The sequence below is a fragment of the Aegilops tauschii genome, chromosome 3 (assembly GCF_002575655.3).
Source record: "Aegilops tauschii subsp. strangulata cultivar AL8/78 chromosome 3, Aet v6.0, whole genome shotgun sequence".
Lineage (NCBI taxonomy): Eukaryota > Viridiplantae > Streptophyta > Magnoliopsida > Poales > Poaceae > Aegilops > Aegilops tauschii.
In genome coordinates this window covers 28786519-28856141 of record NC_053037.3, presented here as the reverse complement: position 1 = coordinate 28856141, position 69623 = coordinate 28786519, and the positions used below count along the sequence as shown (strand labels likewise).

Below are 69623 nucleotides of genomic sequence, written 5' to 3'. Positions count from 1 at the left end.
GGAGGCACCACGTCATGGCCGAGAATACTGCTTGAACTGGTTCAGACAGACGTTGGCGAACAACTGCATGAGGTGGATTATGTGCACCATAGATCTTGACAGCCACAACATGTGTGACTTGTAACTGAAGAAGGCCCCGCCTCATCAATCTTCGTCACCCACTCCGGCGCTACTCCCGACAGTGAGACCCACCACCACGTGGTCTCCAATCACCGGGATACAATGGCCATCAGCTAAATAACCACATTATGGAAAATATCACATAAACTGCATATTCATAAGGTAGCTCAAAGCTTCGTAAGTATAGGTTAGATTTTAATCGATCTGATGAACATTCCAACTATATGGCACAATTGTCTCCATGTATTCAGTGACCACAATAACTGAATTATAACTGTAAGAAAAAGGCAAGTTACTTTCAAGTCGCAAAGCCGAATGGTAAATATGAGTACGCAATGGATGGATCACCATATGCATCAAGCAACCTAAATTCATGAAATATTTTTTACCTTGATTACTTCTAGCTATTCCATTGGTGAGTGCAGTTCCTTGTCATAACTGCGCCATACTTCAAGACCTACAATGTCCAGCAGATGAAAACATCATTAGACATGTTACACCAATGCAGTAGTACCCCAAGCGTTCAACAACAGAAATAGGCTCAGCAAATTTGTGATTTAAACATAATGGAAATCACATAACAGAGGATTCAGCGTTGTGATGATTATTTGCATCCCGACAGGCATGCTTGATAACGACCAAGATTGTAATACAAAACAATAATTTGTCACTCCAAACTACAAAAGGAAAAATACCACTGCACAAGATGCAATAGATTATTTCTGAATCCTACAGGCTTGCTTGATAACGACCCAGATTGGCATCTCTAGGAAGCTTCACAGCAGCTCAACACCTCCCAACAAACGGGGTGCAGAGCATCAGGGGAGTTGGGCACGGGTAGATTTGGCATGAATCCAGCGGTAAACCTACGTATGCCAGCTGCAGGAAATCACATGAGCCGATGCTTTGATTGCATACCACACACCCGTGAGACAAGGGGAGTGGATCGGAGAAGGGGATGAGCCTACGGGCTGGGTGCGCCGCCCGCTACGCTGTTGCTCGACCACGGCGGAGATCGGGAGCCCCCTTTCTCGGTGGAGAGGCGGCGGCTTGGCTTGCGGACAAGCGACGGATCGCCTAAGGGAAGCGAGGAGTCCGAAGGCGAGCGACGAGGAAAGCGAGGCACGGAGCAGCAGGACGCTGGGCTGGTCGACGAGCTCCCGGCGGCGGCGCAGGAACCCTAGCGCGTGCGAGGGTACCGAGGAGAGGATGCTCGCGCGAGGAGGGGGAGGGGAGTGGTTCGTGCGTGGGGGTGGTTTTTTTGGCTGCGTGAGTGGGCGGGGGCAGCAGAGATGAAAAAACCGACGAAAAAAAATCGTGGAACAGGGGGGGAATCGATGGGATGCGGGAGTTGGGTCGAGGACGAAAAAAAACCGTCTTTGGTGGGACGAAAATTGACCGACGGAGACTACCAACTGCTCCATTAGGAGTAGAGATTAAGTCTCTTCTTTCTTCTTTTCTAGCCCTCCGGGTTGAGCAAAACTTCGGTAATGAGACGAGGCCCAAAGAAAAAGTTGCGCCAGGATGAAAGGTTCACGATCACAGCAATCGCGCGTGATGGCCAATCGATCGAACCCATCCGGACCAAGGAAGCATTTTCTGCTCAGTGTGGGGTTCTTGTTAGGGACATGATCCCGATCAGCATCCATCAATGGTATAAGCCTAAGAACGAAGACCCTTAGGTGTCTTATGTCAACGATAGGCATAAAGATGATCTTTGGACCGCGCTGAAGGCAAATTTCACCCTACCGCCAGAGGAGGATCTGGAGAAGCCAGCTATTATAGAGCCATTGGTCAAGGCTCATGCTCTTAAGAAGATAGCAGATCTATTCCGGAGGTGGAAGAATGAGCTGAAAACAACGTTTGTCGACAAAGAAAAGACTCCAAAATTCACGGCCGGTTTGAGAAGATCAGAGATCACTGGGACGCATTTGTGTCCCACAAGACATTGGACAAGAGTAAGAAGTTGTCAGCGACGAACAAGAAAAATGCTGCGAAGAAGGAGCATCACCATCGCAGGGGTCAGGTGGCTACCTCAAAGCCCGACCGTTGTGGGAGAAGGCTGAGAATGAGCTGCTTGATAAAGGGGTCGAACCAGAGACATTGAAATGGCCAGACCGTTCCAAGACTTGGTTCTTCGGGGTTGGGGGAACCTTGGACCCTGAAACAGGGAAGTGCGTTTGGATGAACGAGCAACTGCGAATACCCGTCACGAAGCATCAGGAGTATATCGCCGCAGCGCAGCAAAGGACGTTCGTTCCCGACAGAGAGAACGACGAGCTCACAATGGCCCTCGGGAATCCTGAGCGCCCTGGACGGACACAAGGCATGCCAGGCTTCGTTTCGTGGAAGGCTGGGTTTCCCGACGCAGGCAGTTACAAAGGCCGGGAGAGGAAGAGGAAAGTGGAGCAGACCCATCTGCAAGCGCTGCACACAAGGGTACAAGCGCTAGAGGAACGAGAAGCAGTTCACAGCAAGCGACCTGTTGAAGCTACCCCGCCATCTCAGCGGAGAAGCAGCGTGGCTTACACCGAGCTACTTCAGGAGCCTGTCTTCACGGCTCCTGCTAGCTACCCCGTGGATACTATCACGGCGTCTCATGATTGCCACCTTATGACGCAATGGCAGAACTTCAAAGTCAAGGCGGCTGTCGGCTCTGTTGCACCTCCTGAACCCGGCGTAACTTTTCACTGTCCTCCGATTCCAGAAGGATATGCTGCTGTGATGGTGGATGAAATAACCGAGGGATTTGAGGAGCTCGAGCTTGACCACCCTACCGGTGAAGGGGAGACTCGACTGGGTTCTGCTCTGAAGACTCCATGTCTATGGCGGAAGGAGCTCATCAACCTTCCGAACTGGATGCCTCCACCTCCTCCTCCTCCTCCGGCGGGTCAGGGCACTCTGCCTCCTCCTCCGCCGCCTCCTCCGGCGAGTGATCAGGGCACTCCGCCTCCTTCTCCGCCTGCGCCGGCGCGTCCGAGCAGCCAGCCTCCTCCTTCTCCGCCTCGTCGGCAAGGGCGGAATAGAGCCACCGCCGCTCCGGCTGCTCCGGCGCGTCGTAGCAGTCCGCCTCCTTCTCCGCCTCGTAAGCAACAAAGGAAGACAGCCGCCGCCGCTCCGGCCGCTCCGGCATCTATTCCATTGATCTGTTGTCTGTTCCATTTGAGGAGTTCTTCCAGTTTTTCAATCAAAAGGCCCTCGATAAAATAATCATCACTTGCTACTGTCTGTAAGTACTACTTCTGTAATTAAGTCTCTATATATAGCTCAGCTCTTTCATTGCATGTATATATAATTATCCTCACTATATTATGCAGATTGAAGATCGCCGAATGCAAGAAAAGACAAATCTATGATACTGGGTTCATTAACACAAATCTCATAGATGACTGGATGGTTAAACATGATACCAAAGAAGCCGAGGCCAACTTGCTAAAATCGTTGCTTCAAAATCAAACAAATATAAAATACTCTTTCCTTACAACTTCGAGTGAGTGTTACTGTTTTATATATATTCGGTTTCCCTTATTACTCGAGGTTAATGTAATTGATGAGTTATGCATGCGTGCGCAGCTTCCACTTTATTCTGTTAGAGATTGAGCTTGAGCTGGGACTAGTAACCGTCTTAGACTCAAGACGAAAAGATCCAAAGAGTATAAGAACCGGGACTAAAGGTACTGGGCTTTAGTACCAACCCTTTAGTCCCGGTTCCCGAACCGGGACAAATGGGCCTTTTTTCTACTAGTGACCCCCTCCGCGTGGTTGTTCAAAAATAAAAATATACATGCATAGATGCATACGTAGAATTGTAGTCCAAGTCACCCTTATTTACCAAAGCTATGGATCTCAACGATCTCTGTGTCCAGCGTCGTTGAAACTCGCCATAGAGCCTTTCATATACCTACACCTGGATAGATCTGTGATCTCCTTTGCTTGCTTTCATATCCATCATGTCGTCGTCGATGAAGCCAATGTCGGCGCTGCTGTCCACCCTGCGCCGGGCCGGCCGGCAGCACCTCACGGCGTCCACCGTCGGCGCGAGGCCGCGCGTCATCGGCTCCCACGTCCTCCGAATCCACGGCTACACGCACGTGAAGCAGACGGTCCCCAACGGCGAGGCGGTGGAGTCAGCCACGTTCCACGTCGGCGGCCGCGCCTGCCGGATCAAGTGCTATCCGAACGGCAGCGGCAAGAAACACTACGGCTACACGTCCCTCTTCCTCACCAGCCTCCACGACGCCGGCACGGTGGGCCTCCAGCTCAGCCTGCTCGACCGGGACGGGAGGCCGTCGCTCACCCGAGCCACGGAACAACGACGCTTCTGGATCGGCGACAGCGCGGGCTGGGGTTGGAAAGATTTCGTCAAGAACGACGATCTGGTCGAGGGAGAGCACCTCGTGGACGACTGCCTCACGGTCCTCTGCGACGTCACCATCCACGACCCTTCCTTGCACGCCGAGGAGGTTGCCGCGCCGGCAGCGGCCGAGCCGTTCGACCTACGTGGGGAGCTCGGGGAGACCATGTGGAACGAGACGGACGTGACGATCCACGTCGGCGACGAGACGTTCCCGGCGCACCGGTCGGTGCTGGAGGCTGCGTCCCCCGTCTTCAAGGCGGACCTCGAGAACAACGCCACCGGCAAGGTACGCGTCGACGACATGGACGCCCAGGTGTTCAAGACCCTGCTCCAGTTCATGTACACGGGCTCGCTGCCTGACAAGAACCAGCTCGAGGCGGACGCCGCGACGGCGGAGCGGCTGCTCGTGGCGGCGGACAGGTACGCGCTGGAGAAGATAAAAGCTGTCTGCGAGGAGGCGCTGTGCCCGCGCGTCGACATGGGCTCCGTGGGCGCCATGCTGGCGTTGGCGGAGCGGCATGGATGCGCCGTCCTGAAGAAGGCGTGCATGGAGTTCCTCTCAATTCCCGGTAACCTATTGTCATTCATGACGACCAAGGGTTTTGAGGAGCTCAAGAGAACCCATCTACGGTGCTGGAGCTTCTCGTGAAGCAGCCATAGCCTGATGGATATATACGTGCAGCTTGCTGCCTAGTTAAATTAGCTACAGTCGCTAAATCAGAAAAGTTAATTAGATTTTTTGGGTGCATTTTATTGACTTGTAATGAAGCATCAAAAGAATAAAAACACAATGAACCTCTGCATATCTAAGATACACACAGCCAATATCAACACACACACAAAAATGCGTCAGCAAAAGCAAAGTCATACAAGACCGAAGCTTTGCCTAGGTGAGAGAAAAAATTGAAGCCATCGAAACAATAGTTGACAGAATGCAATTAATTAGATACTCTGCAGTTTTTTGAAAAGATACTCTACATATTCTGTAACATAATTTTGCAACAGTATAGGTCTGGCTGAGCATTTTTTTTTAAACCCCTTCCCATATACTCCGTCCGTCCAAAAGAAGTTGAGACACTTATTTTGGGACGGAGAGAGTAGTATTAATTAATTAAAAAGCTCTTACAATAATTCGTTACGGCATTAGCCACGCAAGGCGGAACACTATTACAAAGCCCACCATCCAGATTATTATCAAAACTAAACTTAGCAATCTCATGCCCCACCACATTAGCTTGTCGATTAATCTTGAAATTTTTTATAAGCAATGTGATGCTAAGCGCTTCCATCTCCAGATAACAGGAGGGGAATTGTCAAGGGATTCATTTGCAACGAAAAATACGCAAAAGAAAAACCATGACCGAAACAGTGGGCTTTGTGAAGGGTAATACCGATATATAACTCGACGAGCACACTAAAAGCGCCGCTTCATACACGACCCAATAAAGTCCCACGATGATATGATGACTTCACCAAAATGATTTGTAGCCATAACCCCACGTGTGCTCTGCTAATGCTCTCCATAAAATTGGTGCCAACATCGATCTTAATATACTGGGTGGCTGAGGCACAAGGCCCCTAATCGGAGCATTAACAGACTTAAGGCACCCGCAACCCCCCTTACCTTTATTGCTAAAATCCAACTCCGCGCTGGTGTGGAAAGACAAGAATGCCTTTCAAAGATAACAAAAATTCTGAACATTTTTGGATCTTGGCCTTCGAAATAACCAAAGCCTCCTTTTCCCTTTCACGGTGCCACTAGCTTGTTCCGTATCTTCCTTGCAATCCTTGAGATTCGACGCTAGTATTTACACACTTCTAACATAGAATATGCCATTCTTCTTATAGTCCCACGCGATGAAATCACCTCTCTCGAAGACTGAATACGCATCTTTACAATGAATAAAACATGCAAAGTATGTGACATAATGATGTATAAAAGGAGACATTTTGGATTCGACATAATCTGACACCATTTTTTCACAAAAATGTGAAGCACAAACTATGTATTTTTGCTCCAAGGGTCCAACACGTATAGCGTTCCTAACGACATAAAAGTTAACGCAAAAATTTAAAGTGTGACTAACATGCATGACTTTATTTCCCAGAAAAAAACATGCAAGACTTAATGAAGTGGCAGGGTTTGCATGGATAGATTAATGCAAGAAGTGTAACCTATGAGAACATGCATGACCACTAAGGTCACAATATTTTGATCGGATAGCTATAAATAATTTAGGTGATGTGGAAGCACTCATGTTGAGAGAAATCTAGCAGTGCAGGCTAACTACTTAGATATAGTATATTTCTTAGAGTTAAAAAAAATTGGCTAATCTTGCACCGATATCTATGTATGGTGGGCGACTAGGAGTACCTAGCAACACGTTTCTTTTTTAGAGTCCAGAAACACAACTTCTGCTAATTAATTGTAGCCCAAGTCATCGTAATTTACCAGAGATAAAGAAGTGTTCCCATGTCAACACGATCTCTGTAGTCTCCAGCGGCGTTGCAACATGAAATAGCCATTCCCACAAAAAAAAATGAAATAGGCATGCATATATATACAGTACATAACATGCACCTGGAATCCTGGATGGATAGATAGATAGATCTGCGATCTCGTTTTCTCCCTCCCATCTCATGTCGTCGTCGACCAAGCCAATGTCGGCGCTGGTGTCCGCCCTGCGCAGCGCCGGGCGGCAGCACCTCACCGCGTCCACCGTCGCCGCAAGGGAGCCCATCACCGGCTCCCACGTGTTCCGGATCCACGGCTACAAGCAGATCAGGAAAACGGTCCCGAACGGCACGGTGGTCGAGTCACCCGCGTTCGACGTCGGCGGCCACCGCTGGAAAGTACAGTGCTACCCGAACGGCGACCGCAAAGAGGCCGACGGCTCCACGTCCATCTTCCTTACCAGCCTCGGCGACGCGACGGCAGAGTTCAAGCTTAGCGTGCTCGACCACGACGGGGAGCCCTCGGTCAATGGAGCCGTGCAGCAGCAACGCTACTCGGCTAATCGCTACTGGGGCTGGATAAAGTTCCTCGACAAGGAAAATCCCAACCATAATAAGCATCTCGAGGATGATTGCCTCACGATCCTTTGCGACGTCACCGTTGACCCCGGGCTGCGGGCGCAAGCCGAGGTGGCGGCGGCGCCGCCGTTCGACCTGCGCGGGCAGCTTGCGGAAGCCCTCTGGAACAAGCACCCAGCCGACGTGGAGGCGAGACCTTCGCCGCGCACCGGTGGGTGCTGGAGGCCCGGTCCCCCGTCTTCAGGGCCGACCTCGAGGGCAACGCCACCGGCGAGCTACGTGTCGACGACATGGACGCGGAGCTGCGTTTTGATTTTCGGTTTGCAAAATTTCGGACGAAATTACAAATCAAATTTTGAATTTTCAGATAAAATTTGGCCGTAAATTGGCCGAAATTTGACCAAAAATTCACAGAAATTTGAAATCAAGCAAAGCAAAAGCATAGCAGCCCAACAACCATCAGGAGTAATCATATAATGTTTAGCAAATTAGCTCTATGGATTAAAATAAGAGCGACAGTCCAATATAACCCTCACACACATTAGTTCTAAACGAGTCAATTGCAAAAAACTACCACATTTGCGGCTAGGTTTGCAGAAAACTACCAAGTCGCTAATCTGTTGCAAAAAACACCGCAAATTCTCTAATCTTATTGCAAAAAGCATTGATCGGGTGATTTGGTCCGTTTGATCGCTTTCTGGCAAGTGGGGCCAAATTTTAAGGAGCTGACTTGGCAAATAATTTACACACACACCCCTAAAACAAATAAGAAAACGCAATCAACCCCCCTCTACCGATCCCCTGCTCCCGAGCAACCCCACTGCTCCCGATAATCTAGTTGCCAGCGCGTCCCGACTCCCGAGGCTCGTCGACGGGCGCCACCAATCCATGCGGCGGCAGCAGTGCCCTCACAGTGGCGTCGGCCTTGGGCTACTTAATGGACCACAGCTGCAGAGGGAGCATGAGGTCGAGGGAGGTCGGAGATCCGAGGACGTGACAGCGGTTGCCAGAGCAGCGCGATGTAGGGAGGCATCGGGAGGTTGCAGCGGCGGCTGCAGGACGGCAGGCTGCGGGAGGTTCAGCTCCGGTCGCGCCCCTCCACAACGCCATCCCCGGCTCGGAGCGTGGCCGGCGGTAGCGACAGGGGAAGGCCAGACCGCATGCTGCGGGAGGAGCTCCGGTCATCACCCCCCCCATAGCTGTCCCGGCTCGAAGCGTGGCGGGCGGCGGCGGCGGCAGGGGAAGGCCGGAGAGCATGCTGCGGGAGGTGAGTAGGTTGAGCTCCGGTCGTCGCCCCTCGACAGCGCTGTCCGGCTCGGAGCATGGCGGGCGGCGGCAGCAGGGGAAGGCTACGGCCATGGCGGGGCGGAAGGCGCTGCCCTCTCCGACACCTCGTCCGATCCTCCGCCCGCCACCCTCCCCCATCCATGCGAGCTTGCCGTTGACCTCCCGTCATCCGGAGCAAGGGCGGAGGCGCAATCGGCCATTGAGGGGGAGGGGTTGATTGCGTTTTGTTTTAGATTTCAGGGGTGTGTGTGTAAATTATTTGCCAAGTCAGCTCCTTAAAATTTGGCCCCACTTGTCAGAAAGCGATCAAACGGACCAAATCACCCGATCAGTGCTTTTTGCAATAAGATTAGAGAATTTGCTGTGTTTTTTGCAACAAATTAGCAACTTGGTGGTTTTCTGCAAACCTAGCCGCAAATGTGGTAGCTTTTTGCAATTGACTCGTTCTAAACTTACAGTCCACAACCATCACATCAGTCCAAAGTTTAGATACTTCAGTACAACCAACAATAGGATTTAAAGGATTTCACATAGAAACAGCTCCAGAAGACAGCCATCAAAGCATCACACCGAACAGCAAAAGACAACCATCAAAGCATCACAACGAACAGCTCCAAAAGAAATCCATGAAAGCATGGACGGGGAGGTCTTGTTCCATCGAAAAAGCTCCAGCTTCAATGCTCCAAGCTCCAGCTAGGTAACATTTCAAAGACAAATATAGGTGATAAGTAGCATTTAGAACAGCACTACTACATGATAAGTAGCAACTAGAATAGCACTACTAAGAGACAAGTAGCAATTAGAACAGCACTAGTAGGTGACTGGTAGCAATTAGAACAGCACTAGTAGGTGATAAGTAGCAATTACAACAGCCATACAAGAAGATAAGTAGAAATTACAACAGTACTAGGCGATAATTGACAAGTAGCAATTAGAACAACAGTACTGATCATTACACAGTGAGCATAAACATTAGAGCACCAGAATAAGAAAGCAATGTACATCAAGCTATTTAAAGATCAACCACTTCAAACATATGCATCAAGCGAGATTTTTCAAAGTAATCATCATGAAGAAGAAACACCGAAAAGAAGAGACTTACCAAATCTATGAGTAGAGGCTGTTGACTTCCTTGACCTTCTTCCTAACTAGTCGTCCAGATCTACAAGTCTCCAAATTGCCAACGCTTGCTTGTGTCTCCTTTTCGACTTGTGTCTCCAGATCTACGACATGTAAATTGCCAACGCAACATACCAAGCAAATACTCTAGAAATGTGCACCAATAAGATCAAGATATATGCCTTACTATATAGAAATATGAAAGAGAGATCCAAATACTCTAAAATTGTGATCATCCTCATCTCACTACATGGACAGCGCAGTGTACTGTTATGTCCACTCACACAAAAAAACTCCAAACAATTTAGGAAAAATACCAAATAGTTTCATGGAAGTACTGAATTAAGTGAGAGCTCTATGCCATCTTTTTTTATTTGAACTAAATTAGAGCTCTATAAGAACCCCATGCAATCTCACAGCTCATATCATGTTAGTATGTTACCTTTCCCGGAGCTTTGGGAACCACCTGCACTTGCATCATGGTTGCCGCTGCCACTCCTATTTGCAGTTCCATCACCTGAAAATCAAGTGACAAAAGGACACCGGTCAGTTATGAAGAGTAGGTAACTAAGGAAGCAACCCTTGCTTTCTAGGGTGTCCTCATATTAATAATAAACAAAAAACAGTACAGCCCAATGCTCTAGTTCAGATACTAAGGAATAAGTAATTTATATACAACTCGATGCTCTAGTTTGACAAACAGACAAGTCACAAACTGTAACCTGTTCTTGAGAAAGATACAATGATGCTTAGTTCAAGAACCACCACTTAATGGTACCACTGACCATTGAAATTAATCATCAGTCAACATCTACTTTTCTATTGAAATTAATCTGTTCTTGAGAAAAAACTTCAATGTTGCACAAAAGCATCATCTCAACAGCTCAAAAAAAGCACACAACACAGATATATGGAACAATTATATGTTTTAGGATGTTCATAACAAAGTTTGTAACCCACTTTTCTGTTGGACCAAAATAAATATTACCAGATCTAGAGCATCCTTGGTGCCTACAAGATGCATGTATAATTCAGATTAAGAATGTCACTACTGTGTTCAACTCATCAAGACTCAGTTTTTCTTACCCCCCGTATGATATATGCATAAATCTAAAGCAGCACAAGCAGCCAAGCCATTTACCAGGGACCTCTCCTAAATCTAAAGCAGCACAAGTAGACACAGATTATAACCAAGAAACAAAGCAACATCGATCTGAAATTGCTGAAGAACTGAAACTGCATACACGTACTTGGACGAGACAAATTGCTGAAGACTGAAACTGCATACACGTACTGAAACTGCATCAAGAACATTTGTACCTTCCCAGTCAAGCGGACGCCCTCCATGCTGCTGCCGCTGCCCCGTGCTACTGCCTCCGTTGAACTGGTCGGCTCGCGCTCCATCAGCTACGTTGCCGCAGCCGCCGAGCACCATGCTGCAGTCTTGGAGAACAGGAAGTGGATGGGGTGGAGGATGAGGAGGACGGCCGGAGAAGTGAGTGCCTTGGCCGGAGATGTGGAGGAGGGCGAGGAGATGTGGAGGACGGCCGGAGATGTGGAGGAGGGCGAGGAGATGTGGCCTGTGCGCAGCGGCGGCGCCGCACACAGGAGGAGGGACAGGGAATGAGCGATTCTAGGGTTAGGCCGTTTGGGTTTCCTGGTTTTGTCTCAGCGGAAGCTAACTGGAAGTCTCTCGAAGCTGGGCCGGGCAAAAAAAATTCAAACTGGGCCAAATTATTCGGCCGATAGGCCCATATCTCGGGCCCTAGCGAGACGGCCGAAATTGATTTTTTTCGGCCGAAAATCAAAACGCAGACGCGGAGGTGTTCAAGACCCTGCTCCAGTTCATGTACACGGACAGCGCGCCGAAGCTCGATACAATGCCGGACAACCAACTTCCTGACATGATGAACCAGCAACTCGATCAGGCCGAGGCAACGTCGACGGCGGAGCGGCTGCTCGTGGCGGCGGACAGGCACGGGCTGGAGGACCTGAAGCGCGCCTGCGAGAAGGCGCTGCGGCCGCGCGTGGACATGGGCTCTGTGGCCGCCATGCTGGCGCTGGCTGAGCGGCATGGCTGCGCCGTGCTCAAGGAGGCGTGCATGGAGTTCCTCCATTGTCCCGGTAATCTGAAATCATTCATGGCGACCGATGGATTTGAGCAGCTCAGGACAAGCTGCCCTGCTGCGGCGCTGGAGCTCGTCATCAAACAGTTGCCGTGATTCTGCCTAGTTTAGTTGCTCTTTACATACAATATTTGTTTACTTTACATATTCCCTTTATTAGCTCCTCGTATTTTACTCAAACTTTTACTATAGATGTGGCTAGCAAAAATATAAGTGATAGGTGTTACAAAAGTTATTGTCCTATTCAAATCTGAAAGAAGTTTTTAATGACACTTCCTCTATCCCAAAATATTGTGCTTTTTAGATTTTTTTTACAAGTAAAATCTTATAATTTTTATCAAATTTATAGGAAAAATTCTATACATCTAAATTACCACTGGCCATTAGAAGGATTTTGCTTTGAGATTCGCACGTCACTTTTTTTATACAATATTACATTCACGGGCTGGTTGCACATGTGATTTTGTTAGAGCAACTCTAGCAGACCCCGCATCCGGCCGGTCCGCAAAACGTGTTTGCATTTCGCGAAAAAACGTCTTTGCGGGCCGGCGTGGATGGCCGCAATTGCAGAGCCGCATAACGGACCCGTAAAAAAGGATATTCGCGGAATATGCTCTTTTACGGGTCGGCTTTGCGGGGTCTAATCTGGCGCAGCTCCTCCCGGCCCGGAAAACCTAAATTTGCACCTTAATTTGATCCAACCTAATGCATTTCTTTGCTTTTTCAACAACATTGCATACATAAGACATCACCAAATCTTTGCTAGAATAGCAAGACCAAAGAAAACAAGAACGACAAGTATGCATTTTAAAAGATTCCCAACTTCCATAACCGCTCCCACTAGTTGGACTAACATCTTCTCCATGCATTCATTGTTTATCTACGGATTCTTGATTTTGCATTCTTCTTTCTTCATCTTTGGTTCGAAAGAAGTAGCCGTCGCTTCCCCTCTAGTTGCACATGCAGCTAAATCATTGCCTTCGATTCTTCTAAGGAGTGCGTCAACGTCTATTAAGTTTCTTCCTATCAATAATCAATGTATTCGCCTTCCCAAAACCAAAATGAGCATCCATCTTTCTACACACATGATGATGTTCGACATGAGCTACCGCAATTGAACCAAGGAATGTGCTATCAAAATGAGCCGAAAGAAAATAGCACGTACCCCATCGTTTTCGCATTTGAAGAACACCCATCCGGAGTGCTTCGGCGTGCCCGAAGTTAGTCGTAGCACTGTCCGCGTGCAGTCATCGCACTGTATGAGCGGCATCGGCGAGCCACAGAGCCGCTGGGCAAGCGCCGAACCCGGTGGACGGCCGGACGAATCCATGCCCGCAAACCGTCGGCGGCGGTGGGAGGACGAACCCGTACCTGCATGCGGCGATGCGACCTTGCCGGGGCTGCGGGAGATGCTCCCCGACCATTCGGCCGGGAAAGCCAAATCCGGCGGCCCGCGATGATGGGCCGCAGATCCGCAACTTTCCGGCCCGCCGACGCAGGAGGGGGGAGGGGAGGCCTCGCGAGTGTGGCGGCCTTTCGGCGTGCTCCCGCCGGCTGCTTTCGCCGGAAACTTGGGCGGCAGCCCGGCGACGGGGCGAGGGGGAGAGGGGAGGTGGTTGGTGGGGAAATCACGGGCTGAATTGTCCCCCCCCCCCCCACCAACCGCTTCCGCTTATATGCAGCGCACCGCAAGGGCGAGGGGGAAACCCGCGTATTCGCGGGTTGGGGCCGAGATTTTGCCGCGCCCCTCAAAATTTTTTGTGAGCCGGGGCGGGATGCAGAGTCTGATCGGGCAGGTTTTCCCGCCCCGACCCGCATTTTGGCGGTTATTTTGCGGGTCGGGGCGGGATGCGGGGTCTGCTAGAGATGCTCTTAATGTTCTTGCTAAAGAGCGACCCGTTTTTGCTGCATGGGGGGGGGGGGGGGGGGGGTGGACGGGACAGTTGAGGTGGAATGGGCCTTTTCTAATTGTTTTTGACCTTTTTTATCTGTTTGTATTACCCTAAAAATATATGTTTTTATGTTTGCTCTTTTGTCTTTCCAATTCAATTTTCAACGCAGAAGGCTTTGAATGACTGGCCTCATCTTATTCATTTTCTAATGTGTTCTTTCCTTTTTGCTCCTCAAGGGCACCTGCCTGGCTTATCTTCTTCCTTCTACTATGTTTGCGCGCGCGCGCGTGTTTTTTGGATTTTGCTAATTCTTAAAAAAATTGTCGTTTTAAAATCAAACTATCTGTTACATGTATGTTCATCCACATACAACTTCACAAATCGTACAACTATGTTTTCTTTTAGTTTTATCATTTTAGCCTCGAATGAAAAATCGACCATACATTGCCGGGATGAAACTTAATTGTTTTTAGGTGGCACACAGGGCGCATGCAGTTGCATGTCTGTTGTCACGACCGGTTTTCCAATAAAAATATTTATTGAGAAACTGATCCCTTTTACGGACCAGTAGAGAAGAATCCTTCTCACTGGTAGACAATTTCTTGATCACAGAAGAGAAACCAGGGGTACTAAATATAATACAAGGTTGAGCGGAGACTGCTCAACAATTTTATTACATGCACGCCGATATTACACATAACGGCGGATATGGTGGCATAACTACTGAGACACAAATAAACGCGGTGGTGGATATGTCACAGTGAAGTGGGTGACATGACTCCTAATCTTACAGCCCATCGAGCGTCGGAGTGAGGCTCGAGGATTCTTATTGCGGGTGGCGGAAGCGTATATAACACAAGTGACCAATATCCAGGATCGCACGGGACTGACTGGGACTCCTCTAGGCGTCGGACTCACTATCAAACTCTTCATCCATGAGATCGCCTTCGTCAACATCTGGCCAAATTAACAAGCCAGGTGAGTACTATGAAAGTACTCGCAAGACAGTTTGGACATAAGATATAACAAATGCAAATATGATGCATATGAACAGATTAATAATGCGCACTCAGACAATGAGATAGCAATGCATGGGAAATAAAAGGAAGTCGGGCGGTAGTCCTCCCGAAATCCCAATGTAATGCTGAAGGCCAATCGAGTGTCTGAAAGACTCCTCAAAAGACATCGTTATCAAAAGTAAATAACGAGCGTGCCACAGTCGGACGTCTGAGCGACATCACATAAAGGGCTTATATCAAAAGTAAATGACAAGAGTGCCACAGTCGGACGTCTGAGCGACATCACATAAAGGGCTTATATCAAAAGTAAATGACAAGAGTGCCACAGTCGGACGTCTGAGCGACATCACATAAAGGGCTTATATCAAAAGTAAATGACAAGAGTGCCACAGTCGGACGTCTGAGCGACATCACATAAAGGACTTATATCAAAAGTAAATGACAAGAGTGCCACAGTCGGACGTCTGAGCGACATCACATAAAGGGCTTATATTTCATAACTTGATATTTCAGTAGCTCATGAATGTAAATCATTTCAAGGAAATACTCAGGTACGAAATAATAAACCGGTTAGTCCATCCATAGGAATAACATTCAACAGAGTTTACCACTCAAGCTTGTTTACCGGGGATTTCCACGGAAACTGACACGGGGACTGACATGAATGTGGATATGTTGGCCACGGTCCTTGACCATGGACACGATGACTCGGAAGGATTTGACTCTGCAGAGTTTGTACTATTTAACCACAGCCAACGGATTTCAGTAGTCACAAGGGACTAGTTCCGTTTACGGTGTTTTAGGAGAAACACATCTAACCAGTACACACCCATTCAACATTCCGATGCCAGGAATCACCCTCGGCAACGTTCAAGAAAAACCTTGAGACGGGGAGGCTACAACCTCGCGTAGCATGGGATCAAATTTATACCGCGCGCTCTAAGGGGTGCCCCCCTCTCGGTCCCAACCGGAAACACCCATGCCCCCTGACCGGATGACTGGCTTTAATCCAGGGCCATGGAACCCTCATCCCGGCCCCTCTATTTGGTGTGTACAAGGAAAGAGGTTAGCAACTTACTAAACCGTATTCTTTGCAGAAAACATGTGGCAGCACGAAAGGGGAAGAACGGTAACGTGGCTCAGTCCACGTTAACGTCGGAGTTTATCGGATGACGTAAGACTGGCATGCTACAACAATACCATCTTACTACCTTTAATGTCACCACATGATCAGGTCATCTCTCATCGAAGATCACAGTAACTTCGAAGCACACGGTTAGTTGCCTTGCATGCAACTTAATACTCACCGATGCTCATATGCCATGCACAAACCAATCAAGCAAACATGCAAAACACTCATCATATCAAAGGTTCAAACATGCTTGCCTGGTTCGGAGAAGTCGGAGTCTAGCTCGGCGAAGTTCGCGGCTCCGTCACCTCCTCCGGAACCTACGGTATAACGAAACCGTATACTAACGTGAAAACCGTTGCGTGTATAAAAATTGTTCCAAAATTTTTCCAAATAAATACTACAAAAAACTAGACAAAAATATAAGACTGACAGAAAAAGAATCAATCAAAAAGCATCTTCTGTTTAAAAGATATAAGGGTATTAGTCCAAGGACTGATCTGTGATGAAACAGAAAAGATCCAGGGGCTTGTTTGAGAAAACAGAAGGAGTCTAGCTCGCCGGCGCCCGAAGGCTGCGGTGGTCGCCGGCGTTGAACCACGGCGAGGCAGAGTGATCGGAGGGTACCTACGGGTTCAGGGTGTTCTTCCGCGTCGGCGGGTGGTGGACTTGACCGTCGGTGAGCACCACGTCGACGGCGACACTATCTCCGGCGGACGGTGGTTCGGGCGATGGTGGAGCTCTCCGGTGGGTGCTGCAAGCTTCAAATTGATGCGCGTGTCAGAAGGGTGGATGCACTAGGAGACTACTGGCAAGAGTTGAGGGGTAGGGGTGCACGCACGGGGGTGAATCGAGCTGGGTCCCGAAGCGGGTCGAGGCGGCCGGAGTTGGGGAAGTAGACTCCCTCGGGGCTCTTCCAGTGGCTTGGCGTGGTACTGGTGGTGTGTAGAGGTGGTGTGGGTTCGAGTTCGGGCTCGGGGCCTCCTTTTATAGGCGATCCGAGGGGGTGCCGTGAACGGGATAACGCCGTCGAGAAATTACGGCGAGGCAGAGGTTGGGCAGGGGTTTTAGGTGGCTAGGCATCACCGTGGAGGATCACTGGTGCCATTCCTCCGCTAAACCTCGGTCGGGCTTGGTGTAATACGTCGGTCCTCGACGGAACGGCCGTACGGGCACGGCGGCGGCAGGGAGCGCGCTCCGCGCCTACCAGTTCACGACGACGGACTGCAGCGTGCACGGGTGAGTGGATGGCCACGCGGTGGCCTCTGGTGGCTTGGGCGGCGCTGGACGGCGCCGTCCAACGCTGCGCCTCTCTGGCAGCCGCAAAGGGCGCTGCTGCCGTCGCTCATGGGTTGGCACACTTCCACCAGCTCGTCGCCGACGCCCGCAAGCTTCCAGGCGATCGTGCGGCGCAGGGATAAGAAGGAGGGGACAGGGAGCAAGGCGCCACCGTGGCTACTGGCGAGATCGAGGAAAGGTTCTGAAGAAAACGACAGCAGCTTCTGAAACTGTTTACTGAACTTTCTGAATTTTGACAGTAACAGTGTCCTTCAGGTGTTCGACGAAATGATTTGGCATCAAGAAAAAAAATTCTGGAGCTGGGGCTTGGTGAGGTGACCTCTCAAAGCATCCAGAGGCTGCCTGAATTTTCTCAGATTTTTAGGAGGAGAAAACAAATGAATTTCATCAAATTTGACAAATATGGTCCAAACTTGCAGCAAGCACAATTTGAAATATTTGAACTGGAGACCAGTGGATCTTCATGGATCTTGGTTGAGGGCTCTAAGGACTAGCCAGGGAAATTGGTTTGGAGGCAAAACTCAAAGGAGAAAAGGTAGTTCCTTTGTAAATCTTCAAGAGCCAAAGTAGAAGGCAGAAAATATTTTTGATAAGAAATAAATGGAAGAAAAATCATGGGGGAGTTCAACTTGCTGGATTTGAAGTTTATTTTGACACAAAGATGGGGAATGGCTTTTGGGAGGGGATTTCCACTTAGGTCATGGCAAGAGGAGATTTTGAAAGGGGAAAAGATCACTCCAAATGCCATAGGGCTATTTAAAAAGATTTTCAAAAAATTTCCCAAATGAAAAACATTTGTGATGAGTCAACATAAGATGGAAAAACCTCCAAGGCCAAAGATCAAGTCTTGGGTAAATCCAAACAAAATACTTGTCATAAAAGAAAATTTTTGAGAGGGAGAGTTCTTTAGAAGAAAATTTTAAGTAACCTCCCTCAAATCAAATAAAAGTTTAAAAAACCAAATAAAATTTTTGGGTGTCACAACACCTACCCCCTTAGGAAAAATCTCGTCCCCGAGATTTCAGCTGATCCTCAAATAGATGTGGGTACTCTGCCTGAAGAAAATCCTCTCTTTCCCATGTAGTTCATCCTCGGTGTGATTGCTCCACTGAACCTTGAAAAATTTAATTGTTTTCTGACGGGTCCTCCTTTCAGACTCTTCCAATATTTTTACTGGTCGCTATCTGTAGGTGAGGTCTGGTTGCACATCGATGCTCTCATGAGATACATGCTTCTCCGGGTTGCTCACACATTTCCTCAACTGCGAGACGTGGAACACGTCGTGGACGTCTGACAGCTCCTTGGGTAGGTCCAGCTGGTAGGCTACTGTGCCTCTTCGTGCAATTACACAGAAGGGTCCAATAAATCTTGGGGCTAGCTTCCCCTTAATTTTGAACCGTTGCAGGCCCCTCATAGGGGACACTCGTAGGTATACGTAATCACCGGGTTCAAAGCTGACCTCACGATGTTTTCGATCGTAATAGCTCTTTTGTCGGCTTTGAGCTATCTTGAGTCTGTCCCTGATCTGTTTAACTTTCTCCTTGGCTTCCTTGAGCATGTCTGGGCCAAAGATAGGCTGTCACCTGTTTCTGACCAATTTAGTGGGGTACGACATCTCCGTCCGTACAATGCTTCAAAAGGTGCCATTTGTAGGCTGGCTTGGTAACTGTTGTTGTATGCGAACTCGGCATACGGCAAACTTTCTTCCCAACTGGATCCATAGGTGAGCACACAGGCTCTCAGCATGTCCTCTAGGATTTGGTTCACGCGTTCAGTTTGTCCATCAGTCTGGGGGTGGTACGCTATACTGAATGCTAGTTGAGTGCCCAGAGCTTGTTGTAAGTGATCCCAAAATTTTGAGACAAATTGAGTGCCTCGGTCGGATATTATAGTCTTTGGGACTCCATGCAGACAAACTATGCGGGAGAGATAAAGCTTAGCAAGCCTCTGAGTGAAGTAGGTCGTCTTCACGGGAATGAAATGTGCTACCTTGGTTAGCCTATCTGTGATGACCCATATGGCATCATTTCCACGTTGTGATCGAGGTAGTCCGACGATAAAATCCATTTCAATTTCATCCCATTTCCACTCAGGTATCATGTTTGGCTGTAGCAGCCCTGCTGGTTTTTGGTGCTCAGCTTTAATGCGCTTACACGAACCACAACATGCGATGAATGCGGCTATATCCCTTTTCATACCATGCCACCAAAATCTTTCCTGAATGTCTTTGTACATTTTGGTTCCTCCAGGGTGGATTGAATATGGAGCGGTGTGGCTTTCGGTTAGGATTTGCTGTTTGAGGTCCTCAACGTTTGGTACGCAAAGTCTGTCTCCGTACCATAATATTCCCTCATTGTCTGTGACGAACTCTGAAGCCTTGCCAAGGCTCATTTTCCTCTTTATACCTTCGATGCTGGGATGTCCATGCTGAGCCTTCTTAATTTGTTCCATTAGGGTGGGTTGTCTCTTCAGATTTGATACGGTGCCCTCAGAGACTATCACCATGTTGAGTTTAGCGAACTCCTGCTGAAACTCAGGCCTCAAGTTCGGTGGACTGTCGTGGCCCGGGCTGGGGTTCCGACTAAGAGCATCTGCCACTACATTTGCTTTCCCTGGATGGTAGTGAATGCCGACATCATAGTCCTTGACCAATTCCAACCAGCGTCGTTGTCGTAAATTTAGCTCTGGTTGTGTGAAAATATATTTAAGGCTCTTATGATCCGTATATATTTCACAACGATTTCCCAACAGAAAGTGCCTCCACTTTGAGTGCATGGATGACTGCTGCTAGCTCCAAGTCATGAGTAGGATAATTTTCCTCATGCTTCCGTAGTTGCATGGAAGCATACGCGACAACTTTGCCGTCCTGCATCAATACGCACCCGAGGCCCTTCCGGGATGCGTCACAATACACTTCAAAACTCTTGTGTATGTCTGGCACAACCAAAACCGGTGCTGTTGTTAGTTTCTTCTTGAGTTCTTGGAAGCTTTTCTCGCACGCTTCAGTCCATACAAATTTCTTGTCTTTCTTGAGTAATTGTGTCATTGGTTTCGCCACAGTGGAGAATCCTTCAATAAACCTTCGGTAATATCCAGTCATTCCTAGGAAACTCCGTACATCTGTTACGTTGGTTGGTGGTTTCCAGTCAAGTATGGCTTTGACTTTTTCTGGGTCTACGGCCACGCCTTCTTGGGTCAATATATGGCCTAGAAAACCGACTTGTCTTAGCCAAAATTCACATTTGCTAAATTTGGCGTACAACTGGTGTCTCCTTAATTCTCCCAATACAATTTTGAGATGTTCAGCATGTTCTTCTGGTGTCCTTGAGTATACCAGAATATCGTCAATGAACACCACAACATATTTGTCCATAAATTTCATAAACACTATGTTCATGAGGTGGACGAAATATGCGGGGGCGTTCGTCAGTCCAAACGGCATTACTGTGAACTCATATAATCCGTATCTGGAGGTGAATGTTGTCTTAGGGATATCTTCTGTCCGTACTTTTAATTGATGATATCCCGATCTTAAATCAATTTTTGAGAACACCTTGGCTTGTGCGAGCTGGTCAAACAAATCATTTATCCGTGGCATCGGATATTTGTTTTTTATGGTGACCATATTGAGAGCTCGATAGTCTATACACAATCTCAGTGTCCCATCCTTTTTCTTGGCGAATAATACTGGCGAACCCCAAGGTGAGGAGCTGGCTCGAATAAATCCTTTGTCCAGTAATTCCTTTATTTACTTCTTCAATTCTACCAACTCTGAGGGTGCCATTCTATAAGGTTTCTTATAGATGGGGGTGGTGCCAGGTGCTAGTTCAATGCTGAACTCTATCTCTCGGTCTGGTGGCATACCTGGTAGTTCTTCAGGAAATATGTCGGGAAACTCGCACACCACTGGAACTTTTCTCAGTTCTGAAATTTCCACTTTGTTCAACTTGATTGTCGTGACCGTGGTCTCTCTTGAGCTGTAACTTTTATTGTCTTGCCGTGATGGTGAGTGAGAATCACAGTCCGATTGAAACAGTCAATAAATCCCTTGTTGGTGGTTAACCAGTCCATTCCTAGGATAACATCCAGTCCTTTATTTTCCAACACGATGAGATTAGCCTGAAACTTTAGTCCTTCAAATTCAATAATCGCTCCTTGGCAGTAACTCTGAGTGATCTGCTTATTCCCGGGGGACTTGATGATCATAGATTTTTCCAAAGGAAGTATCGGAAAACCATGTTGTAAAACAAAACTCTTCGAAATGAATGAGTGAGAAGCTCCAGATCAAACAAAACCGTGGCAGGTATTGTGTTGACAGGGAACGTACCGAGTACGATGTCTGGGGCATTCTGTGCTTCTTCCTTGGTCACATGGTTCAGGTGACCCTTCCTGTGATTGTTGTTGGGATTGAAATTGTTACGCTTGGGGGCTGGATTGTTCCCACCATTGTTCGGCTTGGGGGCCGAGTTCCTTGGTTTTGGGCACTATTTGGCATAGTGCCCTTCCTCTCCACAAGCATAGCAAGTGACCCCTGGACGGTATGTAAAGTCCTTGTCCCTTGAATGAAACTGTCTGGTTGGCCTTAGAGCAGTAGTCGTGGATTTTCTCGCTTCATTCCTCTGAACATCAGTCTTGCTTCGGTTGTTGCGAGCAAGAGTCGTCTTGTCCCTTTTTCGCTTACGAATATCCTCCAGACTGCGGCGCTCATTCTCCAACGTAATGGCCTTGTCGACCAGAGTTTTGAAATCTGGGAAAGTGTGTATGACCAGTTGGCATTTTAGTGTTGGCGCCAGGCCGTCCAAAAATTTTTCCATCCTTTTGTTCTCAGTCATATGCTCATCGTAGGCATAACGAGATAGCTGGGTAAACTGACTGTTGTATTCCGTCACTGTCATGCCTCTCTGGTTGAGATCATCGAACTCCCTTTTCTTGATTTTTATTATGCTCCTGGGGATGTGTGCCCCACGAAAACCTTCCTTAAACTCCTCCCAGGTGATGTTATGTTCACTGGGATGCATGTGTAGGAAGTTTTCCCACCATGCGGCAGCTGCTCCAGTGAGGTAGTGAGGTGCATAAAGCACCTTCTCATGATCAGAACATTGAGCAATAATCAACTTTCTTTCGATGTCTCAAAGCCAATCATCGGCTTCAAGCGGCCTATCAGTGTGGGCAAACGTTGGAGGGCGTGTCTTCTGTAGTTCAGACAACTTGGAGTGCGGTTGGTATGGCTCATGGTGATTTCCCATATTGATGACGTGATTCATCATTTCTTGGTGTTGCTGCTGGCTTTGCTCGAAAAGGCGGCATACTTGAGATAAGGCTGCCTCGCTGTCCTGTTGACTAGACTGCCCCTGAGTGAAGTTGTTGGTTGTCTGTGTTCCATAAACTTCTTCTGGTGGATTTGGCATGGAACGAGTCCACGGACGAGACATTTTCCACTCTGGGGTATTATTTTGCAAAACTCGTGAGAAGAACTGTGTGGCACAAGGAAAATTTTGCAAAGGCAAAAATTTAAAAGACCTCAAGATTTTTCAAGAAAATATTTGATTGCGCACGGAGAAGGACTGCTTAGCACATATCTTACACGCGATACGCAAACATACGATACATCACTCAGGATGTGCGTACACACTCCTGACATATTATTTAGGCTAGCACACTCCTCCGGGATCCTACATGATGCGCACATAACTACTACAAACTTATGTACATATAAAACATATCATACAAGCAGACACATCGCGCGGCTACTAGGCGCACTCAGTCGGAGATGGTGAAGATGTCCTTCTGCCTGCCGAGGGTAAGACCCAGCGGCGCAGGAGACTCAACCTCCACCTCCTCCCTAATAGGCTCCAGGCGCGTAGCACTGCGCTGAGGGAGATGGCGCGGGCGCGACAGGCGGTGGTGTGGGTGCGGCAGGCGGTGCAGCTCTGACTGGAGCGGGAACAATGACCTGGTCGAACTCCTCAATGGTAGGCAGACGGCGAGCGGTGGCCAAAATGGCGGGTGAATAGGATGCTGAGGACGAGACGAAAGTCAGTGGCGGTGCCATGTGGAGAAGCTCCCTCCTGTTGGCAGAACAGCCCCGAACTAAGTCCATGCGGGCAGCCACAAGATCGTCCACGAGGTTGTCGAAAGCTGCCTCCAGAGCTTTGAGATACTCAACAAGCATCTCGATAGCTTCATCTCGCTCTCCCCTATGGCAGGGTATATGGCACATGGCATGGGAGGTAGCGGTAGCGACGAGTCTTCATCGAAGGAAGAATATCCCGAAGGAGAGCTATCGCCTCACGGGCGGCCATCTGCATTGCATGACTCTCCGTAGGCATGGCCCTTCCCACAAAACGGAAGTGGCGAGACACAGAACGTCCTCCCTTGAATTGCACCACGGCCTGGTGCATAGACACGTCGTCGCTGAGCTTGTGCTGGTAAAGCGTGAACTCCGGACGAGTCGCTGGCCCGATCGTGAGCTTGGTGATGGAGACGAGGAGTTTGACAAACCCCTCGGGCACATTAGTGAACACCCGAGTCTCGCAGTCGCTGCCAGCCATCTACAAAAGTAGGCAAAAATTCTGAGTAGTCAAATCATAAATTTATGATGACCAACAGAAAATAGCTACATTTGCAAAATGCTGAAAAAGCACTAAAGACGCTAATAACCGATTAGCGATCGCACCTAGTGGCTTCCTACAGTCAGCCTGGCTCTGATACCAAGCTTGTCACGACCGGTTTTCTAATAAAAATATTTATTGAGAAACCGATCCCTTTTACGGACCAGTAGAGAAGAATCCTTCTCACTGGTAGACAATTTCTTGATCACAGAAGAGAAACTAGGGGTACTAAATATAATACAAGGTTGAGCGGAGACTGCTCAACAATTTTATTACATGCACGCCGATATTACACATAACGGCGGATATGGTGCCATAACTACTGACACACAAATAAACGCGGTGGTGGATATGTCACAGTGAAGTGGGTGACATGACTCCTAAATCTTACAGCCCATCGAGCGTCGGAGTGAGGCTCGAGGATTCTTATTGCGGGTGGCGGAAGCGTATTTAACACAAGTGACCAATATCCAGGATCGCACGGGACTGACTGGGACTCCTCTAGGCGTCGGACTCACTATCAAACTCTTCATCCATGAGATCGCCTTTGTCAACATCTGGCCAAATCAACAAGCCAGGTGAGTACTATGAAAGTACTCGCAAGACAGTTTGGACATAAAATATAACAAATGCAAACATGATGCATATGAACAGATTAATAATGCGCACTCAGACAATGAGATAGCAATGCATGGGAAATAAAAGGAAGTCGGGCGGTAGTCCTCCCGAAATCCCAACGTAATGCTGAAGGCCAATCGAGTGTCTGAAAGACTCCTCGAAAGGATACAAATAAAATAACAATGCCGCAGTCGGGCGTCAAGGCGACACCACATAAAGGGCTTATAATGAAATATAAATGACAGTGCGTGCCACAGTCGGACGTCTGAGCGACATCACGTAAAGGGCTTATATCAAAAGTAAATAATGAGCGTGCCATAGTCGGACGTCTGAGCGACATCACATAAAGGGCTTATATCAAAAGTAAATGACAAGAGTGCCACAGTCGGACGTCTGAGCGACATCACATAAAGGGCTTATATCAAAAGTAAATGACAAGAGTGCCACAGTCGGACGTCTGAGCGACATCACATAAAGGGCTTATATCAAAAGTAAATGACAAGAGTGCCACAGTCGGACGTCTGAGCGACATCACATAAAGGACTTATATCAAAAGTAAATGACAAGAGTGCCACAGTCGGACGTCTGAGCGACATCACATAAAGGGCTTATATTTCATAACTTGATATTTCAGTAGCTCATGAATTTAAATCATTTCAAGGAAATACTCAGGTACGAAATAATAAACCGGTTAGTCCATCCATAGGAATAACATTCAACAGAGTTTACCACTCAAGCTTGTTTACCGGGGATTTCCACGGAAACTGACACGGGGACTGACATGAATGTGGATATGTTGGCCACGGTCCTTGACCATGGACACGATGACTCGGAAGGATTTGACTCTGCAGAGTTTGTACTATTTAACCACAGCCAACGGATTTCAGTAGTCACAAGGGACTAGTTCCGTTTACGGTGTTTTAGGAGAAACACATCTAACCAGTACACACCCATTCAACATTCCGATGCCAGGAATCACCCTCGGCAACGTTCAAGAAAAACCTTGAGACGAGGAGGCTACAACCTCGCGTAGCATGGGATCAAATTTATACCGCGCGCTCTAAGGGGTGCCCCCCTCTCGGTCCCAACCGGAAACACCCATGCCCCCTGACCGGATGACTGGCTTTAATCCAGGGCCATGGAACCCTCATCCCGGCCCCTCTATTTGGTGTGTACAAGGAAAGAGGTTAGCAACTTACTAAACCGTATTCTTTGCAGAAAACATGTGGCAGCACGAAAGGGGAAGAACGGTAACGTGGCTCAGTCCACGTTAACGTCGGAGTTTATCGGATGACGTAAGACTGGCATGCTACAACAATACCATCTTACTACCTTTAATGTCACCACATGATCAGGTCATCTCTCATCGAAGATCACAGTAACTTCGAAGCACACGGTTAGTTGCCTTGCATGCAACTTAATACTCACCGATGCTCATATGCCATGCACAAACCAATCAAGCAAACATGCAAAACACTCATCATATCAAAGGTTCAAACATGCTTGCCTGGTTCGGAGAAGTCGGAGTCTAGCTCGGCGAAGTTCGCGGCTCCGTCACCTCCTCCGGAACCTACGGTATAACGAAACCGTATACTAACGTGAAAACCGTTGCGTGTATAAAAATTGTTCCAAAATTTTTCCAAATAAATACTACAAAAAACTAGACAAAAATATAAGACTGACAGAAAAAGAATCAATCAAAAAGCATCTTCTGTTTAAAAGATATAAGGGTATTAGTCCAAGGACTGATCTGTGATGAAACAGAAAAGATCCAGGGGCTTGTTTGAGAAAACAGAAGGAGTCTAGCTCGCCGGCGCCCGAAGGCTGCGGTGGTCGCCGGCGTTGAACCACGGCGAGGCAGAGTGATCGGAGGGTACCTACGGGTTCAGGGTGTTCTTCCGCGTCGGCGGGTGGTGGACTTGACCGTCGGTGAGCACCACGTCGACGGCGACACTATCTCCGGCGGACGGTGGTTCGGGCGATGGTGGAGCTCTCCGGTGGGTGCTGCAAGCTTCAAATTGATGCGCGTGTCAGAAGGGTGGATGCACTAGGAGACTACTGGCAAGAGTTGAGGGGTAGGGGTGCACGCACGGGGGTGAATCGAGCTGGGTCCCGAAGCGGGTCGAGGCGGCCGGAGTTGGGGAAGTAGACTCCCTCGGGGCTCTTCCAGTGGCTTGGCGTGGTACTGGTGGTGTGTAGAGGTGGTGTGGGTTCGAGTTCGGGCTCGGGGCCTCCTTTTATAGGCGATCCGAGGGGTTGCCGTGAACGGGATAACGCCGTCGAGAAATTACGGCGAGGCAGAGGTTGGGCAGGGGTTTTAGGTGGCTAGGCATCACCGTGGAGGATCACTGGTGCCATTCCTCCGCTAAACCTCGGTCGGGCTTGGTGTAATACGTCGGTCCTCGACGGAACGGCCGTACGGGCACGGCGGCGGCAGGGAGCGCGCTCCGCGCCTACCAGTTCACGACGACGGACTGCAGCGTGCACGGGTGAGTGGATGGCCACGCGGTGGCCTCTGGTGGCTTGGGCGGCGCTGGACGGCGCCGTCCAACGCTGCGCCTCTCTGGCAGCCGCAAAGGGCGCTGCTGCCGTCGCTCATGGGGTGGCGCACCTCCACCAGCTCGTCGCCGACGCCCGCAAGCTTCTAGGCGATCGTGCGGCGCAGGGATAAGAAGGAGGGGACAGGGAGCAAGGCGCCACTGTGGCTACTGGCGAGATCGAGGAAAGGTTCTGAAGAAAACGACAGCAGCTTCTGAAACTGTTTACTGAACTTTCTGAATTTTGACAGTAACAGTGTCCTTCAGGTGTTCGACGAAATGATTTGGCATCAAGAAAAAAAATTCTGGAGCTGGGGCTTGGTGAGGTGACCTCTCAAAGCATCCAGAGGCTGCCTGAATTTTTTCAGATTTTTAGGAGGAGAAAACAAATGAATTTCATCAAATTTGACAAATATGGTCCAAACTTGCAGCAAGCACAATTTGAAATATTTGAACTGGAGACCAGTGGATCTTCATGGATCTTGGTTGAGGGCTCTAAGGACTAGCCAGGGAAATTGATTTGGAGGCAAAACTCAAAGGAGAAAAGGTAGTTCCTTTGTAAATCTTCAAGAGCCAAAGTAGAAGGCAGAAAATATTTTTGATAAGAAATAAATGGAAGAAAAATCATGGGGGAGTTCAACTTGTTGGATTTGAAGTTTATTTTGACACAAAGATGGGGAATGGCTTTTGGGAGGGGATTTCCACTTAGGTCATGGCAAGAGGAGATTTTGAAAGGGGAAAAGATCACTCCAAATGCCATAGGGCTATTTAAAAAGATTTTCAAAAAATTTCCCAAATGAAAAACATTTGTGATGAGTCAACATAAGATGGAAAAACCTCCAAGGCCAAAGATCAAGTCTTGGGTAAATCCAAACAAAATACTTGTCATAAATGAAATTTTTTGAGAGGGAGAGTTCTTTAGAAGAAAATTTTAAGTAACCTCCCTTAAATCAAATAAAAGTTAAAAAAAACAAATAAATTTTTTGGGTGTCACATCTGTTATTCGCGTGCAATATTTTCTTGTCAAAAACATTGCTACCCAATTGCACACAAGTCGGCCGCAGGCAATTGCATGTCCTCGATCATGCACAATTACATGTCGCCCGCGTGCAACTTACTTTTTTCCTTTTAAAATAACACTGCTACTTAGTTGTACATTAGCCGCCGCAGACGGTTGCATATCCATCGGCTACACGCATTGAATCTTCGCTTGTTACATTGAAGATTGTTTTTTGTTTCTAAAAGTACAAAATGATGTTTCAAAAAACAGTAGAAAGCAAAATGGCATGAAGAAAAGGAACGGACCATCAACAAGCTAGCGACATAATCGGGGCTTCATTGTGATGTGAAGCAATGCATGCAGTAGTTAAGTAACATTTGACGTTTCAGATCTTCTAAATGTGCGAGTATGTGGTGCATTTCCTTTTTTTGGGGGAAGAATGTAGTGCATTTCCTCTTTTTTTAGTCGATTGTAGTGTATTTCCTATTCGAGACGCATTGCGTCAAGTAGTGCTACCAGCGAATGTTAGACGGGTCGGCCCATTTAGAGCTCTTTAAGTGCTGAGGAATCCCGGTTTGAGGAACCTTCTGGAAGGTTCTTGACCAGTTTTGGGAACCATCTGGAAGGTTCTTGGATAATTTTTATTTTTCTCTATTTATTTACTAGTTTTTTCTTTCTTCTTTTTATTTTTTAAATTTATTTTATTCTCTATTTTGTTTTTCAAATATATTTAAAAAATCAAAATTCATTAATTTATCACAAATTTTAGAAAAGTTCACATTTTAAAAACTGTTCACAAATTTGAAGAAAGTGTTTGTGTATTCGAAAATTTGAAAAAATGTGCACAAAATTAAAAATTCGTGTTTTTAGTAAGTTCTCAAACAAAAATTGAGTTTTTTGAAATTGTTCAGAATCTGAATTTTTTTTCACAATTTCATATTATGTTCATATTATCCTGAAAATGTTAGAAAAATTCAAAAAAGTGTTAGAAGTTTCAAAAAAAGTTTGGAACTAAAATATTTGTCTTTGTTTTTAAAACAAAAATCGTATCTTAAAAGAACATTTGGAATTAATGTTCAATTTTTAAAAAATTGCTATCATATTTGTTTTTCCTAAAAATTATCGCTACGGTAAATCAGCACTGTACGCTGCACTGCCTGGGTTCGGTTGACTACAATGCCTCGGTCCAGTTCACTACAATGCCCAGTTCTCCAGCTCGTTGCGCTAACCAATGGGCCGGCCCAGTTGGGTGGCTGCCTGTGCATATCCTTGCCAATCTGCCGCAAAGAGTGGCAGATAGGAGCTCTCGTATTGTATGTACTAACAATCATAAAAAACAAAAACAAAAAACACAGGCACAAGGAGAACCGGACTCCATGAGAGGAAAACGAAAAGCAAACGGAGTTAACGTGTGATCAAGTTATGTATGATGCCAGTCTACCGAGCCTTAGTCACACCCATTTTCATATGGTGTAAAAATTTAGTACACCTAAATGTACGACGTTTTTTGCAGTTTAATTTGAACTGCCAAAACATCTTATATTTAAAAACAAAGGTAGTGTTATGATACACATCGTTTCCGCTATAAATTCAATCAAATTTTATAACTCATGCAAAATCAATACACGCTATATTATGAAACAGATGGAGTACCATTTTCTCTATTTTATTTGTCAATTATTATTAAAATTTGGCCCAAAATCAGATGAGGATTAATAAACCGAACAAATAAATTACTACTTACCCCCTCCGTTCCTAAATGTAAGGTGCATTATTTTTTCAAAATGTCAAACTTCTCAATCTTTTACCAACTTTATAGACAAAAATATCAATATCTAGAATATCATATTATTATCACTAGATTCATCATGAAATATATTTTTATATTTTATTTATTTATTATTGTAGATCTTTAAATATTTTTCTTTAATCGTGGTCAAACATACACATCGTTTGACTTTTGGTAAAAATAATACACCTTATATTTACGCTCCATGTGCTGAATTACTAACTTCATACTAACTGAAAAACGAAAAGTGAACTCTATTTATTTATTTGGAACATTAAAACGAAGCACTCTGAAATAACTTCTCACTCATCTACCCCCATGTATCATCTGTTCTCGTGCTTTAGTGTCCCTAGCTGTGAAATGTAAGTCGTGCGAAGGGGAAATCGGCGACTTACATGGTTGATTGAGCCTTTCTCAATGATTTGCAAATGAAGTCATGTAATAAACTCGACGTTTGTTGAACAAGTCCTTACCAAGTTGTTCATTTCAAAAATATTTAATGGAATTTGTACGATATTACATTTTTATTCGCAAGGTTCAAGGGGAGTGTACTCTTGAACGATAACATGTTCGAGATATTTGAATCCTGGATATTGCACTGTTTTCCTTTATTAGTTTTTTTCTATATGATTTCTCATAGAAGGTATTTAATGAGGCAACAGTAATATAAGCATTGTGACATGTCATTTATCCTTTTTTTCTCATTGGGTTTTTAGAATGAGTTTTTTTGTCATTCATATCAATGTATACGTCTGTGTGTCATTCTTGCCATGGCGCGCCTCCTTCTACATTAGTGCGCAAAGCACCATCGAGAAGGACTCATCTCTCTACAAGGAAACGATTCAGTTCTAGAGCTAATGACCATAGTTCTCAAACAAGCACTCGAAAAGATTATGGAGGGTCCTCATGATTAGGTACTCTTTCCCTTCAGATCATAGCATCAAATATTTCTTAACAAGCTATAAGCTGATCAGATTTATAAGCAAATATCTCTTACAAAATATAATGTCAAACCACTCACCGTAAAATATGATGCACATTTAGACCTCATTAGGAGCTGAGGGAATCCCGGTTTTGGGAACCTTCTGTAAGGTTCTTGACCAGTTTTGGAAAGCTTGTAGAATGTTCCTGATTTTTTTCTTTGTTGTTTTTTACTAGTTATTTTTTCGTGTCTTTCTTTTCTTTTTTATGTTTATTATTTTATTCTCCATTTTTCAAAAATATAAAAAATTTCAAAATTTCTAAAAGTGTGCACACATTTGAAAAAGCGTTCACATTATAATAAATATTCACAAATTTGTTAAGAAAAGCTACAAATTTGTAGTTGCCTATTCACCCCCCCCCTCCCTAGTCAACCATATCGGGGAGGGGGGCTGCTAGGCGGCGGCTGGGTTCGCCCCGCCGCTGCCATCCTGGGGTCCCCGGCTTCGTCGGCCGGCCCTCCGGCAGCGGCGATGCGGGAGAGGGCGGTGGGGAGGGGGGCTGCTGGGCGGCGGCTGGGTTCCCCCCGTGTCGCCCGGGGAGGAGGGCGACAGAACCGTAGCATTAAATATTTGTTGACAAGTTATAAGATGATCAGATTTATAAGTAAATAACTCTTATTCAAATATGATGCCAGGCCACTCACTGTAAAATATGATGTCAAATCCCTCTGGATCATAATACCACTCCTAATCCACGTTATTATTCAATACTCCCTCCATTTCATAATGTAAGATTTTTTTTGACATTATACATATAAAAAAGGGTAATAATTATTTGAAATTTTTAATTGAAAAAACGCTTTTGAGTTCTGATCAGTGATGAGTAGACTCATCCATCGAAATTTAGAAAGAGAAAAAAAGGGCATCGTGGCAACAATCTTTTGATTGGCCAAGCAAACATGGTGGCAACCAGATAAAGATAAGACGGATAAACTCGTCGGCGCAGCCCAAAAAAGAGAGACCGCGACAACAGCCAGCCACGAAGCTAGCTCGTCATGGCCATGTCCATCCTCGGCGCTCTCAAGCTCGCCCCGTCCCCGCCGGCGACGACGGCGCAGCCGGCGTGTCGCGCCCCCTCCTCGCTGCACTTCCACCTCGCCAACGCCGGCGCCGCCGCGCTGGTCGCCGCCTCGCTGCTCGTCGCCGACCCGGCCCTCGCCTTCAGGGTTAGTTGTATTGCGTTTGTAGTTGTACCGGACCGAGTGTGGTGGCGAGGCGATTGAGGCGGCCTTAATGGCGTGTGGGTGCGTGGGTGGATGCAGGGAGGCGGGCCGTACGGGCAGCAGGTGACGCGGGGGCAGGACCTCACCGGCAAGGACTTCAGCGGCCAGACGCTCATCAAGCAGGACTTCAAGACCGTACCTAACTACTCTCACCTCCCCTTTCCATCGATTCCTACAAATTGTTTCACTCGTGATGATGTGATCATGCCTCAGATTTCTTCTTGCGGTTATATCAATAGCAAGTTCTGACTGAACTTTCTTAGCATGTAGAGATAGAACAGAACGTCTGAATGTTCAGAGTATTTCTGAACTCTGACGATTTATCCGAATTTGCGTTTCTTTCTGCAGTCTATCCTGCGGCAGACCAACTTCAAAGGCGCGAACCTGCTCGGCGCCAGCTTCTTTGATGCGGACCTGACAGGTAGCAGCCTACGGGTTTGCATTTGTTCTTGATCTTCTCGGGTGTTCCAACTTGCAACCAGTAGGCAGACACTCGTTGTTGTGATGCTTGCCTGCTGTCAAGTGTCAAGTTCTGAAGCCATAGTGATATCACAATGTTTTGACTGTTTCATGGTGAATTCAGGCGCTGATCTCTCCGATGCCGACCTTAGAAACGCCGATTTCTCGCTGGCAAATGTAACAAAGGTACATTCCTTCAAAGTAACCGTTGAGTTCAGGATAAGCGGTAACATAGCTGGCCTGAATTTTGCTGGAAACTGTCTATACGGTTGAGTGACCATCACATATAACTTATTATGTTGTTCCTGTCTCCTCATCACAGCATCAGACTAGTAGTACTGCTTTTGTTTCTTAATTGATTATTGCGCTCTGCCGTAATTTTGGGAAATGGTTTTACAGCTCTTGTGATTTGGCTTGTCTTGTTCCACTCTGCAGGTAAATTTAACAAATGCCAACTTGGAAGGGGCACTTGTGACAGGGAACACTTCTTTCAAAGGTTCCAACATATACGGGGCAGGCAAGTGCTAACTGCTTATCTCCAATTTCTGCCTGAAACCTTAACATATTTGGATTATTACCATGTGATTAATGTCACAGTGCCATCATCTTAAAACCTCTAGTCCTAATGTAAAACATGTTCTAGCCACACCATTCTGGACTAAAATGAGCAAAAAGGAAACTGTAACTACTTCAATTCAATCGCAATCTATGAATAGGATTGCAGTCGATCGAAGGTTCTTGTATTAATGTATTGTATGGCATCACCAGGTCATGTTGTTCTCATTTTTTTCCTTTGCAGATTTTACTGATGTTCCACTACGAGACGACCAACGGGACTACCTCTGCAAAATTGCTGATGGGTAAGAGGAAAGCCGGCCAGTGTCGATATTCAAGAATTATTCATCCATTTAATCTCTCATTTTCCATTTCCCATTTTGTGTGTGATGAAAACATGCGTGGTTCTTATTAATTTTTGCAATCGATGTGCACCAGGGTAAATACAACTACCGGGAACGCTACGAAGGAGACTCTCTTCTGCAAATAATGAACATAAATGAAGGAGAATGGGGATACTAGAGAATTCAGAGGTTGATTTAGTTCTCGAATAGTACTGCCATGTTTTTCTCTCTTTTTTTCTTATATCTTCCAGGATGGAGAGAGTTCCATGAACACACAAAGAATATATGTATCGGGTGAATGGTTGCTGGGAAATCAAGTGCTTAGTCGGATGGTGTTAGCCTGGCAGGCATATTTAGTCCAGGGGTAGTTTTGCCGAAGTGTGCATAACAAAGTTGAAGCTGTTAGGTGTGGCAAAAAAAAAATCAGTCAAATATATTCCTTTGATAATAATATTGATACATGGAAATTCCATTCATCTATTTTTTCCAGAGTGCACTAGTTGGGTCGATGCTGTAACACATCAGAGGCAATACTTATTCAATACTAGTTGAGCTGGTCCTTGCTTGCATGGTTTGTGATAAACACAACAAATTACAACAAGTTACTTATTCAGGTACTGCCACTGAAGCAACGGCACTGCTTCTGAGATATGCATCCTTGATTCCATGTAGCTGAGCAGCCACCTCCTGCATGTTGATGCGTTCGCCTGGGGGTGTCTTAGTGCAGCAAAGGCCAACATTTAGCACAGATAGCAGACAATGTACATGTTTTTCCTTGAAGGCTATTGGAGTTTCATCCAACTCTTTTAGCAGCTGGGGGTCGAAAATCTCCGATACCCTATCAGGGAAGCTGGCCTCTGTAAACTTCACAATGCTGAGTCCATCCTTAAACATGTCGTCAGTTGGCCTCCTTCGAATGAATATCTCGAGGAGAACGACACCGAAGCTGTAAACATCTGCGGCAGTTGAAACTTGGCCACCCTCTGCGTATTCTACATAATGGAAAAGGGGAGGAGTTAGTTTCATCTTCACTGCTTAACATAGATGCCACAAAATGTAGAAGCACAAGATAAAGAAAAGACCATTACCTGGAGCAGTGTATCCAATTGTTCCCATCACTGCAATTGAAGAAGAGTTACCGTGAGATGACGTTGTGGAACCAACTTTGAATCTTGCCAAGCCAAAGTCTCCAACATGAGCTGTCATATTGTCATTCAAAAGAATGTTGCTAGGCTTCAGATCACAATGAACCAGTGCTTCTTGGTTGTTATGGTGTAGGTACTCCAGTGCATCCGCTACATCCACCACGATGCTTATCCTCTGACCAATCGTAATAAGGTTCAAATCCGAAGAGCCTTCATAGTCTGGAGTTGAGTATAGTAGTTTATGCAAATCCCCTCGCGGCATGAGCTCATACACTAGGGCCTTGAAATCATTACCACTAGAATCAATGCTTGAGCACACAGTTATTATAGGGACCAAATTACGGTGCCGCACATTTCTCAACGCGTTACATTCTGAGATGAAGCTCTTTTGTGCTCCTCTTGTCTCTAGGTTGAAGACTTTCACGGCAACCTCATTTTCATCTTCAACTAGTTTTCCTTGGTAAACAGAACTATATCTCCCTCTGCCTATTAAGTTGGATACTGAGAATCCCTGTGTTGCTCTGGCTAGATCATTGAAAGAAACCATGGGAAATTTTGTAGAAAATGATGGCAGAGATATAGATTTTCTCTTGTGTTTCCCTCCCCGGAGAAAGAAGCAAAATATGACAATACCAATTGACACCATACTCGCTATTGGGATAACCACTTTTAGCACCAAAGATTTCTTGTTCCTAATTGAATCTGGAGGCATAACAAAACATGCTAGTATGTGTAACTCCGGTACCCCACCACAAAGCCCCTGATTTCCATCAATTTGCATGGCAGTTGCATTCTTGAATATCCCTTTTGTTGGAACCTCACCATTGAGGTGGTTGAATGACAAATCTAGTTTCTCAAGAACTTGTAGGTTGCCAAGAGATGTTGGTATTGAACCAGTTAAGTTATTGGCAGAAATATTCAAAACTTTTAGGCCTCTTATGCTGCCTAATGAAGTGGGAATGCTTCCGCTGAAAATATTCGAGTCTAACTCAATGTATTCTAAACTTCCACAGTCACCCAGAGTGTTTGGAATATCTCCAGATAGCTTATTGGATGAAAGTACCAAATGTACGAGTTGTTTAGCATTGCCAATGTTGGTAGGAAGTTGTCCATCCAGGTTGTTGAAAGATAAATCAATTAGAGATACTGTTGGGATTCGGAAGATCTCCATTGGAACCCTTCCATGAAGATTGTTGTTGGCAATGTGCAACTCTTGAAGCATCGGAAAGTTTCCAAAGCTTTGTGGTATGTCACCAATGAACTTGTTTGAGTATAGATAGAGCACTCCTAGTTGAGACAAGTTTGACAAGGATGGTGGAATGACCCCCGTAAAAAAGTTCATGTGTAAGCCTATTTGCTGCAGAATTTTAAGAGTTCCAATCCACTCCGGAATCACACCTGTAAAGTGATTCTGCCCCAATGATACAATAATCAGGTTGCGGAGGTTTTCAATGCCTGAAGGAAAATCTCCTGATAGTTGATTCTTCCCCAAGTATAGACGCTCGAGTTGGTTGGAAAGGTTACCTACTGAACTTGGTACATACCCCGATAGACGATTGGAACTAATGGATAATACCAGAAGCTCACTGCAGTTGCCTAAGCTGTCCAAAAACTCCCAATCTTGCTTGCTATGTGCTTGGAGTTGATTATCTTCGAGATTCAACGCTGAGAGTTTTGTAAGTTTGCCAATCGTGGTGGGCACCAATCCAGTGAAGTTGTTTCTTGACAAATCGATAATTTGAAGATTAGAAGCATTAGTGAATGAACTAGGAATGTGCCCTATAAAGAAGTTTCCACCTAATTCAAGTTTCTGGAGATTGGGGAGAGCAGTACATGTATTTGGTGGTACATCTCCACCTAGATCATTGAGACCAAGGTTAAGGCCCACGAGAGAAGAGATATTCAAGATGGCTTGTGGAAACCTACCTGCCAGCTGATTTACACCCGCATAGAGGTACTGCAAGCTGGACAAATTTGCAAACTCACTTGGGATATTTCCCTTGATGTGATTGTATGCACAACTAATCATGGTTAGTGTTTTGATGTTGGCGAGAGAAACAGGGATGATGCCAGTAAGGTTGTTAGCCGAAACCTTCAACATTTGAAGGTTAGGAGGCAATTCAACGGGAAACTAACCAACTAGATTGTTAGATCTAACATCGAGCACCTTGAGGTTTGAGCAGTTTGAGAAACTCGGCATCTTTCCTTGCAGCGTGTTACTATTCAAGAGGAGGTTTTGGAGGCGATGAAGGTGACCGAGGGATGGTGGGATCTCTCCGGTGAGCTTGTTCCCCGTCAGGGATAGAGAATGCATGAATGTTAGCTAGGTTCCCAAGAGAAGGAGAGATGTGTCCAACCAAACCTCGACTTGTAAGGTTTAGAGAAGTGACGCGATGTGGAGCCTTCACCCTGCACATGACACCCTCCCAATCACAAAAGTGGGTGCTATCGTTCCAGGACATCAAGGCTTGATGTGGGTCGAGACTGATTGCATCCTTGAATCCAAGCAGTGATAACCTATCTGTCTCGTTTCCATACAAGGAAGAGGTGCTGCACACGACGACGACATGTGCACTGCAAGCCACCAACGCCAGGAGAATTAACCGTCTGATTTTAACAGCTTCCATGACCGGGTAGCTATAGTATGTATGTTGGTCAACTTGGATCTTCAGTATTCTCTACATATATATAGTACATATTAGCATACATAATAAGAACAAAAATAATTTGAGATAGCTAATAATAGTACTCCCTCTGTAAAGAAATATAAGAGATGTTTAGATCACTAAAGTAGTGATCTAAATGCTCTTATATTAGTTTACAGAGGGAGTACATATTAGCAGGTAGGCATTCACTCGTGCATGGATTGTGTTAAATACACACCTGGGGATTTCTTCTTCTTCCATGCTCCAGGAGCCTTTTCCTTTTCCCGGCCGAAACAAGAGCTACAGCCGCGAGCGATGCATATGTCAATGTGTGTGGTAATTTGCAGTGTTGAGTACCTGGTTCACCTTCGCCAGCCACTGCGGTTTCAATTTATAGGCGCGACGTCGATCGGCAGTACTAGCTAGGTGTCTGGTCTCCGGTCTCCAATCCACACTGTGTACGTTGCACAAAGATTTTTTTTTTGCACCAAGATGATCACTGGAAATTGTAGTTTTAGACGCACTAATCTTTCTTTATTTAGAATAAGGTGCACTATCTTTTGTTTTACCGGCCTAAGAAGGCCAGGTTTAACGTATTTCTTAGGTTAGGCCGGAACGCACCCAGACCAATGTGAGAGAGCAGAGTGAAGAAAGTAAAAATGCGGGAAAAGGTCCCACAAGTCAGCGTGAGGAAGGCCACGGCCGGTCAGGTGGGATTCAATGGCGTGAGTGTGTGGGTGGGAGGATGACGCGGGCGCAGGACCTCGCCAGCAGAGACTTCAGTGGCCGCCTCACCCACTTAATCTCATCATAATCAATTAATTAACCTCTTCCACTGATACGAGCGACCAAGTCTAATCCCTTCAGCAACACACATTTAGGATTGGAAACGATGAAGGCCCAAGTTCCTTTGCATTTCAGTGATCAAGTTTTTGTTTGGAAAGTTCTTAAAGTCATTAACTAGCAGGTCATGACTGAACTTTCAGGCATGTAGAAACATAACAGAACCTCTGAAAATGTTGACAGTATTCTGTTTTCACAGAACCTGTGTTCTCTCTGACACTTATCTACTTAGAGACGCCGATTTCCGGATGGCAAATGTGATAAAGGTACATAAGTAGCTGCACAGTAGGCAGCAAATCTTTTGGATTCAGATTAATAAGCAGCCCATGCTTCTGCTGCTCTGAATTTTGCTTCCCCTTGTTCGATTCAGTGACCATGACAAAAAACTTGTTTTTCTGTTTCTTCCTGGTGATCAAACTAGTAACTTCAAAAGGGAGCAATTTTGGACTATCACTAAAACAGAACTAATATTGCATAATTTGATTGTTAGCGCCCTGCGTAACTACGGGATATGTTTTTACAGCGATCTTGTGATCTGGCTTGCCATTGTTTCGTTGCGTAGGTAAATATAACAAACGCCAACCTCGAAGGGCCGCTTGTGACAGGGAACACTTCTTTCAGAGGTTCCAACATATATGGGGCAGGCAAGTGCTACTACATGCTTATCTTCAGTTGCCGTCTCAACTCTCAACATATTTGGATGTGATCAATGTTAACGTATTGATACAACACAAGTACTGAATGTTCAGAATGTTTTTCTGAATCTGTGTTCCTGCTGCATCCTACTGATTTGCATTTGTTTCTTCATCTCCTCTCCCCAGAGATTCCAGCCAGCAGTAGACAAAAAGCCAGACAATTTGTAGTAAAGCTTGACCACTGTCAATTGTCGAGTTCTGAGACGGTAAGTGATTTTTTTTACTGTTTGCTGCTGAATTCAGGTGCAAGCTAATCTATCCGACGCCCACCTTAGAAGTGCCGACTTCTAACTGGCAAATGTGAAAAAGGTACGGTAGTAGGTAAGCATCAAGTATGTCATAAGAGTTCAGGTTTAGAATAAGCAGTAACATGCTTGCGCTGATCTGAGTTTCGGTGCAAATCAGTGACCATCACACGATTTTATTTATTTTTGTTTCTTTCTGGCCTACCATCCAAACTAGTACCTCCAGAGAGACTAAATTGGACTGTCACTGGAGCAGATTTAATAATTCATAGCTGGTGATTAGCATACCCCTTGAATTAGTGGATATGGTTTTACATCAATCTCCTTTTTCTCGTTCTGTAGGTAAATTTAACAAATGCCAACTTGGAAGGGGCACTTGTGGCAGGCATCAATTTCTTTCAAAAGGCTGTAGACAAATGGTCCTCTGTTTCGTTCTGTGGGTCAATTTGTTGCCATACTTGGATAGTGTCAGCCTGTCAGGCATACTTGTTGACTACAATGGAAACCAAATAAACTCCGAACATCATCAATTAATTATTTATTTGATTGCTGATATTGATGCCTGGAAATGCTATTTATTTTTCCTTCTTCACTATCAAGGCTGATGCAGTAACACCGATAGGGTGTGGATTTGTAAATACGGAGTCCTTACATACACGCTATGTGACAAATAATAACTATACATAAACTTGCTTGTTCAGCTAGCTAATACTTCTTACATACACGCTATGTGATAAACGCCAATTATACAACAACTTGTCTTTCAGTTAGCATCGACGTAAGCATCCTTGATTCCATGTAGCTTGGCCGCCACCTCCTGCATGTTGATACGATCACCGGGAGATGGCTTGGTGCAAGAAAGGCCAACCTTTAGCATAGACAAAAGACATTCTGAACATTTTTCCTTCAAGGCCATTGGAGTTTCCTCCAACTCTTGTAGCAGTTGGGGGTCAACAATCTCCAATACCCTACCAGGGAAGCTGGCCTCTATAAACTTCACTATGTTAAGTCCATCCTTAAATATGTCATCAGTCGGCCTTCTTCGAATGAATATCTCAAGGAGAACGACACCAAAGCTGTAAACATCCGCGGCAGTTGAAACTTGACCGCCCCCGGCATATTCTAAAGAATGAAAAGAACGGAGTTATATCACTGTCGCTGCTTAATATAGATGCCGAAAAAAGTACCAACTTGAAACAAAAAATATATCGTTACCTGGAGCGGCGTATCCGATCGACCCCATTACTGGAACAGAAGAAGAGTTGGAGTTTCCAAGGGTTGACATTGTGGAACCAACTTTGAATCTTGCCAGACCGAAGTCTCCAACATGAGCCGTCATATTGTCATCCAAAAGAATGTTGCTAGGCTTCAAATCACAATGAATCATTGTTTCTTGGTTGTTATGGTGTACATACTCCAGTGCATCCGCTACGTCCACCACAATACTTATCCTTTGAGCCATCGCAATGAGGGTCAAATCTGAAGAGCTTTCATACTGTCCAGTTGAGTATAGTAGTTTATGTAAGTCCCCTCGTGGCATGAGCTCATACACTAGAGCCTTGAAATCATTGCCATTAGAATCAATGCTAGAGCATGCAGTTAGGATAGGGATTAGATTGCGGTGTCTAACATTTTCAACACATTACATTCTGCAATGAAGCTCTTGTGTGCCCCTCTTGTCTCTAGGTTGAACACTTTCACAGCAACCTTTTTTTCATCATGAACTAGTTTCCCTTTATATACAGAACCGTAACTCCCTCTGCCAATTAGGTTGGACGTTGAGAATCCCTCTGTTGCTCTGGCTAGATCATTGAAAGAAACTTTGGGGAATTTTGTAGCAAATGATTGTAGTGATGTAGATTTGCTCTTGTGCTTTCCTCTCGAGAGCAATAAGCCAAATATGACCATAGCAAGCGACACCAAACTAGCTATTGGGATAACTACTTTAAGCACTAAAGATTCCTTGTGCCTAGTTGAATTTGAAGGCGTCACAGAACATGCTAGCATATGTAACTCCAGTACCCCACCACAAAGCCCTTGATTTCCATTAATCTGCACGTCAGTTGCATTATTGAAGATCCCTTTTGTTGGAACCGCACCATGAAGTTGGTTGAATGACAAATCTAGTTTCTCAAGAAGTTGTAGGTTGCCAAGAGATGTCGGTATTGACCCAGTTAAGTTATTGGCAGAAAAATTCAAAGTTGGTTCTCAAGAAGTTGCTAGCATATGTAACTTTGAATGACAAATCTAGTTTCTCAAGAAGTTGCTAGCATATGTAACTTTGAGGTTACTTATCTATCCTAATGAAGTGGGAATGCTTCCGCTGAAAACATTCGAGCCTAACTGAATTTCTTCTAAGCTTTCACAATCACCTAGTGTATTTGGAATATCTCCAGATAACTTATTTGAAGAAAGTTGAAAATATATGAGTTGTTTGGCATTGCCAGTGTCATTAGAAAGTTGTTCATCAAGGTTGTTGAATGACAAATCAATTCCTATCATTGATGGGATTCTGAAGATCTCCACTGGAACTGAGCCTTGAAGATTGTCGTTGGAAATGTCCAAATATTGGAGCATTGGAAAGTCTCCAATGCTTGCTGGTATGTGACCAAAGAACTGGTTTGAGTGTAGAAAGAGCCCTCCTAGCCGAGACAAGTTTGACAAGGATGAGGGGATGGCCCCTGTAAAGAAGTTTCTCTCTAATACAATTTGCTGTAAATTTTGGAGAGTCCCAATCCACTCCGGAATCACACCTGTAAAGTTATCCCCCCCCCAATGCTACAACAGTTAGGTTGCGAAAGTTTGCTATACCAGAAGGAAAATCTCCTGATAGTTGATTGTCTTCCAAGTATAGATACTGGAGTTGATTGGAAAGGTTGCCTAATGAACTTGGTATATTCCTTGATAGACGATTCATACTCATGGAGAAACTTTGTAGCTCTGTGCAGTTGCCTAAGCTGTCCAAAAACTCCCAATCTTCCCTGATGTGTGCTTGGAGTTGATTCAGTTCAAGATTCAACTGTGAGAGTTTAGTAAGTTTGCCAATCGTGTTGGGTACCAATCCGGTGAAGTTGTTACTCGACAAATCAATGCGGTGTAGATTGGAAGAATTAGTGAATGAACTAAGAATGTGCCCTAGAAAGAAGTTGCCACCTAATAAGAGTATCTGGAGGTCGGGTAGAGAGTATTGAATTCATGCTCCAGCTAACTCATCCAAAAGTCCGAACTGATGGAGGGAGGTGGGCAATATATTTCAACACTCCCCTCACGTCTAGGCTATTTTAGTCCTTAGACGTGGGATCGATGTAGGCCGCAGAATCGTTTTATTTAATACTGCATTGGCAGGGTCTTGAACTCACACTAGTAGAAAACAGGGCTTTCGTTCGGGCATGGCAATCCCATTAGTCCCGGTTCAATCACGAACCGGGACCCATGGGGGCATTCGTCCCGGTTCGTGAGCCCAGGGGGCCGGCCGGGGCCTCGTGGGCATTGGTCCCGGTTCGTATGGAACCATTTGTCCCGGTTCGAGGCATGAACCGGGACTAATGGGCCTCGCTCCTGGCCCACAACCATTGGTCCCGGTTCTTGGCTTGAACCAGGACAGAAGGCCCGGATTTAGTACCAGTTCTAGCCACGAACCGGGACAAATGAGCTGCCTATATATACCCCATCACCGCAGCAGAGCACTCCACAGTGCTCTATTTTTTCTGGCCATCGAGGGGAGGGCATTTGGGTGCTCTAGCTCACCTCCTATGCACATGAGGTGTTCGATGAAATGTCTGAGCCACACTGGTTAATCTTTCTCCTCTTGAAACTCGACCTCCGAGCTCCATTTTCCCCGAGATTTGTCTAGGTTTAGCGGTGCGTCACGTCCCGTCCCCGTCTTCACCGCCGTCGATCGCCCGCGCCGATCTCGTCACCAGCACCACCGTGGTGAGCCTCTTGTTCTTATCTTCTTTCTGAAAGAAAAAAAAATTCTTACTTCAGATAGATACTTGTCTAATTTTGTTACTTTTATTATTCCTTCTTATTATATATTGCGATGGTTTTGGTATCCGCCCCCGTCTGCCCTCGTCCTGTCTATGATTCGGATGTAGTATATATTATCTTTTTATAACTATCTGGTTCATTTATTGTTTATGACAATTATGCCGACCAATGTGACATAGATTTTATTTATCTAGGAGGTGGTTGAACCGGAAATTCCAACCGACCCTATTGTCGAGAGGTTAAATTTAGTTGAAGAAGAAAACAATTACTTGAAGGAAAAAATTGAGGAGGAGAAGATGATATTGGAGTTGCATGTTGCGGATGTCGTCGATGATCACAAGATCAAGATGGATGCAATGCGGTTGAAGATTAGAAAGATTAGAAAATATGCCATTCATACCGAGGCTTGGTATCATTATGCAGTTGGATCAATTGTTACCTTAGTTGCGATTATGATCGCATTTGTTGTTGCATTGAAATGTTTTACATAATTTCAATGTATGGTTTAATTAGATGCTCTGGAGAGCTATATATATGTTGTTCAATGAGAACTATGTATGTACTTTAGTTTTAATGTGATGATGAACTTCTATTAATTTGGTCACTTATCTATTCATGAGAGCTATATGTTGCCTTCAATTTCAGGGTCTTATAGCTCAAAATAATCAGTAAATGCATGAAAAATAACAAATGAAGTCAGAAAGGGTTGAAAATTGTTGATGTGGCTTTGAATGGTGCATTTTGAACACAGAAAAACTATGGAGTTCAAGTAAGTTCAAAAAAATGAAATCCCTTTGTAGCAGACGAGTTTCCGTATGAACCCTGATACTTCAAAAGAGATTGTCCGTTTTGTACACGAAGTGCATCCAGTTTTTGCCGTAACCCTCTCTACTTTCTTGCACATGCTATGTGGGTGAAATGATGATACCATGCCAACTTTTAACCTTTTCATAGTTGATTTGAAATGCTTTTCAATTTCAGGTTTTTATAGCTCAAAATAATCAGTAAATGCATGAAAAATAACAAATGAAGTCACAAAGGGTTGAAAATTGATGATGTGACTTTGAATGATGCATTTTGAACACAGAAAAACTATGGAGTTCAAGTAAGTTCAAAAAAAATGAAATCCCTTTGTAACAAACGAGTTTCCGAATGAAACTCTCATACTTCGAAAGAGATTGTCCGTTTTGTACACGAAGTGCATCCAGTTTTTGCCGTAACCCTCTCTACTTTCTTGCACATGCTATGTGGGTGAAATGATGATACCATGCCAACTTTTAACCTTTTCAGAGTTGATTTGGAATGCTTTTCAATTTCAGGGTTTTATAGCTCAAAATAATCAGTAAATGCATGAAAAATAACAAATGAAGTCAGAAAGGGTTGAAAATTGATGATGTGGCTTTGAATGGTGCATTTTGAACACAGAAAAACTATGGAGTTCAAGTAAGTTCAAAAAAATGAAATCCCTTTGTAACAGACGAGTGTCCGAATGAAACCCTGATACTTCGAAAGAGATTGTCCGTTTTGTACACGAAGTGCATCCAGTTTTTGCCGTAACCCTCTCTACTTTCTTGCACATGCTATATGGGTGAAATTATGATACCATGCCAACTTTTAACCTTTTCAGAGTTGATTTGAAATGCTCTTCAATTTCAGGGTTTTATAGCTCAAAATAATCAGTAAATGCATGAAAAATAACAAATGAAGTCAGAAAGGGTTGAAAATTGATGATGTGGCTTTGAATGTTGCATTTTGAACACAAAAAAACTATGGAGTTCAATTAAGTTCAAAAAAATGAAATCCCTTTGTAACAGACGAGTTTCCGAATGAAACCCTGATACTTCGAAAGAGATTGTCCGTTTTGTACACGAAGTGCATCCAAATTTTGCCGTAACCCTCTCTACTTTCTTGCACATGCTATGTGGGTGAAATTATGATACCATGCCAACTTTCAACCTTTTAAGAGTTCATTTTTATTGCTTTTCAATTTCAGGGTCTTATATCTCAAAATAAACAGTAAATGCATGAAAAAAATCAAATATCATAAAAAATAAATAAGTAATTAGAAATAGAATAAAATAAACTTTAATAAAATATATAAGTAGAAACAAAATAAAATAAACTTTAATAACATAAATAAAATTTATGAAACTAAAATTGTCAACGTATTTTCTATTCAAAACATTATAAGCAACCTCTAGTATTACTGAAACTAAAATTATATAAAATTGATGCAACTAAAATTATCAAAGTTTTTTCTGTTCAAAATAATTAAAGCAAAAAGAATTTTCATAAAGAACTTTTTTTGTTAGAAACTTTATAGAAAAAAGAATTATCATAAAATAAAATAAATAAGTAATTAGAAAAAATAAAATAAAATAAATAAGTATTTTGTTGTAAGTAGAAACAAAATAAAATAAATAAAGCAAAAAAGAAAAGAAATAAACTGGAAAAAATAAAAAAAACGCCACCTACTGGGCCACCACGGCCTGAATACGACTAGAAACCCACCCATGGGCCAGGATTCAGGCCCGTAGAAGGCCCAATAGGACCACAGGCAGATACAGTGTGTTTAGGCCCGAAAGCCTGCATTTGAGAGGAGCTCGAGAGAGCAGCGGGAGTGGGGCTTATAAACCACTCTCGAGCTCCCTCAGCTAGCGAGGTGGGACTAAACTTCCGTGCCGCGATGCGGGCAGCACAAGGCCTTTAGTCCCGGTTGGTGCCACAAACCGGTACTAAAGGCATACATTGGTACCGGTTCGTGGCACCAACCGATACCAATGCCCCCCCTTTAGTCCCGGTTTGTGCCACCAACTAGGACCAAAGGCCTCTGCTTCCCGCCCTTTGGGCTGCTGAAAAGAGGCCTTTGGTCCCGGTTGGTGGCACCAACCGGGACTGAAGGTGGGCTTTGGTACCGGTTCGTGCCACGAACCGGGACTAAAACTTTTTCTATATAAGCCAGCACTTAGCATTTTTTCAGATTTCATCGCCAGTTGCCGCCCGACGACGCCGACCCTCCTCGACGCCGCCAGGCTGCCGCGCCGCCGTCGCCGTCGCCCGTGCCCTCGAGCCCACGCTGACGCCGTCCGCCGCCCTCGAGCCCACGCCGTCGCCGGCCGCGCCCCGACGCCGTCCCGCCCCGCCCCGACGCCGTCGCCGCCCCGCGCCGCCCCTGCCCCGACGCTGCCTCCTCGTCGCCGTCGCCGCGCACCCTGTGAGCACCGCCCTGATCCCCTCCTCCTCCTTCCTGTAATGGCCGCCGCCGCTGCTGCCGCACCGCCGCGCCCCCGCGCCCCCTAGCTAGCTATTATATATGTGTAGTTTAGATTTGTAATTTAGTTGTATTAATTTGGATGTGTAGTTAGATGTGTAGTTAATTTAGTTGTTGTAATTTAGATGTGTAGTTTAGATTTTTTTTGGTGATATTATTATTGAATATGCAAATATTTATATGTTCATATATATGCAAAGAATATACCAATTTTTTCATAGAATTTTTATATTTTTTTCTGTTGTAATTTTGTTCATAGAATTTTTATGATTTTTTTGTTCATAGAATTTTCTTTGTCAATTTATGTATATGTTCATATTGTGTAGGAATCTGAAAATTGTGTATGATCGAAGTCATTTATGTATGTTCATATTTAGAAGAAAAAGAAGGAGAGAAAAAATGAAAATAAGAAGAGGAAGAAGGAGAAGAAGAAGAAGAATAAGAAGAAGAGGAGAGGAAGAAGAGGAGAAATAAATAAGAAGATGAAAAAGAAGAAGAAAAAAAGAGTAGAAGAAGAAGAAATAGAGGAGAAGAAGAAGAAATAGAATAATATATTATTCTATTTTTTCTTCTTCTCCTCTATTCCTTCTTCTTCTCCTCTTTTTCTTTTCTTTTTTTCTTCGATCTCCTCCTCTATTCCTTTCTTCTTCTTCTCTTTTTTTCTTCTTCTTCCTCTTCTTATTTTTTTATCGGGTATGTCGTTGTCGATATACGTACCCCCCTCCCCGATAACTTTTAGTAAGTACTACTTAGAAAGTGTTTAATAGAATTAGTTAGAAAAATAATAGAACTAGTTAAACTAGCTAGTTTATTTTTAGTAAGTACTACATTATTCTATTTATAGTAAGGAAATTAATAGAACAAGTTTGTTTTTTTAGTTAAAGCAATTATTCCCGCATCGACATCGATGATGCCTATCCCGCATCCTCGTCGTCGACTCGGCGGAGGAGGCCGGCAGAGGGGCCATGTCCGGGACTGGGCTCCGCCGGGCTGGTTTTGGGAGGTGCTACCTTCCGGGGGGCATAGGTTGGTGAGGAGCCAGCCCGTCGTTGACCCGATCCTTGTTTGGTGGCGGTCGCGTGGGCTAGTGACGGTGCCGAGGCTTCCGGACACCGCGGAGGTAGTACGTCACCGTGTCAGCGAGGAGGACCAGCACGTCCGTCGCTACGTGGTTGCGTTGGAGGGCAGGTTCGACAATACCTGGCAGGTTCTTCAGGGATCTCACTGGAGCTATGATCCTGTGATGGTTCCTTCCCTTTGGGTGTCCACCGCCCGCGCCGATACCCGTCGGGCGCTACGGTTCTAGCTGTACTGGCGATATGTATGATAGTATTTGAGGTGTATTAGTGATAATATTCGACGATGTACGGACGCATGGAGATGATGTAGTTTTGCTTATAATTGAATGCATCCTAATTTGAATACTACTTTATTTTGCGATTTGATTTTGCTTATTGAATGCTCAAATTGGAAAACTACTCCTACTTTGAATGCTAAAATTGGAGAGCACTATGCAAGGCATATGCATATGATTAGGTTATAGCTTATAGGGTTTTTGTTTTCGCAGAAATCTAGGAGCCCCCGACCCCTCCATCATCCCCGCCGTCGTCCCCGTCACCGCCCCCTCCGACGTCGAGGTGAGACCAGCCAAATTCTCTTTTAGAAAGATAATTAAACGATATTTCGGGTTGACTTAAGTCTGTCGAGTCTCCACCATATATGAGAGGACGAAGAATCCCGACTGTTGTCGTGGGGGTAGCTTCTCCTTCGTTCCCGTGTGCTAGACAATTTGGTGTAATGCACTCGGGAACGAAAGGAGGAGCTACCATCACCGACGGTCGCAAATGTCAGAGAGGAATCAGTGAGGGAGAGTTCCACCATATATATATGAGAGGACGAAGAATCCAGACTGTTGTCGTGGGGGTCGCTTCTCCTTTGTTCCCGTGTGCTAGACATTTTGGTGTAATGCACTCGGGGACAAATGGAGGAGCGACCATCACCAATGGTCGAATGTATACACCACGTGAGCTGAGAGTTTTCAAGAAAAGACTCGACAAACCGATAGTCAACCCGTGATGAATAATAATGATCTAATTTAGTTTTTGTAGTACATATATTTAATTGTACAAGTTTCATCTTTGAATTATGAACGTAGGAAATGTCATCATCGGACGACGAAAGTCTCCCGGGGGAGTGCGGGTGGTGCCACGACGATCGAGGTTTGTGCGACAGGCCTCACCTGGACGATGATCGGCGCTTTAGCATTAAGCTCGAGGAGACCTTCGATGTTGAAATGGTACGCAACGGCGACAAGTGTTTTTTTCGTAATTAAGCATGACTTCAACTATTTCAACGTGTAATTTTCATCTTTTACAATTCGAGTATAGCTTATCCCATGCCATGCAAGACGCTATGTCTTGGAGAGGATGGATTTTTAAGACCATGAAAATTTTGAAACAAAGAAAATTCACCTAAGGACCCATCATGATGTGGATTTTGAAGTAAATCTGTATAATGCTGAGAGCGTAACCCATTTTGGTTGCAAAATTGGGAAGCGTTTTGCAAGATGTATGGTTTTGATGAGGGTATGCTTGTCACCATGGATCTTGGTGATCCTGAAATCGAGCAAGACAATATGGACATTTGAGTCCTTGTTGATACGCCTCCAGTTCTACCGCTATGTGAGTTTCTCAAACATAGTTATTAGCTAATTTATATTGTTTATTTCAAAATAGTTGACAGCTTATTTCCATTGACAACTTATTTTGATTGTTCAAACAATGTGCAGAACATGGTAGACAAAACCCACTACACCGATGGCTCCGAATTAACTTATCAGGAGAAAAGTCATCTGGTCGGATTTTGTACTGATCTTGAGAGTTACAATATCTACAATCAAACTCCTCAACATTATGGTCAATACGTGCCACTAGTGCACGTGTTGAACCACGGTAACTACCATGGAGATACCCTGGTAAGATATTTTACTATTACGACATCCGTGCATCTTTTGCATACTTCTAAAACTAGTACATCATTGCTAACTATGAAGTTATTACTATGTTTTTCAACAGAAAATCCCAGAGGATTGTGTGCCTCATTTGATGTATCAGAATGGCAGCCTTCGTGTTTTGAACATATATCCAGGTCATCCTACGAATCTCAACTGTCCATACCGGATTTCTAAAAGAAGTGGAGACATGCTAATCAGAGAATGGAAAAAATGTATGGACAGTCGTAAGGAGGTTCTTGGAAGTAAAAGGAAGCGAAGCGCAAGAATTGGAGACAGGATGATCTCCATTCTCCATAATGGAGAGTCAGGGTCTATATTGTTTTATGCTATTTTACCTTAAAGAGGGTATTTAGGTCCTACCTAATACTGATGATCATGTGCTAAGAACAAAGTAGGGTTGGTTCGATGACTATCAGGATGATGATCGTATGACTTGTTATTAATAACGAGTAGAAGTTGTATGATGATGATTAGTAGGACTTGTTATTATGATGATGCATGATGCAAGCATGAAGAGTTATTATATATTTGTGGATGAAATGAACATGGATTGGATTGAAGTGAAGGCAACATGCATGTGGTGCATGTCGAAAGTAGTATAATCCAAACTTTCGACATGCACCACATGTTGCCTCACTTCAATCTAACTCATGTTTAGGCATAGCAGTAGCAATAGCACGGAGATAAGAGAGGACACATCTCTCTATTAGCTACCTATACCAACCTAAATTAACCCCCAAAACCCCTAAACCACCTCCATTCAAAAAAAACCAGCCGCTGAAATGCTGACGCGTGGAAGCTTATTGGTCCCGGTTGGTGCTACCAACCGGGACCAAAGGCCCTCCTGCCTGGGCTCGCCGGAGCGACCACGTGGAGGCCCATCTGTCCCGGTTTGTATAAGAACAGGGACTAAAGACCGGGACAAATGGGCCTTTTTCTACTAGTGTCAAGACCTCTTGGCTCTGATACCATATTGAATTCATGCTCCAGCCAACTCATCCAAAAGTCCAAACTGATGGAGGGAGGTGGGCAATATATTTCAACAGAGAGGAACAAAGATTTGATGGTACCTCTCCACTCAGACCGTTGAGACCAAGGCCAAGGCCTATAAGAGTAGAAATATTCAAGATGGCTTGTGGAAACCTGCCCGACAACTGATTAACACCCATAGACAGGTACTGCGAGCTCGAAAAATGTGCAAACTCACTTGGATATTTCCCTTGATGTGATTATACTCACAATAAATGGCGGCTAATGTTGTGATGTTGGCAAGAGAGGCTGTGATGGTACCAGTAAGGTTATTAGAAGAAATCCTCAACACCTCAAGGTGATGAGGCAAACCAGTGGGAAGTTGGCCAACTAGATTGTTAGTTCTAAGATTCAGTACCTTGAGCTTTGAGCAGTTTGCGAAACTCGGCACTGTTCCCTCCAGCGTGTTATTATTCAAGAGGAGCGTTTGGAGGTGATTCAGGTGACCGAGCATGGGTGGGATCTCTCCGATGAGTAGGTTCTCCATCAAGGCTAGAGAATGAAGGAATGTTAGGTTCCCAAGTGAAGAAGAAATGTGTCCTACCAAATCTCGACCTGTAAGGTCTAGAGAAGTGACACGACGTGGAGGCTTCACACTGCACATGACATCTTCCCAATTACAAAAGTGGGTGCTCTCATTCCAGGACATCAGGGCTTGCCGCGGGTCAAGACTGATCGCGTCCTTGAATCCAAGAAGTGATAACCGATCTGTCTCGCTGTTTCCATGCAAGGAGGAGCTGCAGATGACGACCACATCATGTGCACTCAAAGTCACCAGTACCAAGAGAAATAACTGTCCGACTGTAGTAACTTACATACCTGGGTAGTTCTGTTGTACATATGTTGGTCGAGTTAGATTCCAGTATTCTCTTTATAGGAATGCATAGTAGGATGAAGGAGAAATTTAAATAGTATATATAGCTAATATAATACTACCTTTGTAAACAAATATAAGACGGGTTTTTTCGAACCATGCTATATATAAGACGTTTAAGGTCACTAAAGTAGTAGTGGATATATTCATTAATTGATGGAATGCACTTGAACGTTCCAGTGTGAATTACTTATGCACCTGGGGTTTGTTGGTCTTCTTCTTCCACGCTAGCTTTTAGTTCCCTGACCGGAACAAGAGCTGCAGCTGATACAGCCTACAGGGCAGAGGAACTGGGAATTTAAGTGATTAAACTAATAAAACATGTGTTAATTAGCAGGTATTCATTGCTCCACGGATGAATTACGTAAGTACACGCTCCTCCTCCTCCTCTTCTTCTTCAAAAGCTACAGATGCTGCAGAGCATAGGTGAGACGTACAAAGCATATAATGTGTGCAAAGGTTCGCAGTTTGGAGTGTTTGATCGACCTTCACCACTACGGCCTTACTTTATACTAGCTTGCCGCTGCCCGGTCATCTTCGTTTAGTGTGCAAGTGGTTGGATCAGAATATGATATCACGTCTGCAATACCACGTACGTACGTACTCCCTCTGTTCCAAATAAATTACTTGACCCATATTTATCTTTTTTCGATAAAGGACATTTCATTGAATAGATATATCGAGGTGATACAATCATAGAAAGCCCGGCCTCTACATAGCTAAATGCACACAGCCAAAAAGTCCAGAGCACCCTAAAAATAAAATAATTTGATACAATGCCAAGCAATAAATCGTGTCCAGCCTAAGGAGCGGTAGATCTTATCTGTAAATCACACCGCCATCCATGGGGGTAGAAAACCTCCCTGGCCGTACGCTCCAGCCATGTAGACGCCATCATAAAAATGTCCCTGTCTTCCGGCTTCTGCAGGATAGACCAAGTACGGAGCCATCGTGTACAAATATGAATAACCTGCATAGGAGATGAGACACATTTATTGTTAAAAACCACATCATTCCTGGTAAGCCACATTGCCCAGCATAAGGCCGCCGCTCCCACAAGAATATGTGCAACAAATTACTTGACCCATATTTATCTAGACACGGATGTATCTAGACACTAAACAAGTATAGATACATCCGTATTTAGATAAATTCAAGTCAACTAATTTGAAAGGGAGGAGGTACATTTTTTTCGAAAAGGGGGAGCTCCCCGTCCTCTGCATCAGAACGATGCATACGATCACCTTTATGAAAAGCAAATAAGTTCAACAAGGTCTTGTAGTCTCGAAAAAATTAAATAAAAGCTCACAAAGAGCCAATAAAAACGGTCACAAAAGCCACAACCGGCTGGCACAAAAAGATAGGAAAACTAATTGTCTATCCTATTACATGATCGCCATCCAAACCGGTTGAATATATCCCGTGCTACCATCTCCCATCGGATAGATCCAGTAACCAAACGCTCCCTGGCCTCCGTCGGAGTGAGTAGCGACCACATACGGATCAATGCAGTGGCCCGGAAGATAACCTGCAAAAAATGAATATTTGATGTTCTGTTAAAAACGAAATCATTTCTGCAATTCCACACAGCCCACAATAACGCACATACTCCTACGCGGACGTGGCTCGCTGTTTCGAACTCTATCCCGTTGAGCCACATTCCAAATAACGAGCTGACAGAGTTGGGAGGAATAATGTTAAAAGCTATGTGCACCGTCCGCCATAGAACCTTTGCCAACGGGTTATCCAAGTGGCAGAAAAGAAGCATGGATTCCTTTGCCAGAATGGGCACCTGGTATATGTAATATCTGTGTGCGCCATCTCAAAACAACTGCCCGCAATGGTTTAGAGACTCTCTTTTGTTGTGCAGAGAGAGAGCGGAGAAGTCATCTCTTTAGGTTATGCATTTCAGACGAGCCTCCTCCATATTTTGAAGTCCATAGTCACCACGCACAAGTACGATAATTAATTAATTAACCTTGCCTACTCTTTCCATTGATTTCCTTTTATTTTAAAAGAGAGGGTAAGCGCCCCCGGTCTTCCTTTGATTCCTATACTTCAATTGATGGTTTGATGCGGTCATGTGATCGATTGATGTGATCGGGCCTCTTGTTTTCATCATGTATGTAGCAGGCAGGTTCTGACTGAACTTTCTAGCACGTAGAAATACAATAGGGGATCTGAATGTTCAGAGTGTTTTGGGTGATATTATGAATCTGTGTTCTTGCTGCAGTCAATCCCGCGGCAGACCAACTTCAAACATCAAAGGCACAAAGCTGCTCGGCGCCTGAAGCAGACCTTACAGGCAGGCCACTGGTTCTCGGCTGTCCCAACTAGTAGAGAGTCAACTAGTTGTTCTGATGCTTGCTCACTGTCATGTGTCAAGTTCTGACAAAAATGTGTGGTCGTCTTTGTCTGTTTGATTGTCAATACGGGTGCCTCCCTCCGTTCCATAAAAATTGTCACTGATTTTAGTACAACTTTTTACTGAATCAGCGACAATTGATATGGCTCGAAGGGAGTAGTAAATAAAATATATGTTTGCTTGGTAATATTCGTACATGAAAATGCTATTCATCTCAGTTTTTCAGTGCCCTGGGCTGATACAGTAACACACAGAGGGTTTGGGTTGTAAATCTGGGTCCTTGCATACATTATATTTATATGTGATAAACGTCAATTATACAATTTATTCAGGTAGCTAATGTTACTGAAATGCTAACGTAAATCCGGATAGGTCGTTGAAAGAAACTTTGGGAAATCCGGGTCCTTTCATACAGTACAGAGATTAGCTTCTCAAATATGCATCCCTGATTCCATGTAGCTTGGTAGCGACCTCATGCATGGTGATACGTTCACCTGGAGATGGCTTGGTGCAGCAAAGGCCAATGTTTAGAATAGGTAGCAGACAATTTACACTTGTTTCCTTCAACGCCACTGGAGTTTCCTCCAATTCCTGTAGCAGCTGGGGATCGACAATCTCCAATACCCTATCAGGGAAGCTAATCTCTGTGAACTTCACAATGTTTAGTCCATCCTTAAACATGTCATCAGTTGGCCTTCTTCGAATGAATATCTCGAGGAGAACGACACCAAAGCTGTAAACATCCGCGGCTGTTGAAACTTGACCACCCCTTGCATATTCTACAGATTATTAATGAATAAAAAAGCAGTTAATTTTGCTTTCATTGGTCTACATAGATGCAGAAAAGAATGTGGTGACATGATTTTTTTTAAGAGTCGATTACCTGGAGCAGCGTATCCAATTGTTCCCATTACGGCAACCGAAGAAGAACTTGAGTTACACTGAGATGATGTGGTTGAACCAACTTTGAATCTTGCCAGGCCAAAATCTCCAACATGAGCAATCATATTGTCATCCAAAAGAATGTTGCTAGGCTTTAGATCACAATGAACCATTGTGCCTTCGTTGTTGTGGTGTAAGTACTCCAGTACATCTGCTACATCCACCAAAATGCTTATGCGTTGAGCCATTGTAATGAGGTACAAATCAGAAGAGCCTTCATGGTCCTGGTTCGAGTGTAGCAGTTTATTCAAGTCACCTCCTCGCATCAGCTCGTACACTAGGGCCTTGAAATCATTACCATTAGAATCTATGCTTGAGCATGCAGTTATGATATGGACCAGATTACGGTGCCGCACATTTCGCAACGCATTACATTCTGCAATGAAGCTCTTTTGCGCTCCTCTTGTCTCTAGGTTAAAGACTTTTATGGCGACCTCATTTCCATCTTCCACTAGTTTTCCTTTGTATACAGAACTATATCCCCCTCTGCCAATTAGGTTGGATGTTGAGAATCCATGTGTTGCTTTCGCTAGGTTGTTGAAAGAAACTTTTGGAAACTTTGTAGCAAGTGATGGCAGTGATACAGACTTCCTCTTGTGTTTTCCTCTCCAAAGAAGTAAAACAAATATGACCAGAGCAAGTGACACCATACTGGCTATTGGGGTAACTATTTTGAGCATCACAGATCTCTTGTGCCTGATTGAATTTAAAGGCATAACAGAACATGCTAGCATGTGTAACTCTAGTGCCCCACCACAAAGCCCTTGATTTCCATCAATCCGCACAATAGTTGCATTCTTAAATATCCCTTTTGTTGGAACCTCTCCATTTAGATGGTTGAATGACAAATCTAGTTTCTCAAGAAGTTGTAGGTTGACAAGAGATGTTGATATTGACCCAGTTAAGTTATTGGCAGACAAATTCAAAACTTTGAGGCCGCTTATGTTGCCTAATGAAGCAGGAATACTTCCGCTGAAAATATTTAAGTCTAGCTCGATGTCTTCTAAACTTTCACAATCACCCAAAGTGTTTGGAATATCTCCGGATAGCTTGTTTGATGAAAGTAACAAATGTACGAGTTGTTTGGCATTTCCAATGTTGGTAGGAAGTTGTCCATCAAGGTTGTTGGAAGATAATTTAAGTATGAACATTGTTGGAATTTTGAAGATCTCCATTGGAATTTTACCACTAAGATTATTGTTGTAAATGTCCAAACATTGAAGCATTGGAAAGTTTCCAAGGCTTGGTGGTATATGACCAATGAACTGGTTTGAGTCTAGATATAGCCATCCTAATTGAGACAAGTTTGACAAGGATGATGGAATACCCCCGGTGAAGTAGTTTCCTCCTAAATCTAGTAGTTGCAAAGTTTTAACAGTCCCGATCCACTCCGGAACCACACCTGTAAAATGATTAGCCCCCAATGATAATAGAATAAGGTTGCGAAGGTTCGCTATGCCCGAAGGAAAATCTCCTGATAGTTGATTTTCTCCCAGGTATAGTTTTTGGAGTTGATTGGAAAGGTTACCCAATGAACTTGGTACATGCCCCGAGAGACGATTCCAACTCAAGGAGAACATCTGCAGCTCAGTGCAGTTACCTAAGTTGTCCAAAAACTCCCAATCTTGCTTGCTATTAGCTTGGAGTTGATTTTGTCCAAGATTTAAATACGAGAGTTTGGTAAGTCTGCCAATCGTGGTGGGCACCAATCCGGTGAAGTTGTTGATTGATAAATCGATATCATATATATTGGAAGCATTAGTGAATGAACTAGGAATGTTCCCTATAAAGAAGTTCTCGGCTAATACAAGTATCTGGAGATTGGGCAGAGAGGCACAGAGATTTGGTGGTACCTCTCCACTTAGACTATTGGGACCAAGGTCAAGACCGATGAGAGTAGAAAGATTCAAGATGGCTTGTGGAAATCTTCCTGTTAGCTGGTTGACAGCCGCATACAGGTACTGCAAGCTAGACAAATCTGCAAACTCACTTGGGATATTTTCGCTGATGTGATTATATGAGAAGGTAATGTGGGTTAGTGTCGTGATATTGGCAAGAGAAGCTGGGATGGTGCCAGTAAGGTTATTACCTGAAACCTGCAACATCTGAAGGTGAGGAGGAAAATTTGCAGGAAATTGGCCAATTAGATTGTTAAATGCAACATGAAACACCTTTAGCTCTGTGCAGTTTGCAAAACTCGGTATCCTTCCTTGCAGTGTGTTATTATTCAGACGTAGTGTTTGGAGGCGATGCAGGTGACCGAGGGAGGTTGGGATGTCTCCAGCGAGTGTGTTCTCTGTCAGGACTAGAGAATGTAGAAATGTTAGGTTCCCAAGTGAAGGAGAGATTTGTCCTACTAAACCTCGACTTGTAAGGTTTAGAGAGACGACACGACGTGGCGCCTTCACCGTGCACAAGACACCTTCCCAATTGCAAAAGTGGGTGCTATCATTCCAAGACATGAAGGCTTGTTGTGGATCGAGACTGATTGCATCCTTAAAGTCAAGCAGTGACAATCTATCTGTGTCGTTCCCATGTAAGAAGGAGGAGCTGCAGATGACAACCACATGATGTGCACTGAAAGTCACCAACACCAAGAGAAGTAGCTTTCCGACTGTATTCACTTTCATGGCCAGGTAGCTCTGCATACATGTATATGTTGATCGATCATCAGTATTCTCTATATATGCATACATAAGGTGAAGGTTAATTTTAAGTAGTCAATAGTACTAATATAATACTCCCTATACATCTCTATTTACATGGTGCCATCATGTTTCGTGATTAAATTGGAGCAATAATTGGACCATTAATATATTAGTCACATGTTATTAGATTATGGTAAATGTTAAAGTCTGACGTCAGATTTTTAGTGTTTCTCACATAACGCCCAGATATGCCATGTGAAAACAGATAAATTTACCATGCTTACGAAGAAAAGGATTCGCCATGTTTCAAAATGAAAATTGCCATGTAGTGTAAAATTGTCAGGAAAATTGCCATGTTGCAGCTACTAATTGCCATGCACTCAATCGAGATACGACATACCTATGGGCGTCAGATTTTTAACCTATAAATCTCACGTCAGATGCATATTGAAATACTAAATTATACTGTTGGAAACTACTCCCTCCAACGACAAATATTACGCTACAGAGGGAGTATAACTTTTATGACACATAAACAAAATTGAACCTTGGGATATCTGGGCGCGATAGAAATAAGGACGGAGGAAGTATATATTTTGGCAGATATATTAGTCATTTATTCATGGATCGATCGTGTCGTGGTGTGAATCACGTACGTACCTGGGGATCTCCGTTCCAGGTTTTTCCTCCTCCTCCTTTCTTGTTGTTGTTCTTCTTGTTGTTTTGGACTGCCTACAGCTGCAAGGCAGAGGCGAGAACATGGTTCGGAGTTTGAGTGTTCACCATTGCGCCTTGCTTTATAGGCATGAACCTCGAATAAAAATGAACTAGCTTTCTGTTGTCCACTCTCAAATGATGCACTAGCTAGCTAGATACCCCCTCCGTAAAGAAATATAAGACCATTTAGATCAGTAAACTAGTGATTTAAATGATCTTATGTTTCTTTATAGAGGGAGTAGAATGCATTATACCTGGGTTTCGATCGTGGATCGGCGTTTAATTTAGTGCACAAGTGGTCTGATCAGCATATAATATCACGTGGGAATAGCACCCACTTTCACCGTTCAAAGCAGGATGCATGCATGCTATGTATCCACATGGTTATCCAAGGGCGGGGTTTGCTACTACGGCGTCAGGCGCACTGACTCTAATCATGCCATTTGGTGTCGACTTTTGACTTGGCAGGCCGGGGTTAGGCCGGAATCCACACCAAGACTGGTCAGCGTCATGCTAGCTACACGCACGCAAATATATTGATTATACAGTGTACGATGACTAATTAACCTCGCCTACTCTACTCTTTCCATCGATTCATGTACTTGGATAGATTCATGTAGCAGGCAGGTTCTGACCGAACTTTCATTATAGAAATAAAACTGAACCTCTGGATATCCAGAGTGTTTTGGCTGTTTCTCTGAATCAGTGTTCTAGCTGCAGACCTAACAGGTGGCTGTTTTGGTTGTTTCTCTGAATCAGTGTTCTAGCTGCATATGTCAAGAGTCAAGCCATGAGGTTATGACTGCCTACAAAATTTTGGCTGTTTGATGATGACTCAGGTGCTGATGTCTCTGATGCCGACCTTAGAAACAACGGCTCTCACTAGAAAATGTGACAAAGGTACATCAGTCGCTAGACAGCAAAGCAGGTTATTATGATAGTTTAGGTTCAAAATAAACAGTTATATGCTTGTGTTTGTCTGATTTGGTTGAACGTCATACATTTGGTTCAGCGAACTTATTATTGTGATTTAGCTTTTCTTGTTTCATCCTACAGGTAAATTTGACAAATGCCAACTTGGAAGGGGCACTTGTGACAGGGAACACTCAACACATATATTTGGATTAAAGCCATGAGATCAATGTCACAGTGACACACCATCTTAAACCTCTTGTGTTCATACCAAAAATCATATAGTCACGTCATTATAATGTACAAACAGGAAAATTGAACAGCTTTGATCCAATCAAATTCTATGGACATGATTGCAGTAGGTTGAAGGTTCTTGTAGTATCGCATCACCATGTCTTGTCGTTCTCATTATTTTTTTCCTCTTCGGCTTTTACTGATGTTCTACTAAGGACGATCAACGGGACTACATCTGCATATTTGCTGATGAATGAGAAGAAACCTAGTGTCAATATGCAGGAATTTATCATCCGTTCGCTTCATCTCTTGTTCTCCATCTGCATTTCTCTATGACGACATGGTTATTAGTTTTTTTTTTTTGCAATTGTTGTGCGCCGGGACTAATCATGTGGTGTTGATTGGTTCGTGCGATGTTGTGGGACTTGTTAGAATACAACTGTAATAGGATTAGGACTCCTACTCGGTTTGTAATAGGGCTAGGTTAGGTGCGGCTTGGTTCTTATATATACTTCTTGTATCGGCACAATATTGCATCAACAATTATTCAATACAATTCTACATGGTATCAGACTTACGATCCTAGGGTATGGTATCAATTTAGGTCTTCGTCGTTGAATCCATCTCCTTTACCCCGCCACCCGCGCATGGCTACGGGCCACACGTCTACGGCGCCATGCAACACGGCGCGTCGCCCGCAGGAGCCGCAGCCGGGCACTACTCTGCGTCATCTACGGAGCACTACGCGGCCGCGCCTGCGACTTCATCCAGTACATCATCCGCGGCTCTCTGCAACACACCTGCGGCGCCATACAGTACACCGGCGATCTACGGCGGCTACCAGCCGGCCCCTCCGATCGCACCGTACTACGATGCTCCTGCTTCGCCCCCGGCTTCATCAACTGCACCACCACCGCCGTCCGGATGGCGCCCATCTCCTGATCCATGGACAGGGCTAGTCCAGGCGTGGCCTATGCCCTGGTCCGCCCCTACGCCATGTGGTGCCCCGCCTGCCTATACCGGTGGCTGGCAGCCCGGTGCTCGCCCTCACACCAGCGCGTCCATCCTCGCGCCCCGACAGCCGACGGCCGCGTACCATGCTGCTCCCTCCTCCGTGCCACCGATCTACACCACCAGTCCTCATGCATCCTATGGCGCTCCATCGCCCCCCTACATGCAGCAGTACAATGATGGTGTCTCTCTCTTTACGCCGATGCCGGCCCTACTGCCGACGCCACCACACCCGCAAGCTCCCATGACTACACCCGCCTCTACTTCGACTCCGAGCTGGGACCAAGCTGCTTTTCTACAGGCCATGAACAACTTTGCTGCACAAGGGAACTCAGGTACGGATTGGATTTTCGATTCTGGTGCTTCTCGTCATATGTCTACATCGAGTAATTTGCTTTCTTCTTTCACACAATCACACCTTCGTCTTTTCCCTCTATTACTCTCGGTGATGGATCTTCTATTCCTATTTACTGTGTCGGTCAGTCTCAAATCCAATCCCCAACTAAGCCCTTGCTTCTTCGTGATGTTCTTGTAGCTCCTGCCCTTATTAAAAATCTGATTTCTGTTCGCCAAATCACCACTGATAATCTTGTTTCTGTTGAATTTGACCCCTTTGGTTTGTCTGTGAAAGACTACCGGACCAAGGCCGAGATCGCTCGATTCAATAGCTCCGGTGATTTATATTCTCTCCATGGTGTTCCGACCGCTGCTCCTCCAACATCTATGGCGGCCTCTGTTGATCTGTGGCACCAACGTCTCGGCCATCCCAATAAAAATGTGTTATCCACACTTAGTGAATTTTCAGTACCTCGTAAGAGAAACTCTCATAATTCTTCTATGTGTCAGTCATGTCAATTGGGCAAACATGTTCGCATTCCCTTTAAATCCTCTCAATCCTCTAGTACTTTTCCTTTTGAATTACTTCATTGTGATCTCTGGACATCACCAATAGAAAGTGTATCTGGTTTTAAGTATTATCTCGTGATTCTTGATGATTTTACTCATTATGTTTGGACTTTTCCTTTACGCAACAAATCCGACGTTCATAATATATCCATTAAATTTCAGCGCTATGTCTCGGTCCACTTTTTCCTCCCTATAAGATTCATCCAATGTGATAATGGTCGTGAATTTAACAACTTTAAAAATCGAAATTTCTTTCTACAATATGGAATTCTCTTGCATTTTTCCTGTCCTTATACCTCCCCTCAAAACGGCAAAGCCGAGCGTTCTCTTTGTACTCTTAATGACATCATTCGCACTCTGCTTGTTCACTCTTCTCTGCCTCCGACATTCTGGGTTGAGGCCCTCCACATGGCCACATATTTACTCAATATTCGTCCGTCTAAAGTTAACCCACAAACTACTTCTTACTTCTCTTTATTTCTCTCTCATCCAAATTACTCCGACGTTCGCGTCTTCGGTTGTCTTTGTTTCCCAAAATCCTACTCCACTTCTCCTAACAAACTTTCCCCGCGCTCTATCCCGTGTGTCCATCTAGGTTTTTCCGACGAGCACAAGGGTTATCGTTGTCTAGACCTTGTTAGTGGTCGTGTTCATGTGCCTCGTCATGTAACATTCGCTGAAAATATTTTTCCCTTTTCCAACCGTCAACAATTAGATCCCAATTCACCCATGCCGCCCACTAGTCCCTCTCGTCGCAATCATCTTCCCTTCTTTCACCGCCAACCTATCCAGCGAAACCAGTCGCAGTAGCGGATCCTGCCGCTACCACTTCTGTCATCACCTCTGTCCCGACAGAGGAAAACACATTACACTCTGACGCGGCAGACCTCGTGCCGCCGCAGTCTTCACCGCCATCTCCCGCGTCCGCTTCCTCCGCTGCGCCGGACGCGTCCACCACATCTTTCCACACCCCTCCTGCTCATGCTATTCTCGTTCCAGCTCCTACTAACGATCATACCATGTGCACACGTGCCAAGTCCGGGTTTCGTTTACCTGCAAAAGATCATCTCAATCTTAATGCATCTTTATCTCCTTCCTCTCTACCCAAATCTCACAAATCCGCTCTCCTAGATCCTAATTGGGACGCCGCTATGAAAGATGAATATGATGCCCTTCTGCAGAATAACACATGGCAGTTAGTTCCTCGTCCTTCCAATACAAATATCATTTCGGGCAAATGGGTTTTTCGCCATAAATTTAATTTTGACGGGAGTCTTGCACGTTATAAGGCTCGATGGGTATGTCGTGGTTATTCTCGGCAACACGGCATCGATTATGATGAGACTTTCTCTCCAGTTGTCAAGCTCAGCACTATTCGTACTGTCCTTAGCATCGCCGTCTAATCTTCCTGGCCAATTCATCAACTAGATGTCAAAAATGCTTTTCTTCATGGCTCTCTTCAAGAAACAGTCTATTGTCAATAACCTCTTGGTTTCGAACATTCCTCCTATCTTAATCATGTTTGTCTTCTTCAAAACTCTCTTTATGGTCTTAAACAAGCACCACGTGCCTGGTTTCAACGCTTTTCTACTTATGCTCAAACCATCGGTTTTACCCCTTCCCATTCTGACACTTATCTCTTCACCTTTCATCACAACGCCAACACTGCTTACCTTCTTTTATATGTTGATGATATTATCCTCACAGCTTCCTCACAATAATTTTTAGATAATATTATTTCTCTTCTTCGCCACGAATTTTCTATGACAGATTTAGGTCTTCTTCATCACTTCTTAGGTATTGCTGTTATCCGTGACTCCTCTGGTCTTTTCTTGTCTCAACGGCAGTACACTCTGGATCTTCTTTCTCGTGATGGTATGCTTGATTGTCAAACTTCCCGTACCCCTGTTGATACAGGTTCCAAACTCTCTGCCGATGGTGATCCTTTCTCTGTTCCTTCTCTTTATCGTAGTCTTACCGGTGCACTTCAGTATCTCACTCTCACTCGTCCTGAAATTTCTTTTGCTGTTCAACAAGCTTGTTTATACATGCATGATCCTTGTATTCCACACTACAATCATGTCAAACGTATTCTTCGATATCTCAAAGGCACACTAGACTTAGGTCTTCATATCAACAAATCCTCTCCCACCTCCTTGACAGCTTACTCTAATGCAGACTGGGCTGGTTGTCCAGATACTCGTAGGTCCACATACGGATTTTGTGTTTATCTTGGTAACAATTTGGTTTCTTGGTCTTCAAAAAGGCAGGTTACGGTCTCCCGCTCGTCTGCTGAAGCTGAGTACCGCACTGTGGCTCATGCGGTTGTTGATACGGTTTGGTTGCGCCAGTTGCTGTCGAAGCTGCACTGTCCTATTGAGCAAGCTACAATTGTTTACTGTGATAATATTTCAGCCGTCTACATGTCAGGGAATCCAGTTCAACACCGTCGCACCAAGCATATTGAGATCGACATTCATTTTGTTCGAGAGAAGGTGGCTCTCGGTCAAGTTCGCGTTCTCCACGTGCCTACTTCTGCTTAGTTTGCTGATATCTTTACTAAAGGTCCGGCGACTACTCCGTTTCAAGACATTCGTTTCAGTCTCAACGTCGTCGAGCCTATCGTTGACACTGCGGGGGATGTTAGAATACAACTTATAATAGGATTAGTACTCCTACTCGGTTTGTAATAGGGCTAGGTTAGGTGCGGCTTGGCTCTTATATATACTTCTTGTATCGGCACAATATTGCATCAACAATTATTCAATACAATTCTACAGGACTAATTGTGTGGTGTCCCCTAAGAAAGTTCGTGTTTGATTGTTTAATGGTAGTGAAGTGAAGATAAACTTTGTTCAACGTGCGAGAGCTCCCCACCATCTAATGAAATTCCGTAAAAAGGTAAAGAAAAGAACAGATCCATCTGAGCACCCTCACCACCGGACGCGGCGGCAGCGCGACATGACTGTCCCTGGCGAAATCCGCGCTTCCGGACGAAGCAGCATCACCACCTCCCCGCAGCGAACGCAACTTCCTGCCACCAAAATCCGGGCTAGAGCCAGCCATAATGGACAGCCTGCGACGACGTCGTGTATCAAGATGGCAATGGGGCCCCGAAACCTGCGTCCCCGCGATTTTTAACCTATTAGGGGACAGGGATGGGCGACTTTCTATCCCCGCGGGGCTGCTCGTGATTACATTATAAAACCCTGCATGATTCACGGGTTTAAACCCGTTTGAGTATTACCCGAACCCGAAACCCGACAATACCCATCAAATACGTTTTTTTTAACATTCACCGATCCATCTAGATTCAAGTGGCCCAAAGCCATAGCACCCGAGCGGCCGAGCCCCACAGCGTCGAGGCCCTGGAATACAAACCAACCCCTTGCTCGTTCGCTGCAGTGTCGCTCGCTCATGAGGCCTCTCTCTCCCACACAACAAAACACGTAAACCTAAACCGAGGTCCCCCAGCCGTCGCCTAATGCCGTAATATGCTCCTATTCTTCTTTCAAATATTGTTGTTTTCATTGACTGCTCGTAGGGACGGGTTCCCCGTGGGTTTAGAAAACCCGACGGGTTTAGGGGACGGGCAAAATTTTAACCCCACGCACATTGATGGGGATGAGGATGTGTTTGCGATTTTCTCGTGGGGATGATGGTATGGTGTTGTACAGTATTATAGTAGTACTGTAAATCTTTGATACAGTATTATAGTAGTACTGTAAATCCGGATGCAAAACCACAAAACCATACTGTACAACACCCAGAGGTCATCCATACCATACACCCACGCCAAAAATTTACAGAAGAAGAAAGAAGGACCCGGAAACGAGAGAAGATGATCCAATCATTCCATCACAGGAGCGCCGTCGCGGCTGGCCTGAGGAGAAGCGGGGGCGAACCGGAGCCGGCCAGAGTCGTCGGCGCTGCCGGCGAGGCGGACATAGTAGTACCGCGAGGCCGATGGCGAGTCGCTGCGGAGGAAGGGGCTGTCGCCGGTGGCCGTCCGCCACCCGCCGCCTTCGGCGTAGTGGAGGATGATGGCCCTGTACAGGAACGGCAGCAGGCCTTCCATGACTCTTGTGTTTGTTTTTCTTCTTGTATATGGGCGCAGAAGCAAAGGATAGAGGCAAAGGATTGTCGTACGCGGCTTTATAAACAGGCAGAGATATGTGTTAAGATGTGCTCTGAGTCTTAGCTAATCAAGGTTAGTGGATGATTATGGCCTTGCTTAGCTTGCAAACTGAAATGGTCAATGAGAGGAGGAGACATGGGCGATGATGATGGTGATGGGTTGGGTTGCATGCCACTGGAGGAAATGAATTTTGTGAGGGGCCGGCAAGATGATGTCTGCACTTCAAGCGAGGACAAGATGCAATTTCAAATGTATGCGACAGGTATGGAATATTTGAATATGCATCTTCACAAGAACAAATAAAGGACCTCATGACCAATACAAAGAACAAAATATAAATAATGCAGAGATGCAGTTTAAAAACGAAGGACCTCATGACATAATCTAATTGCGTTCGTTATGCCTAACTGTTTGCCTATCCACTGTCGTTAGGGAAGCTTAAAATTAGGGCATCACTTAAACTATCATTGCAAAGATAAATAAATATGCATCTCTAATCCTATGTCTGGTAGACCATCCTTCTCAAGCATCACCCAAACTGAGAAAATTACGACAATGACACCCATCCAAGTAACAAGAAAGGGACATGACACATGACAGTCAGCCTCCCTTGGGAGGAGTTTACATTTGACACCCAATAATGTAACACATAGTACAACAGTGTAGTAAAGTTCTCGCATATATATCTGTCGTCTGGCCTTGCTTGCTTAATAATAACACATAATTTAATCTCCAGAAAGAATCTTCTAGCAACAGTTGGTAAAGCCTCTCTACACAAGCTACCTACGGCAGAAGGGGCTGGCTCTTCGTGTGACACAGTTCCTCCGCACAGAGTCGACGGGGGATAAGCAGGACAAGGTATTGCTTACAAAAACGGTGTGGCGATGATCCAAGGTGTCATGGATAGACGTTGCCCCGGTCGGGAAGATACTATGAGCTGAGGTGGAAGATTTGACAGTCCGGTTCGTAGTTGCCCTTAGAAGCTGCCTGCTCAAACTTCTTCAACGGTCCTTCGTTCTCTGTCAAGCCTGTCTGGATAAAGTAGCGCGTCCACCATGAATTACTCCGCAACTTTGCCTGTCAACAACACAAAACACAGCAGGTATTGTCAGTCAAGGCCTCTATGTCGCCTGAATCGAAAATTATCATCAGAATTTCACAGCCTTCAGTCAGGTGCAATTTATTCTATAGGTTCTGGAACATGTGAATACTTGCACTACAAGTCTACAACAGCTACAGACAAATCTCACAATCAATAGCACAAATGTACAGCCTAGCAGACTTGGCAATATGCAATACTGCTGTGCAACACAGTAGATCAGAAACGTGGTTAACATATGAGATAATGACAAACTGCCTCGGTCCCAAAATAAGTGTACTAAGTTTAGTACAAAGTTGTACTAAGGTTGAGACACTTATTTTGGGACGGAGGGAGTACAATTCTATCCGCAAAAAAATGACATACAATTCATTTTATGATGTGATATATCCGAACATAAAAAATGTCACATCAGCAAGATTAGGTAAAGCATAAGCACGGATCTCTGGGTGATTATTAATCTATAGGGTAAACACAGAACTCTTCAGTGATTTATAATGATTCCTTTTTCGGTCACGAGCATGAATGTGTTCAATTTGTTTTAGCTTGAGTTCAGTAAAGTGGACATCATGAACTTGATGTCATATAGGAAACATTTCTTAAGGCCACCATGCCAGCAATGAGAAGTCATTTGTACGTACCGGTCTTCCAAATTTTGGTAGCTCAGAAACTTTAGCCTTCTGCTGTCCTGGATTGCCTGGATAAGAGTAACAGAAATAGATATTAGCTTGGATATTTTATATCATCCATCAGACACAAACAAAACATGTACATATACCACAGAATTAATGATCATTAAATAATATTGTATAAATACAAACATCAACCTGTACTACAAACATCAACCTGTACTACTATTCCCTAACAAGTCAGAAAAGGGAGGCATTTCAAGACGTGCGCGGCCAAACTTTCTACAGTTTGGCACCAATATGTTTATAAACACCTATACTGGAAACGAAGGAACTAGAGATTTGATTCGGAAAGTACTTCCATGCCAATATAATTGTTGGGCTCTACAGATATAAAATATGACAGAAGCTAGTGGTCAAAGTTGTGTTTTGTGGACTATGTTATATCCAAACAAAACTGCTATGTTACTTAATAATGGTATTATCAGAAATAAGTTCGAGGGGAGCCATCCTCAACTATTGGCAGAACATTGGCAAAAGTGAATAAAAAGGATTGCTCTTCTATATCTCAGAAATACATACAAAGATCAGTAATGTTATCATTTACAGTAAGTTTTAGGTCTAACAAAACTAACATTTTGATAAAAATTTAAGATGGAAATTATCTTTTACTCTGAAGATGAACAAATGCATGCAACTATACATAAAACAAAGGCCCTCCCAAAGAAAAGGAAGTAAATATCCCAAAATGAAAAGAAAAGGACATACCAGTAAAGATAACAAGGCCATCGGTGGAGACCCTTGCTAAATCAGGAAGTGTTTTGTTCAGATACCTTGGGGTCAGATAATCCAAAGCATCTGACACAACAACAAGGTTAAAAGAATCTGGGCGGTATGGAAGAGAGAACTTGATATCAGACAAACGGACAAAGCCCTTCCGCACAAGGCTTTTGCAGCTACTATCAGCATCGTCCAAATCATAAGGCTCCACTCCCCATGCTTCCTTCCCTTCTTTCAACAAGTTAGAAACTACTGTACAACTATCTGGGCCTACATGGAGAACCTTCTGCATAGCACTGCCATACGCCTTTTTAAGATAAGGAAGTGCCTCGATAACTTCTGATGTGCAAGAACCTGCATGCAAATGCAAAACAAAGGAGTTAAAAGAGGAGCATACAATTCCTCCCAGTAATGATCTGGGAAACAAAATATAAAGAAGACCGTAACACACAACACAATCAGATCAATCAAACATCAATGTTCACTGAAGACCAGGCCACTGTAAAATATCTGTGTTGGCCTGTAACAAGCTGATAATTAACCATTTCTGAGAAATTTTATTGTAACTTAGGGGATTAGCTACTTGGCAATTCTGATGATTATGATAACAGAGTAAACTAGGACAACAAATTTCCTGCATTAGGGTGCACCACACACCGAAATTATTTCCGTATGATACAGTTTCAAGGTTGTGTGAGGACATTCACTCTTCACTGTCGAATGTCCTAGTGAAAAATAAAGACAGCCTAGTACTCCCTCGGTTCCAAATTACTCGTCACAGAAATGGATGTATCTAGAACTAAAACACATCTAGATACATCCATACCTGCGACAAGTAATTCGGAACGGAGGGAGTAACAAATAAACTAGGAGGCTAGAAGAACAATAGATAGAGTCAAAGTGCAGTATAAGCCCAGGACACTCCTATGATTAAATCAACACACATAATGTGGACGTCTCATGTGAGCATTTATGTGCTGTGAAGCCAGTAAACAATGATAAGGCAACAGAAAAAGGAACAGTTTCAAGTTGCAAGTTCAACAACATATCCAACTCGCAAGTTCAGGAGGCACAGTTCAGAAATTTGCATCAGGGTACTCTACAAATGAGAGTAGGAATCGATTTTGACACACGGAAGAAGCGACACAAAAGAATTATGTACCTTCAGCTCTGCTCACAGCTTCTCTGCTCGTAACAGTTACACCTGGCCATTGGAGAAACAGTGAAAACAAGAAGTATTAGATCACAATATTTACATCTTTCCCACTGAGACCAGACCACAGATCAGTAACTTGAATCACAAAGTATATCCATAACACCATATAATAGTCCTAGAACTCCCAACACTGTTTGAGCATGTGACAGCGAGTTTATTCTCGAATGCAGTGTGCATGAACAATTAATCTATTATAAACAGCAGGTCCAGTACAATTCTACTCTAGACACATTATCACGATAACATCACTACAAGCACCAATACTCTCAAATTCAATAGGTATAGAGTTGCTAACTGAAACAAGTTCAGTTGAAAGCAGAGCAGAGAACAGAGAAACAGAGCTGCTTCATGGCACTGCTGCTGTTTTGCCAGCCATTTTGCGATCTACACAGCAATTACACAGACACACGGCAAGGAAAACGCGTACCGAAGCTGGGAATTTGCAACCCACCTGAGCCGCTGTTGAAGTAGACGATGAGAATAATCACTCCCTGCAACAAACAAACAAACAAGCAGCAGCAGAAGCGACATCAGCATTCAGCAGACAAACACGCGTACAATCCCAAACAACTGCATCAGGACTCCTGCGAGGGGGAGATGGGAGGGAAAGTGATTACCAGGGCGAGCAGTGCCATGGTGAGCACGGAGGGCGAGCGCGACTTGTGGTGGAGCAGGCTGGCGACGGTGGGCAGGCCCCCGTCCGAGGCCCGGCGGCCGGGGTTCACCGCCCTCCTCGACATCCTCCGCTCCTTGGTACCCACCCTGACCGACGGGAT

The 69623-nt window shown here is 44.7% G+C and overlaps 8 protein-coding genes and 1 pseudogene across 10 annotated transcripts in view; 4 read left to right on the top strand and 5 right to left on the bottom strand.

Moving 5' to 3' along the window:
* The first annotated feature begins 4070 nt into the window (after window positions 1-4070).
* Window positions 4071-5136, top strand: LOC109771635 (BTB/POZ and MATH domain-containing protein 2-like). Its single transcript, XM_020330339.2, has one exon. The coding sequence runs from the start codon at window positions 4071-4073 to the stop codon at window positions 5124-5126; it is 1056 nt and encodes a 351-aa protein (XP_020185928.1). The 3' UTR covers window positions 5127-5136.
* Window positions 5137-7117: 1981 nt separating this feature from the next.
* On the top strand, window positions 7118-7894 carry LOC141042651 (BTB/POZ and MATH domain-containing protein 3-like). The gene has a single exon (XM_073511511.1). The coding sequence runs from the start codon at window positions 7118-7120 to the stop codon at window positions 7892-7894; it is 777 nt and encodes a 258-aa protein (XP_073367612.1).
* A 1311-nt stretch (window positions 7895-9205) lies between these two features.
* Window positions 9206-11564, bottom strand: LOC109777213 (uncharacterized). Of its 2 annotated transcripts, none has more exons than XR_005771778.3 (4): window positions 11237-11564; window positions 10359-10433; window positions 9900-10063; window positions 9206-9490 (listed from the first exon to the last, which is right to left on the bottom strand). XR_005771778.3 is itself a non-coding variant. In XM_040403339.3 (4 exons), the coding sequence occupies exons 1-3, from the start codon at window positions 11349-11351 to the stop codon at window positions 9905-9907; spliced, it is 306 nt and encodes a 101-aa protein (XP_040259273.1). In that variant the 5' UTR covers window positions 11352-11564; the 3' UTR covers window positions 9206-9490; window positions 9900-9904. The 2 variants fall into 2 exon arrangements, 1 of the variants encoding a protein (XP_040259273.1); XM_040403339.3 differs by having other exon boundaries at window positions 9900-10020.
* A 232-nt stretch (window positions 11565-11796) lies between these two features.
* On the top strand, window positions 11797-12138 carry LOC141042650 (BTB/POZ and MATH domain-containing protein 2-like). The gene has a single exon (XM_073511510.1). The coding sequence runs from the start codon at window positions 11797-11799 to the stop codon at window positions 12136-12138; it is 342 nt and encodes a 113-aa protein (XP_073367611.1).
* A 19665-nt stretch (window positions 12139-31803) lies between these two features.
* Window positions 31804-33995, top strand: LOC109771616 (thylakoid lumenal 15 kDa protein 1, chloroplastic). The gene is made up of 7 exons (XM_020330314.4): window positions 31804-32085; window positions 32182-32277; window positions 32491-32563; window positions 32726-32787; window positions 33037-33118; window positions 33401-33461; window positions 33595-33995. The coding sequence occupies exons 1-7, from the start codon at window positions 31915-31917 to the stop codon at window positions 33644-33646; spliced, it is 597 nt and encodes a 198-aa protein (XP_020185903.1). The 5' UTR covers window positions 31804-31914; the 3' UTR covers window positions 33647-33995.
* Window positions 33912-37047, bottom strand: LOC109771603 (uncharacterized). Its single transcript, XM_020330304.4, has 2 exons — window positions 34589-37047; window positions 33912-34492 (listed from the first exon to the last, which is right to left on the bottom strand). Exons 1-2 carry the CDS (start codon window positions 36744-36746, stop codon window positions 34107-34109), a joined length of 2544 nt encoding a protein of 847 aa, XP_020185893.1. The 5' UTR covers window positions 36747-37047; the 3' UTR covers window positions 33912-34106.
* A 1849-nt stretch (window positions 37048-38896) lies between these two features.
* LOC109771623 (uncharacterized) lies at window positions 38897-53071 on the bottom strand (annotated as a pseudogene).
* A 105-nt stretch (window positions 53072-53176) lies between these two features.
* On the bottom strand, window positions 53177-58083 carry LOC109738584 (uncharacterized). The gene is made up of 3 exons (XM_073509939.1): window positions 57866-58083; window positions 54499-57199; window positions 53177-54394 (listed from the first exon to the last, which is right to left on the bottom strand). Exons 2-3 carry the CDS (start codon window positions 57185-57187, stop codon window positions 54039-54041), a joined length of 3045 nt encoding a protein of 1014 aa, XP_073366040.1. The 5' UTR covers window positions 57188-57199; window positions 57866-58083; the 3' UTR covers window positions 53177-54038.
* A 7634-nt stretch (window positions 58084-65717) lies between these two features.
* Window positions 65718-69623, bottom strand: part of LOC109738582 (probable pectin methylesterase CGR2) — a 4370-nt gene continuing 464 nt past the window's right edge. The window contains exons 2-7 of one of the 2 annotated variants that reach the window (XM_020297678.4): window positions 69465-69623; window positions 69299-69338; window positions 68794-68835; window positions 67620-67985; window positions 66864-66919; window positions 65718-66200 (exon numbers count right to left, since the gene is read on the bottom strand). The exon at window positions 69465-69623 is cut by the window's right edge and continues 44 nt beyond it. In XM_020297678.4, the coding sequence (XP_020153267.1) occupies window positions 66054-66200; window positions 66864-66919; window positions 67620-67985; window positions 68794-68835; window positions 69299-69338; window positions 69465-69587 (774 nt within the window). In that variant the 5' untranslated portion in view covers window positions 69588-69623 and the 3' untranslated portion in view covers window positions 65718-66053. Of the gene's footprint in view, window positions 66201-66863; window positions 66920-67619; window positions 67986-68793; window positions 68836-69274; window positions 69339-69464 lie in introns of both variants that reach the window. The other variant, XM_020297677.4, reaches the window with a different exon arrangement.

What these genes read in the sequence shown, in the direction of transcription:
- LOC141042650 (XM_073511510.1), top strand. Translation starts at nt 11,797, where the DNA reads ATGCCGGACAACCAACTTCCTGACATGATGAACCAGCAACTCGATCAG.
- LOC109771616 (XM_020330314.4), top strand. Translation starts at nt 31,915, where the DNA reads ATGGCCATGTCCATCCTCGGCGCTCTCAAGCTCGCCCCGTCCCCGCCG. An exon ending in TCAAGCAGGACTTCAAGACC is followed by an intron (nt 32,278 to 32,490) that starts GTACCTAACTAC and finishes TTCTTTCTGCAG; the next exon opens with TCTATCCTGCGGCAGACCAA. An exon ending in TTCCAACATATACGGGGCAG is followed by an intron (nt 33,119 to 33,400) that starts GCAAGTGCTAAC and finishes TTTCCTTTGCAG; the next exon opens with ATTTTACTGATGTTCCACTA.
- LOC109771635 (XM_020330339.2), top strand. Translation starts at nt 4,071, where the DNA reads ATGTCGTCGTCGATGAAGCCAATGTCGGCGCTGCTGTCCACCCTGCGC.
- LOC109771603 (XM_020330304.4), bottom strand. Translation starts at nt 36,746, where the DNA reads ATGTTGAAGGTTTCGGCTAACAACCTTACTGGCATCATCCCTGTTTCT. An exon ending in AATTGGATACACTGCTCCAG is followed by an intron (nt 34,493 to 34,588) that starts GTAATGGTCTTT and finishes TCCATTATGTAG; the next exon opens with AATACGCAGAGGGTGGCCAA.
- LOC141042651 (XM_073511511.1), top strand. Translation starts at nt 7,118, where the DNA reads ATGTCGTCGTCGACCAAGCCAATGTCGGCGCTGGTGTCCGCCCTGCGC.
- LOC109777213 (XM_040403339.3), bottom strand. Translation starts at nt 11,351, where the DNA reads ATGGTGCTCGGCGGCTGCGGCAACGTAGCTGATGGAGCGCGAGCCGAC. An exon ending in GCGTCCGCTTGACTGGGAAG is followed by an intron (nt 10,434 to 11,236) that starts GTACAAATGTTC and finishes CTTGATTTTCAG; the next exon opens with GTGATGGAACTGCAAATAGG. An exon ending in TTCCCAAAGCTCCGGGAAAG is followed by an intron (nt 10,021 to 10,358) that starts GTAACATACTAA and finishes TACATGTCGTAG; the next exon opens with ATCTGGAGACACAAGTCGAA.
- LOC109738584 (XM_073509939.1), bottom strand. Translation starts at nt 57,187, where the DNA reads ATGAAAGTGAATACAGTCGGAAAGCTACTTCTCTTGGTGTTGGTGACT. An exon ending in AATTGGATACGCTGCTCCAG is followed by an intron (nt 54,395 to 54,498) that starts GTAATCGACTCT and finishes AATAATCTGTAG; the next exon opens with AATATGCAAGGGGTGGTCAA.